Genomic DNA, 72,089 nt, shown 5'->3' with positions numbered 1-72,089 from the left:
TGTGCATATATATGTAGTGTGTGCATATATATCGTGTATGTATGTATATGTAGATATATACATGCTTTTAATTATCAATTCTTTCTCTAGAAGTACATCTCTCCCTTCATAGGTCTTTGGTAGTTGATTTGAGTATCCATAATACCCAGAATTGTTCAGTTGTTTACAGTTATTCTTCAACAATAGTGCTGCTACCATAGCCAATGTTCTCTCAGTTCTGCTCATTTCACTCTTAATTATTTCACACTAGTCTTTCCATGTTTTCCTAAAATCAACCTGCTCATCGTTAGTTACAGCACAGTAGCATTCCGCAGGGCTGCTACCTACTAACAGATCTCACTTCCCCTATTCTAGAATTGTTAGATGTAGTGAATACAGGTTTTGGAATCAAAAGGCCTGGAATTGAATCCCAGTATTAATTACCTGTCTGACCACAGTCAAATCCCTTCATTTCTCTGGCTCTCAGTCTCAACACCTACAAAACAGTAGAGTTGTTCTATATGATATCTAAAGACCCTTCTATACCTAAATCTCTGGATGCTTTTCAATTCCTGTGTAAGAAAATTATAGAAGAAAGAAGAAGAATTTTTTTAAAAAAAGAATTTGATGTGAACAAGAAGGAAATTGTGAAGGTGATTTATAGGTATGAACTTGTGAAGAGCAGACATTGAATCTGAGGGTGAGAAACATGGGAAAATTCAAGATTATCTGAAGGAATATAGTCTCTATATTAAGATTCTACTTGAAACTGCAGTGAGGAAAAAAATTAAAGGAGGAAGAGTAGGATTAAAGAGTATTAACTAAAGAGACTTAAAAAAGGGGAAGATAGCTGGCAAGACAAGGTATGGAAGAAAAAGTAAGTTAATAGTTGATAAGTAAAGCAAACTTGCATGATGAATGAAAAGTCTGAGAGACATAATTTCTGGGTAATTAAAAATCATTTTATTAATTATGGCTAGTAAATAACTGATAAAAGCAGTCAGTGGCACTTTCAGAAGCCAAAGACCAACTTTGGGAGCCCCTGAACCTTTATATACCTTTGGAAGAGTGGGTATTCCCAAAAGGCAGAAATCAACACTGATTGGTTCAACAATTATGCAAATGAATATTATAATGAGAGGTGGGCCCATTCTAATGAAGGGCTGGGTATGTTATTCTGATCAAATCACTCACAGACAAAGAGAGACTGATCTCAATTCAGATGACTCCCAACTTCAGACAATCTATACAAAAAGGATCTATCCTCCACCCTGTCAACAAACAATGAACAATGTTGGTGTAAGACTTCCACCTAAATAAGATGGTCTGGGTGGGGTGAATTCTTTGGGCAGGGTCAGAAATGCCCTTGAGAGGCTGAATTTTGAATGAAGAAATAGAAAGGAAAAAATCTGGCTCTTCCTCTATATTAATTGGTTATTAATATATGAGAGGAACAATCTCACTTGTCAAGTAAATCGATACGAAAAAAATGGTGAAACAGATAAAAGCTTTATCTGGAAAGGGAAAGAAAGCAAGACATGATCCTAAAATTGCTGTTGAGGCAAATGAAAGGAGGCTGGGTGTGACTGTTAAGATAGTAAGAGATAGTAAAATGCTTTTAAATGTCTCAGAAGAGGTTACTAAGTGGATAGAGCACTAGAACTGAAGTCAGAAAAACCTGAATTCAAATCTAGCCCCAGAGACTTACTAGCTGTGTGATGCAGAGGAAGTCACTTAACCTTGCCTTGGAGGAGCTAGGTGGCTTAATGGATAGAGTACTGGGTCTGGTGTCAGCAAAGACCTGAGTTCAAATATGGCCTCAGACATCCACTAGCTATGTGACTGAGGCAAGTTGCTTAATCTCTATTTGCCTTAATCCACTGGAGAAGGAAATGGCAAACCACATCAATATCTTTTTAAGAAAACCCCATACATGGTCACAGGGTCAGACACTACTCAACAAGAACAAGAATCTTAAGGAGTGTTAATTAGATGAGGTGCTAACATCCACAAGTATTTTTTTTAATAGGGTCAAAAATCTAAATCATTATGTACAACAGGGGTCAGAGACTTGAACTGATTTTGTGATGATTATATTTCAGCCATCCTCAAGAAAATACTATCCTTGTTCTAAGAATTGATTAGTTTCCTTCCTACAGTGAGAAAGACTTAAGTAATAACCGTCTACAATCCAGTTTGAAAGGATCAGTGAAGTACTTTCTTTTTTAAGTAATGGAAGTGAAATTTCAATTGGGTAAAAAATAGAATCTAAAGTGGCAGAGGGAAAATAGCATTTGTCATAAAATTGGAGAGCAAAAGAATGTAATAGAGGAGGAACAGATTGATAATAGCACTCTGAGAATTAAAAAGCAAAATTGAGACTCTTCTTGAAACAGAGAACTGGATGCTCTGAGGAGAAAATAGCTATTTATCTTCCAAGACATGATAAAATAAAAGCACCAAAACTGTCAGGTAAAAGGTCATTATACAATTAGAGTCAGAAAAAGGACAAAAAAGTAGTGGGGTTGATGCTCAGAGGTAAAGAGGCAGCTATTCATTGTCCTGATCACAACAATGGAGAAATCTGTTGTCTTTTTGGAGCATGTATCCAAGATATAGCGAAATTCCCAAGACATAGAAAAGCTAAAACTACTATATGTCTGGTGGTTCACATGGGCAAAATGATTTTGTCAAGGGGAACTTTAAAAGTTTCTAAAAGTTTAAAAGTTGCAAATTCTTGGGCAAAAAAATGAAAACCAAGTGGGTATGCTATGTTTTCATCCCTGTTGCTCAATGAAGCCAAGGGATACAGAAGAAATTTGGGAAAGGCACAGTTGGCTAAGAAATCATATCTGAGATTTGGAAATCTAGACCACAGCTTGAAACACAGGAATGACATACTCCTGGCAAGGAATGAAATGTATTGCTAGTATCTAAAAAAAAATACAAGAAGATCTAAATAGGCTTGATCAGTGGTGTAAAATTCTGTGGATCACATATTGACTTAGGAAACCACAAATTAACATTATCTGTATGGGATTTTATTTTTATTTAGCTTATTAAGTATTTTCCATTTACATTTTTGGAGTTTTGTGGGCTGCTTGTGAGTTTAACAACTTCATTTATATCATTGCATTGAATCTAACAAAATGAAATTCAACAAATGAAAACCTAATAAAATGAAATATAAAGTCGTATACTTGGCTCAAAAACTGAACTTCACAAGTAAAGGATGTATGAGATATTCTTAGATATCAGCCTGTCTATAAAATACCATGAGCTCAACATGAGTCCACATTCCATACTGTGATGTGGCAGCCAAAAAAGTGAGTTTGACCTTGGTCTGAATTAAGACAGGCATAATTTCTAAGAATCCCTATGTTCTCTGCCCTGGTCAGACCGTATCTGGGATACTGTATTCAGTTGTAGGCACCACAATTTGTGAAGGCTATTTATAACTAGAGAGCATCCATAGTTGGCCAATCTAGATGGTAAATGGAAGAAATAGGATGTTTAGGTTAGAAAAAAACAGAATAAAGAGAGACATGATAGCTGTACTCAAATATTTGTAGGACTGTTGTGTGCAGGGCTGGGGGGATAAGGCATTCTGTTGGTCCCAGAGGGTAGAAATACAGATAGTTGGTAGGCATTATAAAGAGAAATATTTCTGCTGGGATGACTAGAAAATCTTTATGATAAATAGAGCTCTCCAAAAATGAAATGAGCTACCTTGGGCAGTGGTGATTTCCCTCTCCTTTTCAAGTTTTCAGCTAGAGGCAGAGTCATCACTTGTAGGGTAAGTTATAATGGGATTTCTTTTCCAAGCATGAGTGATTCTATATGGTCACTGATATCCCTTCCAATTCCCAAATTCTGTAAATCTGTAATCCATCCTTCAATTCTTGGACAGAATAATCTTATGCATAGATGTGATCATATCGCTCTTTTGCTCAAACATCTTCAGTAGCTTCCCATTGTCTATTGAATAAGAATTCAATCTCCTTTGCCTGGCATTTAAAGTACTTCATAATCTGGCCTTAATTATTTTCATCTCTTTCATACAATGAAGTAGTCCAAAAGAGGAAACTCAGGTTGCATCATTAGAGTGCCAATGATTAGCCTCTAATTCTAGACATCTCTTTCAACTTTTTTAAATCTATTATTAAAGAGAAAGAACATTGTTTAGCAATGGTTCTTGCAAGTTAGAGACAAGAAATTCTCACTCCAACCCTGCCTGGGTAGAAAACCTGAACTAAAATTAAAAGGTAAGAATTCTAGTCCTGGCTCTGCTACTGGAATAAATAATAATGATGACAGTAATTGATAATTACAATCGTACAGGAAGGCAATGTAGAAACCAAGACAATGGAAAGAGTTAAATGAGGAAAGACAAAAAGCAAATTAGAAAAAAAGCCATGAAGGACATGAAGAGATTACACTTGTTCAGCTTGGCCCTTAAGGACAGAATTAGGAGATGTGGGTAAAAGTTACTAAAAGTTCAATTTACAATTGATATCTGGAAAACCTCTTTTTTTTAGGCAATCAAAATTAAATGACTTGCCAGGGTCGCACATTTGAACTCAGGTCCTCCTGACTCCAGGGCCAATGCTCTATTCACTGTGCCATCTTACTGCCCTGACATAAAAAAATAAAAATTAAAAAATTAAAAAAAAACTCTTAACCTGAATAGATATCCAAAAGGTGGACCATAGACTCAAAAGAAAAATTCTCCTTTATTGGAGACCTTAAAACAAAGGTTGGATGACACTTGTCAGGTACATTATAGAGGAAATGACTGCTCCAATACGGTAGATTGGATGGCCTCTATGGGCCCTCGCATCTCAGAGATTCTGTGACAAATTCTATCCCATACAAGTATTACAAAAAGAATTGCTGAAAATATTAACACATGTCTCTGAGGGGAGAGACTGGATAAGCAGAATATTTGAATGATCGCTGAAATGTTTTTGTGTGGGCATACTTATTTGTTTGACTGCAAATTAGAGATGAGCTACAAATATACAATATGTTAAAAAAAATTACAGTTTAAAAAATAGTAACCCTCTGAAGAGTAACTGAGATAGCAAGTGGGAAGAAAGCCAGTGAGATGCTATCTGAGTTGAAATTCTGCCTTTTTTTATAAGAAGCATTGCTTAATCTAAGTATACAAACAAAGATAGAAATACCTAAGTATGGATATTCAAGGATAGCCCTATATATTAACATTAATAGCATTTATGTAGAACTTTAAAGTTTGCCAAGAACTTTAAAAATGTTATCTCATTTAATTCTCACAACGCCCCTGGAATATAGGTGCTATTATTATCATCCCCATTTTGCAGGTGAGGAATAGCTAAAAAGCATCTGAAACAGAATTTCAACTCAGATTTTCCTGACTCCAAGTCCACACTCCATCTACTGCACCACCCAGCTGCCTTTAGCCTATACATTTAAAGAAGATGGCATATTTCAACTGACTGAGAACTCAGTAAGTTCATGATCGTGTTTAATTTGTTGTACTTGAGTTAGCTCATTCTGACACTATGAAGTCATCTTAGGTTTTAAAAGTTTCAACTCACAGGAGACTATTTCAATGATGAGAAAATGTCTTCCTCTTTTCAGCTACAGAGTTCTTATACTATAAATAAACTTTCTGCACAAGCTGTATCCTACCTTGTCCAGGAAGACACAGAATTTCACTTCTGCAAGGTTGCTTTCCCAGCTGGCATCATATGAGCTCCTTGAAGACAGTGACTAGTTAATTTCTGTTTTGGTATCTACAGCACTTCACGCAGTGGCTACCATTAGAAGGCATTTAATAAATATTTGGTTGATTGATCAAAAAGTTATTTTTAAGCCATGGAGAAAAAGCATTACAATTTATTTTCAAGTAATCTCATCTAATTAATAGATGAACTTGTAGGAAAAAAGAATTCATTGCATATGGAGTAAAGAAGAAAGCCAGTATCTATGGGAAAATCCTAAAGCATAGCTCATATCATACAAGCCTCCCTAACTTTCCCTACTCCACACCCCCCATGCTGGAAAGTATATTTATAGATACTTTAGCAAGTATATTGTATTCTAAAAATGCAGCAAAAAAATATATTTCTATAGAAATCTGTATTGCAACTTACTGGGTGAGGTAGGGAACTCTTTTCAACATGCAGGTCATTTACTACGTTGAACTGATTATGACAGGGCTTGTTTATTTCCAAGGCAAGGGCTTGAATGGACACATAGATCCTTCTTCAGAAAAGATGGTATGATTAGAAAAGAAAGGAAAGTGGGGTTATGGTGTCAGTGATAGAGATAAGAAAACAAATCCTCCAATTTCAATAAATTACATAATTAGGCACATGTGGAACATCATTACATGGGGGATGAGGGGAAGCAGATAATCACTCTGCCATTTTTGCCCACTAAAACACATTATCTTTCATAAGTCTGTGGAGCTCAATATCTGATGAGTATTTTAGGACAATAGCAACTACTCATTAACCACATTCACATTGGGATACAGGACTTGTTATTTTAGAATATTCTCACCTGTCCCTACTCACAAACTCTCCATTTAAGTAGTAAGTAGGTGACTGATGAAGAGTAACAAATATTTATATAATATTCTCAGCATAGCTGACATCCACAAGGAAGTTAATCACCAAGTTTTCCACTAACTGAGGCAGCTTGGACAAAGTGTGGTGACCTAGAACGTTCTGCTGTGAAAAATTATGGGCAAGGCTACATCTCTAAGAAAAGGCTAGCTCTTAATCAAAAAAAAAAAGGTAAATATTTCATATTTCCATAAAAAATGGCCAAGACTGAAAAACATTGAAAAAGACAGCATGAACTAAGGAAGGGAACATAAATTTAGAAGGAGTGGTATGACACTACTTTGAATGTTATAGTTTCAATGAACAGATCATGAAGTATCATTTGAATGTTAACCATTCTTTTTCTTTTTTTTTTTTGTCAGACATATGAGTTCATTGGCTTAGGTACGTCTGCCTGAGGAAATTCATTTCATAAGTCATATCAGAATTTGCAGTGTTACAGAGTTGACTGAAGAGTTGAGAAGTTAATTGGCTTATTTAGAGTCACATAGTATGTATATATGGCAGAGGCAAAATTACCTAGGTATTCTTGACTTCAAATGCCTTGATGGCATCCAGTGTGCTATTTCTAATTGACAACTAATGCCACTATGTGTGCCTAATATATGTTTCCCTTTTCTTCCCAACTCTTCTAATTTTTTTTAACTCCACTTACAGAGTTTCCTTTTGTTCCTCAGTTCTGCTTTGATTTCTTTCAGTTGGTGACTCATTGAAGTGTCCTTGGAGAATAATTAGACTGAGAGTTGGAAGACCCTTGGAGATTATTTGAGTCCATCATTATACAGAGAAAGAAGCTGAGACCCAGAGAAATGAATTGATTTAAGGTCACAGCTTGTAAAATACCACTTATATTTGGATCCCAGTCTTCTTATTCTAAATTCAGTGTTTGTTCCACGATAAAATATTGCCAAGTAATAGCACCTCTTACCTCCTCCACTGATCACCTACTTGCCCAGGTCTACCAGAGTCAACCCAGGAATAACATTAATTGCATTAGTGAGAGAAATAGGGAAACATAAATAATGATCAGCTATTATACATAAGAAAGACATTGTCGTAAATTATGTTTGTTTCAGTTTAGTTAATCTGAGTTTGCTACTTGGAGGGGCTTTAGAATGAACTCCATGGTTTTATCCTGTGTTTGAACTTTTATTCTTATCAAAGACAGGCAGAAAAAAATGAAAAAGAAACCATTTATCTATCTTTACTTTGGAAAAAAATTGGTAGTCTTTATAAATTCAAAAAGTGAAGCATCTGAAATGAAAAACATCATATTGCTTTGTAATGTGGTTGCCATTATGTGATAGATATTAACTGACATACTTCTAGTTATGTCTGCACTAAGGGTCTTCCTATTACAAATCACTAGATTAATGATTTATACACATAGAGAGTTCTTAAAAGTCCTTGTTAGGTTGACTGAATGAGATTTTGACATGGAAGAGAACTTTGAAATAATTTTGACTAGTCCCTTCATTCTACAGATGAAGAAATCTTTATCTTATTTGTCTCTTCTTTTATTCAATAATATATCTTTAAAGTAATACTTTGCTTCTCACTCTTTTTTATTTATCTTTTCTTTCTTAATGGGTTCATTTTTTTTCCCCAAAGAAGAAATACAAACTTGGAGAGTTTAAAATTCCATCAAGAGTTAAGCACCCTAAGATAGGATTAATACTGATGCTGAGAGTACTTGGAAGGGGAGAAGAGGGGGGTTATATTGACTACCCTAGAGATAATATAAAACTTTGTCCTAATTAGTTTAGTCTCACAGATTTGGGTAGAAGTATATGATTCCACGAAACTCACTTTTTAGAAATCATCATTATCAGAAAGCAGAATTGTAGGAACACTGTTGAGGAGACTTTGACCCCTTATTGAAGAAACATGAAGCAGTTCAGTAAATAGAACTTAGAGTTAGAATGGACTTTGGAGATTACCAAGTCTAGTCCCTTAATTTTATAGCTGAGGAAACTAGTAGGTGCTTAATAAAATGCTTGTTACCTACAGAAAGTTTAAGTGACTCACCCCGTATCACGCAGATAGCAAGCAATCCCACCAGACTTTAAACCCTGCTCCTCTGATTTTAAATCTGTTGCTCCTTCTACTAAATCATTCATTGAAGTGCCAAGTGATTCTTATCTCCTCTGTGCTCTCATGAGCATGAAAGAGATTTGATTCCTTAGGATCTCTCCAAGTTCTGGCTCCCCTAAGAAAGGAAGACTTGTACCGTTGATGCTATTTCCACTTGCTACTGGATCACCACAGACCATGCCATTATTCTGATGGTATAGTCAGGAGAAAGCCAGGAGAACACCCTAATGCCAATATATTTAAGCAGTGGAACCAAGAAAGACATTATAAACCCTCAGAATAGAAAGTCTGCCCCCTGGGTCTTCTGTTTTCTTACTTAACTTTGTTTGAAGATTTTAAGGTTCCTAAAGAATACTTGTTCCTCTTCCATTAGAATGCTAGCACTGCATTATCATAAAACATAAGTTTACCTTTTTAGTTTTCTCTTGACCCTTGTGCATTTCAAAATTCCTCCTTAGCTCTATTTTTTTCATCAAAGTGTCTGAAAGTCCTCTGTTCCATTAAAAATTCATTTTCCCCCACTGTGGGATTCTACTCAGCTTTTCAAAATAAGTTTTTCTTGGTTATAAGCCTAAATCATTTGCCTTTTGAAGTATTGTACCCCAAGATGTTCTCTAGTTTTTAGTAGAAGCTTCCTGGTTTTGTATAATCCTAGCTACGTTTTCTTGGTTATTGAACTGCTTCTTTCTGGATGCTTGCAGAATTTTTCCTTTGATGTGAAAGTTCTGGATTTTGGTTATAACATTTCTGAAATGTTTTGTTTTGTGATTTCTTCAGGAAATGATTCTTCCTATCTGTACTTTGCTCTCTGATTTTAATAGATCTGTATAAATCTATAAATAGATTTATATTGTCTTGAAAATATGATTCGTAAATTATCTTTACTTCACCTGTTTTCTAGGACAGTTTTTTTCTTCGCATGGAACATCTTACATTTTCTTTTATGTTTTCAATCTTTTACTATTATTCTAAAATTTCTTGCTGTCTTGTGGAGCTATTAATTTCTTTTTGGTGTATTCTAAATTTCAGGCAGTACTTTACTTTGGCAAAGTTTATTACTTTCTCTTTTAAGCCATTTATATATTTTTCAATTCTTTCTTCTAGAGCTTTTATTTCATTTTTTAAAAATCACTTCTTTTGTTTCTCTCAGATATTCATATACTTCATGGAAAATCCATTTTTTCCCTTTGACCAGCATGTCCCAAACTGAACTTATCCTTTCTCCCAACCCCATCCCTCTTCTGAACTTTCCTATTTTTGTCAAGAGTTAAATACTTCCACTATTCTAATTATCCCTATTCTCAACCTTAGAGTCATCTTCAAATTCTCACTCTCACTCACTCCACATATCCAGTCAGTTGCCCAGTCTTGTTGGTTCTACTTCCAAAGCATCTCATACATTTGTTGCCTTTTTGTCAGAGCCACCACTCTCATTCAGACCCTCATTGCCTCTCACTTGCACTATTGCAATAGCCTCCTAATTGGTCTCCTTGACTCAAATCTCTCCCCTTTCCAAAGCTAAAGTGCTTTTCCTAAAGCATAGGGATATCCATGTCTCTTACTTACTCAAAACTCTAGGGACTATTAAATTTAGGATCATCTACCAACTCCTGTAGTCTTTAAGGTCTACCAGACCTGACTTCCAACTTATCTTCCCTGGCTTAGTTCATACTGCTCTCTTTTATATGCTCTATAGTTCAGTCAAACTTGAATTCTTGCTCCTTTTCACATGCAACATTCCATCTCTCCCCTCTGTGCCTTGACATAGTCTATTTCTCATACCTGAAACTTCTTACCCACCTCTGACTCTTCCTCAAGACCTGGTTTCCTTTACATTTCAGTTCAAACACTAACCCCACCTCCACCCCCATCCCACCCCAGCCCCAGGCTACTACAGTATATACCACTTTCTCACAAGTTAGTTTGTATTTGTTTCTGTGTATACTTGTGTACAAATGTATATATTTTCCTCTTCAATAAAATGGGAGTTTCTTGAAGAGACTGCTTCAGTTTAAAATTTGTATTCCCAATGCCTAAAACAGAGCTTGACAAGCAGTAGGAACTTAGCAGATGCTTCTTGGTTGATTGATTTCTATAGAAACAGTTTAACACTTAGACTAAAGGCTAACGAGTATCCCCATTCTGTCATAGAAGAGAGGATGCACAAGTATTTGGTGTGCTCTATAAGCCTAATTTAATAATACGGATGATCTATATTAACCATGTAATTATTTTACAATAGCATTCTTAGCTGTCCTCTCCTTTTCTATCCCAATGTCCTCTGGGGCAGCTAGGTAATGCAGTGGATAGAGCACCATTGCAGGAGTCAGGAGGACCTAAGTTCAAATCTTACCTCAGACACTTCACTCACTAGCTGTGTTACCTTGGGAAAGTCATTTAACCCCAATTGCCTCATCCTGGGTCATCTCCAGTCATCCTGATGAATATCTGGTCACTGGATTCAGATGGTTCTGGATGAGAAATGAGGCTGGTGATCTGCACAGCCCTCCCTCACTTAAAACAAAGTCAGGTGCAAGTCATGTCATTATTTCTGATGGCATGGTCTTCTTCAGCAACGAAGGACAAACACACATCCCAATGTCCTCTAAAAGATGAAAACCACATTCTATAAGCCAGGAATTGTTCATTTTTCAAATGGTAGCAAACTGATCTCTCCAGAGAGTATAAAATCTTTGTCTAGCGACACATCTCGAGGTAGGAAAAGGAGCTCACACCTGCCTACTTTTGTTCTACTCAGAAAATCATTTCAATATGAAGCAGAAAGTCAATTGAGTTAGATGGAGATCTCACTATACTCTGCCCTATTAATATCATATATGGAATATTATACTCAATACTAGGTTGCTAAGTTGCAGAAAATTCCAGAGGAAACAAACCAATAAAACGAAAGACTTTGAGTCCATATCATACAAAAACAAGTTGAAAGAACTGGGAATGCTTTGTCTACTGAAGAGACAATTCATGGGAAACATAACAGCAATATTTAGATATTTGAAAGGCTATCATATAGTAAAGAGATTGAACATAATCTGCTTGGTCTCAAAGGGCAGAAGCAAGAACAATAAGTAGAAATTATAAAAAGGTAAATTTAAGCTTGATGTCAGGACAAATTTCCCAATAATTGGAACTGTGCCAGTGTAGAATAAGCTGCCACAAGAGACCATAGCTTCCCCCTTTATGGAAATCTTTGAGCAGAGGCTGAATGACTTGCTTCCTTTATTGTATGTGTTGAACTAGAAAACCAGTTGGATCTCTTCCAACACTCAAATTCTGTGTGATTGTAGTATGCCATCCTATTTTTTGAAAAGAGCCAAACACCCTGGTAACCTAGCAATCCGATGGAATTCTCCACTTAATAGCATAAAACTTAAAAGAAGCAACAGATTCTGCTATACACAGCTAAAGAATGAATCAGGTGACTTGCTATTATCCTGAATCTAGGGACATTCCTTAATAACATCAAGGTTGAGGAATAATATTACCATCTACTAAGTAGTAAAAATGGTGTTCTAAAATGTATGCTTGTCTCTTTGGAGAACATACTTTTTAAAACCACAAGAGAATAATAAAAACTTAGAACTGGAGGGAACCTTAGCAATCAATCAGTCCCAGTCACCAGTCTGAGGACATTCCACAATTTATAGGAGCATTTTGCCAGTCTATAAGCTTTTATTACCAAAGGTCTTTACTTCTTATAATCTATAGACTTGATGACAAAGAAGACAGTTTCCAAAAAACCTGGGAAGATATGTATGAGCTGATGCAGAGTTAAATGGGCAGAACCAGTAGAATCATTTATACTATAACAAGTATTTTAAAAACGAATAACTTTGAAAGACTTAAGAACTCTGATCAATACAATTTTCAAGCATGATTCCAGAGAACCAATAATGAAATAATTACTCATCTTCTGAAAGACAAGTGATAAACTGAATGAGGGAAATTGGATGCACCTTTTTTGGATATGGCCAATTTGGGAATTTGTTTTGCTTGAGTACAAACATTTGTACAAGAGGATTTTCTTGTTCTTTTCCAGGAAGTGAGAGAGGAAGAGAAAAAGAAAGTAAATGTTTGTTAATTTTTAAAAATAATATTTGATTTTTAAAGATAATAATAAAAATCTATAGATTTGAAAAACTGCTTCCTCCTTCTCTTTGCTCTCTACTTCTTCCTTCTCTCTGACTCCCAGAGAGCCATAAGGCTGAAGCTGAGGAACCCAGAGAAGTTTTCAGTAGGTAATTGAGAGAGTTTCCTAGTCTTCAGGATATTTTGTGTTAGGGAAAAGATCTTGTCAATTTTATTTAACAGATGAGGAAACAAGGGCCAAAATGAGTCACATAATCACAGAGTTTCAGGTAGAAAGGAGTATGAGTTCACCCAGTCTAACCCAAAATTGAACAGAAAGCCCCCTATAACGTCTTTGACAAGTGTCATCCAACCTTTCCTTCAAGACGTGCAAATGCAAAGGATCCCAGACTCCTAAGGCAAAAATTCCCTCAATTTCACACAACTGGTGAGTGGAAGAACAGAGAGTAGGACTTAATTCCTTGACTCCAATTAAAGAAATTTGTTTCTCTCTGTGCCTCAGATACATGTGAATTCATTCAACTCCAGTCTATGTTTAAAGAGGTTCTAAAGTCTTGTCTACTTTGGTACAATGAAAACATTCTAAAACAACTTGTTTGGGAAGCAAGATAGGCAATTAGACAGAGACAAGACTTTAGGGAAGTGCTTTTTGAGTTGCCCTAATTTATTCAAACTCAAATCCTTTGTGCAAGTTACTGACTCTTCATTAGCACCTGTTAGCCTCTATTCCATGCTAGTCTCTGAGGTAAATGATTGGATGAGAATGTTTGGAGGTGGAAAGGATCTGCTGCCTAAATTTTTTCCATAGGGACACAGGGTAGAAGAGAAGTCAAGAGAAAAAAGGGGTGATGGAAATGTTGGGGTTTAGGAGTGCTAAAACCTCAAAATAGCGACACGCAGGTCTAGCCGGAATGAATTTGACCCAAGCCTTCTTTCAGCCAAAGAAAAACAAAGTTTAATTAAGATCTGCCATAGTGGGTAGATTCTTAAGGAATCTGAGTATGTATATGTACATATGTGTGTGTATATATGTATATCCATACACACAAAAAATATTTATAGCAGTATTTTTTTGTGGAAACTGAGGGGGCCATCAATTTGAACATGTCATGGTATATGAATTCGACAGAATACTATCGTGCTGTAAGAAATGATAAAAGGCACAGTTTCAGAGAAACTCAGGATTAACTCTATGAAGTGATTCAGAGCAAACTGAGCTAAATCAGGAGATCAGTCCATACAATAATAACAATATTTCAAAGACAAACAACTTTGAAAGAGTTAGGAACTGCTATCGACTCAATGAAACTCTTCTCAACATAATGACCCAATCATGATTTCAGAGGACTCATGATGAAGCATACTACCCATCTGAATAGAGAGGTGATAGACTTGAATTGAAACATAGTTCTTGGTCATGGGCAATGTAGGAATTTGTTTTGTTTACCTATATAGGTTGTGACAGGGGTCTTGGATTTTGTTTTATTTTGCTTTCTCAATTTGGGGAGGGGCAAAGGAGGTTGCAAGGGGAGAAGGTAGATTTTTGTTGATTTTTTAAAAAGACTTAAAGAAAAAAGAAAACCCTAGCAAGAAGCTCCCTATGGAACAGAAAGTCCTTCATATATAATAAAAAGAAGTTGAAACTTGAATTTGAAGGGTGTTTACCTTCTTTTCAGAGATGTTAATAGTCATCTGGATTAGTCTACCTGCCTATCCCTCATTCAGCAGAAATACAGAGTATTTGACCCTCCCACTATCCTCTTAATATTCCAATCAGCAAGAAATTATATATTTTTTTGTATTGTGCTAGAAAGGAATTATACCAAGGGCTAATGAGTTATGGACATATACATGGTCAGCATTTCTACGAATCACATCATCAAAAACCATAGCAAATATTTGAGTAACTACTTTGCAACTTTGATTTGATATTTTAACTGTTATTTCATAAGTACAAAATTGTGCTAGATATTTAAACATATAAAAAAATCTTGCCTCTGCCTGTCCTGTGGCTATCCTGATGGATTATCAGTCTCTAAAGACCAATTAGAGCCACCCAGTCTCACAGACTTTCTCTGATTTCTGGGATGAGTCCTGATGGGTAAGAGGCCACTCTCTGGGAGTGGTAACCGAGAGTAGGGTGTCTCTTTTTGGACAAGGATGTCATGCACACCTTAAGGCAAAGAGACAGCTTCCCAAACAGCATTTATATGTGTATACCAGCTGTGGCCAGGAGCCAGAAGAGAAAATTAGCATTGTAAACACAATATGTCAGAGCTGGTAGGGGATGTAGAAACCATCTAATATAACTCTCATTTTACAGATAAAGAAATGTAATTTGGAAACTTGTCCAATGCCATTTATGTGTCCAGCATCACAATTTTCTGTTCTATCAGCACACAAATGGCATCTGTGGTCAGTAACATGGACTCTTAATATGAGAAGTCCATGTATCTGTGTGTGTATGTATATATATGTATATGTGTATATATATACATATACATATATCATCACATACATTCAGTAGTGGGCAAAATAATTTCATTTTTAAGCATAAGCTAATTTATCTCATTTGGCATGAGGCAGCTAGTGGTATGCTGGATGGAGTGATAGGCCTGAATTCAAAAAGTCCTGAGTTCAAATCTGACCTCAGGCACTTACTAGCTAAGTGACCCTGGGCACCCTCATGTGTGAGAAAATGGCAAACCACTCCAGTAGTTCTGCCAAGAAAACCCAAATGGGGTCATGAACAGTTGGACATGAATGCAATGACTGAACAACTGCAACAAACTGATGGGAAGATTTTTTCTTTATATTGAATTAAAACCTATCACTCTGCTAAACAAAAGAGATGTATTTCTAAAAATATGAGCCCTTTAAATACTTGACAGTTAATATGTTCCACTAAATCTTCCCTTCTTCAGATTAAACACCAGCTTCATCAAATGGTTCTTTATGATCCTGCTTTCCCACCTCTGAGTTTTCTAGTTTATCAATGCCATTCTATAAATGGGATCCTCAGAACAGAAGACAGGGCACTTGATGTGTTCTGAATAGGATAGAGTGTAGAACTATCATCTTCCTCATGCTTCTTTTAATCTAGCATAAACTAGATTAACTTTTTTGCTATAATGTCACATTATTGATGAACAACATTCTTGACTACTCAAAGACCCAGCAGATATGATTGTTAAACTACTGAAAGTAATCTGAAAGATCATGGGCACTAATCAGAACTATGAACATTTGCTATAAGAGTTATGTTTTTTTTCTTTTTTTCTTTCATAAGGGTATGGGAAGAGGATGCAGTAAAGAGACAAAATAAATACTGGTGAATTGGAATTATGGAAAATAGGAGAGGTACTGCAGGAATGGAAAATTGCAAATGTTCCTATTGTTCAAAAAAGGGAAGAAAAGAACACTTGCAAACTGTAGACCAGTAAACTTGACTTTGATTCTTGAGAAAATTCTAAAATATATCATGAAAGACATGGCCAATGGGCATCCAGAAAAGAGAAAGTGACTTCTGGGCAGGATGTCTGCCTGAAAGGAGGTAGGCCACTCATTTCTCCACCTGCTTCTGTAAAAATCTGAAATTTGTACCAGAACAAATAAACGTGAAGAAGTATAATGAGAAACTATGGCAAGTCCCAGAACTACAAAAATTTCAGCCAGTAGTCCGCAGGTTATGAGAAAGAGGATCTCCAGAAAAGCTGGCACCAGCCCAGCCAACAAGTCTGAAGCCTATCAGTGAGATCCAAAAAGAATGAGAACATATGTCACCTACAGGACATTCTCTCTCTCCCTCATCTTCTCTCTGTCTCTCTCTCTGTTTCTCTCTGTTTCTGTCTCTCTCTCTCTGTCTCTCTTTGTCTCTCTGTCTCTCTGTTTCTCTGTCTTGGTCTCTGTCTCTGTCTCTGTCTCTGTAGCATGAGCATGACTCAAACTGGGAAACTCTAGTGCTCCAAATTCCTTACTATTCTATCCTGAGATATTATAGAGGGCTCTGAAGAGCCAGCACTCTGAAACTTAAAGAACCGGGGGTTCTAACCCTGTGAGAGGGAAGTCAGCCTAGGAAAGCAGGGACCCAGGAGGAGAATAAGTATGGTAAACTATCAGATCCTTAAGTGCAGCAGAGGGCTAAACTTGGCCCTAGGACTAAGTCCTAATTCAAGAATTAAAGTAGGAGGTGAACAAACAAACTGACAAAAAATATTCAGCAGTATCAAATATTATGGTGGATCTAGAAATCTTCAAAAAGAAATAGTACTCCTAAAAGGAGTACAGGCAGAGAGTCTAAGATTTTCCAGTTAATCAGTCATTAAATATTAAGTGTCTACTATGTGCCAGGCACTGTACTGAATGCTGTGGATAAAAAGAAAGGCAAAGACAGTTCCTTCTCTTAAGGAGCTCACAGTCTGATGGGGGAGACAACTTGCAAACAACTATATACAAGCCAGATATATACAGGATAAATTGGAGATAATCACCAAAGTAAGCTCCTGCATTAAGTAGGATCAGAAAAGGTGGAATTTTAGCAGAAACTTGAAGGAATTAAGGAAGGCTAGCAGAAGAAGATAAAGAAGGAGAGCATTTCAGTCATGGGGGAAAGTTAGTGAAAATTCTCAGTCAGGATATCAAGTGTTTTGTTCAAGGAAAAGCAAGGAGGTGTTTCTGGATCACATAATATTTAGGGAGAAGAATAAGAAGACTGGAAAGTTAGAAGGCAGCCAAGTTATAAAGAATTTTGAACCCCCTCTAAAAAAAGAATTTCATGATCCTTAAGGTGATAGATAAGCCATCTGAATTTATTGAATATGGATTAGCATGGTCACATTTGTGCTTTAGGAATATTAAGTAGACACTTAAATAGAAAATGAAATGGAGTAGGGAGAGACTTGAGGCAAGAAGATCAACCAGCAAGCTATTGCAATAGTCCAGGGGTGAGGTGATGAGGCTTGCACTAGGGTGATGATTGTATATGAGATGTGATTTTTTAAAAATTTATTAATTTTTAATTTATGTTAATTATGTTATGTTAAAATAATGTAAAACATTCATTTTCATAACACAGTAATAAAAAAGATGATTGCACATGAAACTTCAATTTCATTATGTACAACTTGCTATTCCTTTAAAATATATCATAGAGTTGTAATATAAATTTTGTTTCTTCCCTATTTCCCCCCAGTCCTATAGATGGCTACTATTAGACATAAGTAGACATAAGTACCAATAGACATAAATATATATATATGTAAAATTATTCTATGCATACTTCTGTTTATCACTTCTTTCTCTGAATTTTCAGAGAGCATCTTTCTTCATGTTCCTTTATAATTCACTGGGATGTTTACAATAGTCAAAATGACTGATTTGCTCAAAGTTGTTCTTAAAACAATATCATTGTTACTGTATACAACATTCTTTTGGTTCTGCTCATTTCATTCTTCATATTTTGTGCAAGTCTTTCCATGTTTTTCTATCATTTCAAGAATAATTTACCCTTTGAAACTGAATATAATCCTACAAAGAATGAGGGATGGAGGAGGAACTGACCTTTAATGGAATAGAAAAGTTTTAAGGATTTCTAATGAAAATTATACTATAATTATAGCAGGGTTTGGTGTATGCCCAGACCACTTAAAATAGTGTCAATCAATGGGAAATGTTTGAGACCTGATCATGGGAGACAGGAGAACAGAAAAACATGGACATTCAGTACTGGACTACCATATAGTTAAATACAACCTTTTTCCTTTGGCTACTAAGCCAAAACTGTTCCTTTAAAACTATGACTAATCACAGCATTCTCCTACATTCACATCTGGAAATGAAGGACTCATCAACTCACAGCAGGTGATATACCATATGGTAAGGAAGGAAGGCTTGAAGGCCGCTTCCCTGCCCTTTCTTGGGCCATGTGGTCCAAAGAAATAGGCTTGAGGTTTTTCATCTTATTTTGCTTGTCATTTTCAGTCCTAGGGAGTAAAGTCTTGACGCAGGAGCTCAGACTAAGGGCATCTGGAAGTCCAAGAATACAGGCTGGAAGTTGGCAGTCAGTCCAGCAGAGTAACCTTGAAAAGCAAGTTAATTAAAGTGTTAGTGGGGTTTTGAAGTTAAATTTAGTGGGATTAACTCTATGGAAGTAATGAGTTAAACTGTGAACCTAATTTCCTTCCCTCTGAGAGAAAGAGAGAGAGAGAAACAGAGACAGAGAGAGACAGAGAGAGAGTACAGAGAGGATTATACCCCCAAGGTGTTGGGGGGAAATGTTTTCCTGTTTGTTCCTGCCATATCTTTAAAAAAATATTCCTTTTTTGTAAAAGTTTATACAATGGTAAGTGGCTAAAAGGAACTGGGGTCCTAGTCACTGGACCCTTAAAAAGTGGGGAACACCATCAGTGGGGATTTGAACCAATGGAAAAAAGAGAGAACCCACTAACTCCCTCAGGGTGCTGGAGAAGGGGGGGAATGTGACACAATTAGTCCTCAAAGAACAAGACCAGAATGATATATATTATGGTATGTAACAAAATATGTAACATAAATGTAAATACATAATTATGTTACTTAGCAAGATTTGAGGAAGCAGAGATCTGAGATTTTCAGTGAAGGAAATCAAGAAAGGTTTCCTGAAGGAAGTGTCTGATCTGGGTCATGAAGGAAGAAGATTTTAACAGATAAAGGCATATAGGAATTGTGTTTCTGATATGAAGAACAGCTTTTATGAGTTCTTGTAGGTGGAAAAGAGAGGACATGAACAGGAGTCAAATCAGTTTGGCCAGAACAAAATACATCAAAGAGGATGGTTGAACATAGACAGGAAGTTTGGAACTGACAGAATATTTATTATATTCTATAAGTAGTATGGGGCCACTGATGATTTTTTACTTTGAGAGTGACACTATTCATGAGATTATAGAATTTCAAGCTCAAAGGGACCTTAGAAATCAGTTGCTAAAGGAACAGAGAAATGTGTTGACTTTCCAAATTCCACTCAGATAATAAATACCAGACCTGGTATTTTAGCCTAGGCTGATCCTATGAGTTTAATTCTAGTACTGTATCACACGTGGTCATACTTGTCTTTTAGAGAGATTATTTTAGCAACTATATGAAAAATGATTTGAAGACAAAGTTAGAAAGATACTTTTAAAAGTCCCTATAAGAAGTAATGAAGACCTGGAGAAAATGAATACGAGGAATATTATGGTGGGAAAATCAAGAGGACTTGGTTGGGGAGGAGAAAGGGAGAAGAAAAAGATAATGGTGATAAGGAAGAGGGAAGACCCAAAGACAGCTATGAAGCTGCCATATTGGATAATGGATGACTATGATGACAACAGGAATAGAAAAGTTGAAAGGAAGGTAGATTTGGGGAATGAGGGTTATAAGTTCATGTATTATCCATGTTCTATAAAAGGTGTTGAGAGAAATCTTGAAGGAGATTAAAGAAGGAAGTTAATAATCATGAGAGCATATTAGATCTCTACAGAGTTAGAACTCAAAAGGACATTAGAAATCATCTAATCCAATCCTCTAATTTAATAGATGAGAAAATGAGGTAAAGAGAAGTTAAATGACTTGACCAGAGTCATAAAGAGTATTTAAGGCAGAACTTGAACTCAAGTCTTTTTAACTCTCATTTGGTTTCCCAGTGATGCAGGCCTGGAATTTGGGAGAGAGATTAGGACTGGGCATATAAATTTGGGAGTCATCTGCATGAGGTAATAATTGAAATATGCGAGACTGCCAAGGGAAGCAGTGGGGTGAAAGGAGAAGAAAAGAAGATGGCCAAGAAAAATACCTTCAGGAATACCCTTGCTTAGGGAATGGGCAAAGCCCACCCACCAAAGTCTCTAAAGAAGGAGTCAGAGGAGTAAAAAAAAAAGCCAGAGATCACACCATCAAGACTTAAAAGAGTTAAGACCTACTTGTCTTAAGACTATCAAAAGTTTCTCTAAACCCAATGTAGGTCATGAAGAAATAGTGTTAGTGCTGCAGGCCTTGATTCAATCTAACAGTGGGGCAGGGCCAACCCCAAGGAAAATTTGTGAGTTAAGAAATGTTATCCTTAATTGTTCCCTCAATCTTTCTTTTGAAATCATTCCTTCCCCTTTTGGGCACCCGCTCTCAAGCCCCAGGTGCTTTCATGCTTCCACTTGGCTAGTCAGAGAAAACCATCTTGGGACTCCCAGGATCACAGAAGTACAGCCTCTCGGGGTTGGAAGGGACCTCAGAAGTCAACTAGTCCTCTCATCACTGAACAACATTTACCTCTACAGGAAAAGCCTGAGAGATTTTGTTGAATGCTTCTCTTTGCCTTGCAATATTGTCATCTGTTATGGCTAGCGGCTTCCCCAATCTACTCTATCAAGAAAAGAATTGAGGTTAGTCTAGCACGACTCATTTTGATGAAAATACATTTTCTTTTAGTGATCATTGATTCCCACAACCATTAACTGTCAGAAGACACTGATCTATGACAGTCATGCCCTGGGGATGAGAGAATGATTCAGCAGAGGTTTTCATGTAAGTAACTATTGCTGACTTTGTGACATAGATTCATCACCATTCGATCCTTTTGAGGTATCGTGTTCCTTGGACCTTAAGAAGTGCAGAAGCATCACTGTCCACAGGAATCACCCAGGAATATACTCAACTAGTACCCACTGATACTGGGAGAAAAATACCCAAGAATACTTGGATCACATGAGTAGCTCCTTGTGTAGCTCCTAGCTGCACAGTCCTCTCTGTCTCTTTCCTTCCTCCATTACTATAATGTTCTACAATGTAAGAGGTGTCGAGAAGACCTGTCTGAAATGCCAACAGTGAAGTCCCTCTAGCTTATGCCCAGCATGGGAAAAAAGTTGGTGCCCTCCTCAGAGTCATTGATTGCAGGTGCTCTGTTACTTCTTTCACTGATCAATTGCCTGCCTCCCTCCTTGTACTAATGAGGTCTAAATGCTTTATTTGTTTGAAAGTTCTTGAGTTCACCAACTGTCTGGTGCTTAGCATAGTGCCTTGTACATTGTAAGTGATTTTTAAAAAGTCTTTTGAATTTGTTAAGTATGACTTGGCACTGAACATTGTGTTCACTGACCTCTCCCACAATGAAAGTTTGTTGTCTTCTAATCCCTCAAGATCTTGCTTTATTGGGTGTCAAATGATGGTTGATCAATCAGAAAAATAACAATCCCTACTAATTGTTAACTCTTCCAAGGGCCCTCAATCCAGTTAAAATATAGAGCTCCTTAAAGGACATTGGAAGAATGCTAGAACTTCTGGAATGTGGGTGGCTGATGGTTAGATGTTTGAGGCTGGAAAGATGATAGTATCTTTTGACTCCTCTCAAATGATAAAATATCATGTGTTTACTTCCACTATAGGGACACTTTTCCAATCTTTATGTGTATCTGTGGTTTCTCTGGTTCTTTTCCTATCAGCAATCACTGTTGTTGTTCAGTCATTTCAGTTGGTTCTGACTCTTTGTGACCCTATTTGGCCAAAAATATTGGAGTGGTTTGCCATTTCCTTCTTCAGCTCATTTTATAGATAAGGAAACTGAAGAAAACAGGTTAAGTAACTTGTCGAGGGTCACACAGCTAGTAAGTATCCAAGACTGAGTTTGAAATCAGGCCTTCCTGACTCCAATGCTCTGTCCATTACACCACCTTGCTGCCCCAACAATCAACACTTATGAGGTAAAAACTTGATATAGTATTACTTTATATTTAATTAGAAATTGGATCAAACCTCTTTCCACTAATTCTTAAATTAATTTTTGTACTGATGTCTCCTTTAAATAAATCCTGTGGGCTATAATAATTAATTTAGAAACAACTGAAAAAGTCCATCAGTTTTCAAATTTTAAAAAATTATTCAATCGCCTGTACAATTCTTTTTTTTTAAAAATGTGCTACCATATGCAATGAGTTGTGATCAATGCTTGATACAATTAAACAAAATATTTTCTTAGCAGAAGAAGCTATGTTTTTCATTTACAATGTCTGCTTACCCTAGAACCAGAATGGTTAAATCAATAATGGGTTGATGTCAACATGGAGGGAAGTCTTTGCTTAAATGGTCTCAAGGTTGTCCTTTACCCCAGACTGTTTGATTTATTTTCTCAATGACTTGAATGAAAACATAGAGAGCACATTTATAACATTTGCAAATTATAGAAATCTACAAGGGATAGCTTATATGTTAATTGTCAAAGAGTCTTGACAGATTAGAACGTTAGACTGTGTGCAATAAGATTAAATTTAATAGGGATGGAGGTCAAGTCCTCTACTTGGGTTTAAAAAATTAGCTTTATGAGTATAAGAGGAGGGAAATATGTGTGAATCAAAAGTGTGGTATGCCATATAAGTAAATTAAAACAGTATCTTAGGCTCCACTGAGAGGAAGAATTTCCATAATGACAAAAATGAAAGTTCTGGGATACTCTGTCCTGGCCAGGTTACATCTAGAATATTATGTTCAGTTTTGGCCAACTCATCTTAAGAAGGATGTTGATGAACTGGTGATGAGGATTTCTAAAGGTCACAAGCTAATGCTATGTAAGAATTGTTTGTAAGGACTAGGGATATTTAATCTTGAGAAGAGGAAACATAGCAAGGACATAATGGCTCCCTTCAAGTATTTGAAGGGCTACTGTCTTGTGGAAGGCAGTTTGGTTTGCTCAGGCCCAGAGTCTAAAACCAGAAGGAGTAGATTGTGGGTGCAAAGTAGCACATATGAATTCAATGTGAGGAAGAATGTGCTAACAAAGGCAAGAGAAATTGGAATTGGCTGCCTTAGGAAATAGTGGGCTCCACCCCATTTAGAAATCTTTAAGCAAAAGTTGGTTGGGTACTTAGTAGGGATGTTGCCAAGAGAATTCTGGGTCAGATACGAATTGGATTAGATGGTTTGGGGATCTCTTACCACTGAGGCATTTATGATTCTATGAAAATTCAGAAAGCAAGTTTATTCCATGAAATACTATTAGACATTCACCCAGTCAAGAGAGTTCAATGATTCTTTATTCAGGTAAATGAAGTAAAATCTTATTAACTAGAGAATATATCAAACAAGACATTTTGAAAATATTAACTAGCAATATACTGAATGAAACAAAGAAGTAACAAGATTTAATTACTGAACACGAGTACTAGGAAAAAAGAAAACAAAAGAATATATACAAGTTAAGTCCTCCACATGTTTCACCTGATAGGAAGAGACAAATAGCTATCACCTTAAATATATTTATGTATGGGGATTTCTTTTTATTCCCATTTTTAAAAAAGTTATAATCTGATTAACTTCAATTTACACTTTAGAACCATGAACTAGAATAACTATATTAAAGAGAATTCTGTCATAACCTCAGGTCAGCAAAATAAAAGTTGTCCTTTAGACATATTTAAAGCTACATGTATTGGCTTTCTAGAATATTTATAATCCAATTAGAATGCCTGTGGCACGTGCAAAGTTTAGGAAAATAAGTTGAAGAATGTAGCTTCTCTTTTATTGCCTGGAAATTTTACTTTGAACATTCCAATTATGCTGCTACATAATCCATTTTGAGTGGCTAGAGAGATGTAGTGCATGGACATGCATGGAGGTAAGGAAAATGGCAGCCATTAGTGAGGCTACCAATGAAATGGATGGGTCAGAAAGTGTTGGGCAGTAGTGAATCAGTTAGTTTGTGTGCTTGCCAATCTCTTTTTATTAAGTAATGAAACTAATGTTAGGAGAAAAGTAATATAAGGGAAACACTCGGCCTTCCCATGTGATTTTAATTCTATCCACTTATGATTGTTCCCTCATGAACCAGGGATAATTTAAGCAGGAAGTCACTATGCACTGAAAAACACACACACACACACACACACACACACACACATACACACACACAATCCAACCCCTAGATTTCAAGGGCATAAGACTTTGCCAGCAAACAAAATGATGTCATTCTTTCTGATGATAAACAGGAATGGGTGATCAGCCCTAAATAAAGCTGATTCTGGGAGCTGCTTTTCTACAATAACATCTCCAGAGGCAGCTGCTGCCTCAGTGCCATCTTCAGTAATGTCTACATAGGATTTGTGCAGCATTTTTGATAAATATAAACGTCCTCCTGAAGCAATTCCAGAAAGATCTGCTTTTGATTCATCAAAGGCATATGTCATTCCCAGAGCTTTCAAATATCTCTTGACTTGATAAGTTTCTTCAATCTTGAAACGAGGAATAAATACTTCCACAGACTGTAGCTTCATTCTTTTGGGGTTGGTCCAGTCCATTAAATTCTTATAGGTCAGTTTATTTTCAACCTGGGGAGAAGTCATAGGCCATTTAAATTAGGTATTGTACGAAACAACCAATTTCAAGACATAGTCAGCACTGTGTGTTAAGCATTAACAAGTATTTCTAGAGTGATAGAATTCAAGTCAGATATAGACCATGAGAGACTGAGGCTCAGGGACACAACAGACTCATCACAAAAGCTTATAGAAGCTTATTCAGGACAAAAGGTGATTTTCAAGAAAATTTTGACCTATGAGAGAGAAGCTTGTATGTAAAACCCTTATATGTATGTAAAAAAAAAAAAAAAAAAGAATGTGTACCTAAAGCAATGCCATGTGATGAACTATATACTAGATTTGAAGTCCTGCCTCTGATACTTAGTGGCTGTGTCCTGCAAATCTTTGCATAAGTCACTTGGCTTCTCTGAAAATTAGTTATAAAATATGTGTCTGGGACAAGGGGAAGGGGAGAGTATGTGATTAAAGTTAGGGGCTGCCCCATTCTCTTGCTCCAGAAATTTTATTAGCATTACTAACATACAGTAAAATTGACACAAGAATTTCACCTCCTTTTCTTGCCCAGATCCAGCCATAGAAATGTAGCCCAAATCTGGGAAGAAGAGGAGGAGAAAAAGGTTGGGATAATTTAAAAACAAAAGCAATCATCCTCAGGATAATTGAAAGATGCTTATAATTTATGCCAGGTGAAGAGGAGGAAGAATGTTTGTGTGAATTTTTTCCCATACATTTTTAATAGAATATTGTATACATACATTCCTTATAATATCTTGTTTCTTAGTGAAATTTTATAGTCCTTGCATTTACTAGATTTCTATCAAAGAAGTAATATTTATATCACCACATGCTATTTACATTTTAAAAATAATTATTCAGTCATTTTTCAGTCACATCTGATTCTAATGACCCCATTTGGGTTATTTTTTTCAAATATATTGTAGTGGTTTGCCATTTCCTTTTCCAGATCATTTTACACATGAGGAAACTGAGGCAAAGAGATTTAAATGACTTGCTCAGTTTCATATAGCTAGTGAGTGTCTGAAGCCCAGATTTGGAATCAGGAAAGTGAGTCTTCCTGACTTCAGGCCTGGCACTCTATCCCACTTCATCACTTAGCTACACCTTTTAATAGTAGTAGCTCAAGTTTATATAACATCGTAGGGTAAATAAAGCATTTTTTCACAGCCACATGAGCTAAATAGCTGCATTTGACTTATGAGGATAATGAGGCTCTGGAAGATTAAAGAACTTTTCCAAGGTCATGGAGGTTGCACACAGCAAAAACAGGGCTCAAAACACGGTTCCAATCCAATCTTCCTTCCATGATGGTCTTTGGCTTTTGATTTTCTATTATGTAGATTATCTACTTTGTGAAGAATCCACAACAACTGTTGTAGGCAGCATGAAACAGTCCAAAGTATGTTGATTCTGAAGTCAGTGGTTCTAGATTCAAATCATCCCTCTAAAAGTTTACTACCTTTGGAACCCTGGTCAAGCCACTTGACCCCTCTGAGCTCTAGTTTCCTTATTTATATAGCTGGACTGGTAGGCCTCTGAGAGCCCCTCTAATTTCAGATCTGTGATCCTATAGGAATTCTGCCTCTGATGCTCTATACCACACTTAAGTTACTTAAATGGTCTGGGCCTCAGTTTCCTCATCTGTAAAAAAAATGATGGAGTTGGACAAGTTGGCCCCTTAGATCCCTTCTAATTCTAGGTCTATGATCCTCTGATCCTAGGCTTGCATTTCCCATCATGTGGCCTACTTTGGAGGCACCTATCCTTCCTGAACTTATGCTTTTCAGGGATACAAAATAAATCTTAATATTAGTCTGAGGCTAATGTTTTATTCAGTCATTTTAGCCATGCCTGAGTTTTTATGATCCCATTTGTGGGTTTTGTGGCAAAGACATTAGAGTGGTTTTCCATTTCTCTCTCTAGCTCCTTTTACAGATGAGGAGACTGAGGCAAACAGGGTTAAGGGACTTGTCAAGGGTCACACAGCTAGTAAATGTCTGAGGCCAGATTTGAACTCAGGTCTTCCTGAATTCAGACCTTGTGCCACCTAGTTGACCGTAATGTTAGGTTCTATAAAAATCATATTAAGAAGAAGGATAAGGGAGGGATCCTCGAAGGCAGATTAAGAAATAGGAGGGCAAGGAGGTGAGTAGAAGTAAAGTAGAGAAGTCAGGAGGTATAGGAAATGAGATATGTATAAAAATAAAGATTAGGAGTAGAATCTGTTAGGGAAAGTATATGTTTATGTATGTATGTATTATGTGTATATATGTATATGCATATGTATGTGTGTATATATATATGATATATAGATATATAGATGTGTGTGTGTGTGTGTGTGTGTGTATATCTCCATCCTTAATTGTAGTGGAAGTGAGGAAGAAGGGGGAAAAAGAACAAAATAAAAAGTGCACAGCAGAAAACAGAAAACCTGCAAGGAAGCAAAGAAAAGATGGACAGCTCTTGACACAACATGTAGTCTTTGTTATATAGGCTTTGTTGAAATGTAAATTTATTGCTACATATTTTGAATCCTCTCTTACATTCTGTTATGCACATGATTTTTTTTGCTTATTTTATATTTTTTAATATTAAGCTTACAATGTTTCTTTTTCTTTTGTCATGTATTTAAGTCTAAAATAAAAATGGTTTAAAATCATATTAAGAAAAAAATAGGATTTTAATGTTAAATAAATCTGATGCTACTGATGGAATCAAATCATTTGATGAATACAAGTCTAAGAATAAATATCTTCTGAACTTTCTACTACTCTGGCAGAACTGCCAGTTTCTGACTCCACGAATGCAGATCATTGAGATCTGGCTATATATGTACACACATCCATATACATATATGTGTGTATATATAGTAAAAATACAAATATATGTATATATATGCATAAAAATATAAAATAAATGTTCAAAGTATATTACTGAGCCCATCATAATAGTGGCAAAATAATTCTCAGATATTTTCATTCCTCCTTGATTAAGACATATACTGGAAAAACTAATCAACGGAGTAAGAAGACAGAGCAGAATTGAGTTCATTCACAAGTTTTGCTATTTACTAGCTACATAGATGCTGAAAACTCTAAACCTTTCTTCTGCCTATCTAGAAAGGAAAGAAAAAAAAAACTTGCACCAACTACTGCATTCTATTGTTAGGGAAAAATCACTTTTCAAACTGTGGACCGTCACATAAATGTGAACCACTCTTAGTATGACCACAGATTTAACAATTTCACTTTTACCTCTATTTCTTATTCTGTTTATGCCAAGTAAGTTATTAAAATGGAACTGGATAAAAATGGTACACTTGACAATACAATGATTTTTGGATAGACATTTCCTTCATTCCAAAATTTGAAAGTCAGGGGTCTAAGTAGGAATCATATCATAAGATAGCAATTCTCAAAGTAGCCTGTGAACCATGGGGGGTCCCCAAGACCTTTTCAGGGAGTTCACAAAGTCAGAACTGTTTTTATAACAATACTAAGGCATTGTAATTTCCAATTTGGTAAATATTGATAACCCTAACCAACATAAACACATTTTTTGGAGTCTTCACTATTGTTCAAGGGTGTAAATCAAAAAGCTGGAGAACCACCATTATCTAATACATCAGCTAAAGAATTAAAAGAGTTGGGTTCAAATCCTACACTCCCTGTGTCACCTTTAGCAAGTTGCTTATATTTCCGGACCATAATTTCTTTATCTTTAATAGGAAGGGATTGGACTTGATGGCTTCTGAGGTCTCTTCCAATTTCAGACATATATAATTGTTTCTAAATTAAAACAATTGGTTGTATCCCCAAAGAAGTCATTAGTCGCTGGTTCTCCTTGTATGTTCCACATTCAGCATAGCTTACCTCTGGCAGACTATTTTCAGGTAGTAGTATGTACATGTTCATTCCACCAACATATCTGAGCTCAAGGACCTGCATATCTGGGTCATTAATGATAGTCATGTTAAACTTGCGTTCTTGATGCATAAGGTTGACCATTTTCCCTGGGCACTGTAAAAAAAAGTAAAGAATATAGTTGAAACCTTCTCTCTCATATTCTCGGCAGAGTATACTTAGAACACTTCTGAAATATTTGCTTAGTTTTTGATCCTTAAGGGGCTTCTGCCATAAAATTACTATGGAATGAAGAAACAAAAGTGTTGTATCATGTCACTATTTTAACTTGACAAGCATTTATTAAGTGTCTTTGTGCACCAGGGGATTGTGGTTAGGTGCACTAGACATACAAAGATAAAAAGCATAGTCTCAACTGTTTCGACATCAAGATGTTTATGTTCTACTTGGAAGAAAAAACATACAGACAATTAAACCAATACAAAACATACATAAAATAAAACCAAAATAATTGGGAGGGAGGCAGCTAACTACTGGGATAATCAGGAAAGTTCTATTATGCCTATTCATTTGCCATAACCCTAGACTTGAGCTAGGAATTCCAAGAGAAGGAAGTGGGGAGGGAGGAGTATTCTGGTAATGGAGGACAACCTACATAAAGGGACAGAGGCAAGAAATGGAATGGCATGTACAGGGAACACAGGAAACAAGGCAGTTTGTCTGGAATGACAAGTATGTGAGGAGTACTTTGAACTTGGTACATGAAGATAGGTTAGAATGACAACTAAGATGACTGGATTTAGCAATTAAGAGATTGTTGGTGACTTTGGAAAGGGCAGTTTCACTGTACTGGTAGGATTGGAAGCCAGATTATAAAAAGTTGAGAACTGAATTGGAAGTGAAGAAATGAAGTCAAGGAATGTAGACAGGTGTGTTTTTCCCACTAGGAGTTTATGAAAGAGAGGAGAGACATATGAAGAAAGTTTGAGTGGGTGATAGAGTTAAGAGAAGGTTTTTGTTTTTTAAGGATGGGAGAGGATTGTACATGCCTGGAGACAACACAGAAAGAGGATAGGAAAACAAGGAACAGAAAGAGAGAGAGAGAAGAAAGAGGAGGAAAAAGAGGAGGAGGAGGAGAAGAACTAGAAGAAGAAAGAAAAAGAGGAGGAGAAGAAGAAGAAGAGGAAGGAGGAGGAGGAAGAGGAGGAGGAGGAGGAGAAGAAGAAGAAGAAGAAGAAGAAGAAGAAGAAGAAGAAGAAGGAGGAGGAGGAGGAGGAGGAGGAGGAGGAGGAGGAGGAGGAGGAGGAGGAGGAGGAAATAGCCTTTAACCTGCTCCTTTCATAAGAAAAAATAAAATAAGACTTTATTTTTCTACTTAATTTTCATCAACTCTAATGATATCGATTGTACTTGAGGTGTTAGTGATCCCAGAAGAGACCCTACGTAAAGAGATTTTATCTGGATGTTTTGTGGGTAAGCAGTTGCCTAAAACGTTACCAACTAAACATAGATAATACATAACAATTGGTTCAACCCGTGAGGCCTCTCTGAAATAGGCAAAGGCATAATGGATGATGAAGTTCTGCTGATCTGAACAGAATCTTTTGTCTTGCTCTCTTGAGGAGATATGCACCAGGATAATGGAACAGGAAGAAAATGTTTTGATAGAACTTTAACACAGAGAATGATGATGAGTCAAGAGATGGATTGAGAAACTAGTTATTGAGAGAAGTTACTAAAGGAGACTCATTACTGGGTGTTGAGGTGACACAGTTGCTATGGAGCTGCTGTTAGAACTCTGGACATTGGAGTCTTTCTACTTTCAGGGGGAAGATGAGAGAGTCAAAAACACCAAGGAGATGTTGCATAAGCAACTAATATTTACTGACTTTAGATAAATTCCAGATGGGAAAGTAACTGTCTCCCTTCTCTTCTTAATTCTATCTAAGACAGTAGACATTTATTCCAGAGTATTCCTGTTCTATAAATCTGGTTCGTACTTTCTGTCTTAATTACTACCATAAGTAATTCAGATAAAAACATGATAGATCTTAATTGCGCCTGGTTTTATGATCCATTATTTGTGAAGGGATAGGTAGAGTAATGGAGATAAAGAGAGAGAAGATGAGACCTTTTCTATGTGAATGGCAGGACAAAATGAGTATTTTTCCTCCTCTCCACTTCCTGACTGGAGGCTTCTGAGACAAATGAGAGAGAATCATATTGACAAAGATTTCTAAAATTATGTTTTATATAAATGTTTTGAAGCAGACAAGAGTTGAGAGTAGGGATCTCCCAACCCTTAGGTGAAAAGTGAATCAATTGGCTTTGCTATCTGCTATCACTTCATGATAAAATCCAAAGTATTGCTACAAAAAAAAAAATGATGATTTTTTAAATTAAATTTTCATTTTAATTGTGTCCTTGGTTGATAACAAGTACAAATGATTTTATTAGCATTATTTTTATACACATAGGGGAATAAATGTCTTTGTAGAGATAGAGTTCAAGATGATGCCTAGAGAGTGGGATCTGCTCAATGGGAAGAAAAAGAGATTATCTGGAAAAGTCTATCACCACCCACATTCCAAAGGTGGGGGTCAGCTAGAGGGAACGCTGCTGCAAAAATATACATTCAGTTAGAGAAATGGTGTTATTTCTTACTCTAGGTTTAAATATCTCCCCTCCCAAACACCCCAGAGCCTGGTACAGTGGTCAATCCAGAGTAAAAGATCTAAAATGTTTAGGGTCTTTCTTTATACTTTGTTTTTAAGCTTAATATTTTTTAATTTAAAAAAATTCTTATTCCCTTCCTGTAATAGTAACCTAGGCAAATCTTTTTCAACTTTGGCCAAACCTCCAAATCCCCACAGAAACCTGACTACATTGGGAAAATATCATTTTTTATTTACATATATTATATATTATATTGTCAAACACACTGTAAGAAACATGTCTAATTACATAAGGGGGGATTTATTAATACAAACTGTACATTTTTAGAAGGTCTGTTTCATATACAGTCTTTTTTGCATGTTGAAATAACTGCATTTGTTATTGATTATTAACTTCATGATTTAAAAGTTTTATTTTTAAAATAATTGTTTCCTAGCAATTCAGTAGACCCTGTAGTGAGGTGATAAGTCAATGAATAGTAAAAGGTATTTGTATACAGTTACAAATGGCAGACTTGCAGGTTATATGAAAACCCAAAAACTAAGAATAGACATTTTCAATTTGCCTCAAGTAAATTACTATCTTAAAAATAATACTCCCATATTTGAATTCCTTTTAAATATAGCCAAATGCCTTGAAGAACTATAGTTTTCATTCTTTGCTGCACAGAGTATAGGTTCAATTAGAACAAGGGTATTTTAATCTAAATTTAAATATCTCTCTTTCCAAATGCCCCAGAACCTTATAGAGAGGTCAATCCAGAGGAAATGATCAATAAATATGGGGGGGGGGGGGGGTATTGTTGCCTTGTTTTTAAATTTAATATTTTCAATGAAAAAAAGTGATTTTCCCTCCTTCCCATCACTTATAAATTTTTGTTAAATGAATGAACATTATAAGGTACAAAGTTGGATAATTTGACACTACAAACACATGGCTTCCTGCTTTTAGTAATACAGAGAAAATGCGAGTTTTCATCAACCATTTGAACACAGTACTTGTATAATCACATGTTTTCACTAAGGATGAATATCCAAAGACATCATACACGTAATAGAAATTCACATACCTTGGAGGACTTGAAAGGACAAGTTATGGTTTCACTTTTAGTGAATGGCGCATTCCATTTTCCTTTGAAGTACACAGCATTCACCAGCACCATTACTGAGGATGAGCTAATGCTACCCACTGGACAGATTTCCTTGATTTTGCCTTTTGAAAAACATTGAGGACAAAAGAAATGTTTTGCTTTGAATAAGATAATAACACTCAACAAGATAAGACTTCTTCAATAAAATAACAGAACTTTTCAGTCAGACTCCCAGACCCTGTCCTTAGTATAGCTCATAATCATTACAATATCTGAAAATTCAGCTATTATTTTGGTTCTGTACAGTTGAAAAAAAAAGATGAGGAAATATTTCTTGGTGAAATATTCTATCAGGAGCTTTCTGAAATGTTCACACTCTCAAATTCTGAATTAAACAGCTTAATAAATGCAATAAGTCACATTTATACAATTGTCTATCATTACAAGGATATGTCACACATCTGATCTCTTTTGAACTTCAGAGCCACTTTATGAGGTACAGAGAAAGACTACTATTAAACGCATTGGTCATAGGTGACCAAGCCTGAAGGATACTTGACTGTAGGGTGGAGTAAGGCAGAGTTGAATCCCAAACCAGGAATCAGTTCCTGCCAATTCCTTGCAAGGAATCAGTCAATAAAAGGAACATTGTAAGAAGATATAATAGATACAAGTAGTAGTGTTTATCAGTTGTAGATTCATGGATAGGTAGCAAGGGAGAACAAACATACCAGAAAAAGGCCATATATTCGACAAACATTAACAAGATACTGCTATGTGTTGAACACTGTGCCTAGACTGGAGAAGATAAGATCAAGAAGACAACTTTTTTAACTCACTAGGATCTTGAAGCTAATATTCATTTCCTAAATGCCTATGCTAAATTTATTTACTTATCAAGACCCAGACCAATTAATGATATTTGCATGTGTAGAAAAGAAAAGTAATAAATACAGAATTGGTAAGTTGGGCTGCACTAAATCTGAGAAACTGCAGGGTACTTTTAATGACCTTGGATGACTCCTTGAAATAAAGGCTCATCTTTTTAGCACCAATCATCTTCCAGTGATGTTGAGTGGTTATGAATCATAGAATGCAAGCTTTTCTAAAGAATTATGGTTGTGAGTCATCCAAAGGAAAATGGAGAAGCACCCATTGGGTCCAATTCATTACCAGAAAAAGAATTTCACTACAGTACTGAAAAGGTATCAGCAAAGAACTATATGATCAAGAAAAAGATATGGATTGACGATATAATGAGAGTCAGTAATGGCTACTGGACAGCTCACATGTTCCACTGGTACCCACATAATATCAAGACATTTAGAGGAAGCCCTCTATTATGTTACTGAACTTCAATTGGTTCGCTAACTCCTTCTATGGAGTTTTTACTGGAGTAGGTGAACAAGAATGAGAATGAAGAAACATAGATGGGTTGAGATCTACATTACTGAAAGGAGGATCCACATGAGTGAGATCATAGATCCACCAAACCATAAAAATATTTTGTGAGAAACTGAGAATCTAATACCCTTTTATTTAACTATGAACTCTAGTCTTTAGCTAACTATGAATAGGCAACCAGATGGCTCCTGGGAGAAGAACAAACTTATGTCCTGTCCATCTTCTTTATTTTTGTGAAGACAGTGTATTTAAGCTATCCCATAGCTAATGACAAAATTCTAGTTAATGTACAGAAGAGGCAAGGAGGGTACGCAAGTTAATTCATTCAACTTCTCTTTCCAAAGCCAATTTTATATTTGTGCTTTACAAATTTGTTTTCAAGCAATACTTGCAGTATTCCTTAATGCAGTTTCCACCACATTACTTTACTGATGGTTCAAATTAAGCTGAAAACCCTTGCTTAATTAAAGATAATGTACAGAATGCCTAATCAGTTTTCCAAATAAACTGAAAATATCTGAAGTAAAGACAAAACCTGCCAGAGAAAGTTCTTAAGGTATCTTTTCTGAGACATCTTCCTTGAAACACCTCTGTCATAGTTGAATTTTATGTAATGTACAAGATTAAGGCCCTCTTAAAAACTGGAAAACATGAGCAGAAGGTGTCAGTTCAGAAAGAGATATGGGACAAACAGGACAGCTTTAAAAGTGGAAAGTTGAATTTATGATATACATGTATGTTAGTGTATCCTATCTTCTCTCCCTCGTTATCTCCTCTACTGGACTATGATCTCCTTGAGAACAGGGACTGTCTTGATTTTCTTTCCTTTTTTCCTTTCCTTTTTCTTTGTTTTTTTTTTTTTTTTTGTATCTCCAGCACTTAGCACAGTGTCTTGCACACAAAGGCTTAATAAATGCTTATTGACGAACTAAAAGGAATCTGTACATAGCCCAGACTTGCAGTTTCATATGCAATTATCTTTCACTATTTTAATTTATATGGAAATGCTCTTGGGAGCATATGTGTTTAATGCAAAATTTTTAAAATGTGAGTTCTTTTTGTTTAAGTTTAAAAAAGAAGAAAGTAATTTTAGCCATGGGCATTTTGTAAGAGCACAATCTCTTGGTTGACACATGGGCTCATTCCTCTAAGAAACTGAGCTCCTATACTCAATCACAAATTATTCCCAGGTTCTTCCTTGGGTAAGCAAACCAGAATGTCATAGAGGATAGAGTGCTGGAGTTGGAGTCGAGTACAGGTGTGTACACTCCTGCTCTGACATTTATCAATCTTGTAATTCTCAGCAAGTCACTTAGTTTCTTTAAGCCTCATGCAACTCTCTGAGTTAAAAAGAGAGTCCAATCAAAGTTAGATGAATTTTAGTGTTTCTAGTCATCAGGGTTTTGTGAATTCCTCTAGCTCATATTCAACAGCCCATGATTAGGAGGAAGTGAAGGAGGTGGAGAGTGGGACTAATTCAATAATGAGATTTGGCAAAAGATGAATGGTGCAGGACAAGGAAGAGAGATTCCAGGGCAGAGGACAGTGTATAGCTGAAATGGCTAATTAGGGTCAGGATGGGAAAGGAAAGAAAAGCTAGCTAAGTGAGAGCAAGACCAATGGCCTGAGAAAGAACTGGGCAGTAAAGGGATTAGTAGAAGTTTCAACAAGAGGGAAGAATAGGTTTAGGAGGGTTAATACATTGGAAAACATAGACAGTAGGATGTTTAGGTCAGGTAGAGCAATGGCAGGCTCTCTCATTAAGGAAGTAGAATCCTTGTGGGTAATCGTGAGATATTCTTTGTGACTAGAGAGTTAACCACTTTAGATTATTACTTTCTGGCTAAGGTGTAGATGAGTGGTGATGATACTCATATATCAACCTTACTCTGAAACACACTGAAGATATAGTCAATTAGTCAATATACCATTATAAGCACCTACTATGTGCAAGGCACTCTGTTAATCACTGGGGAAACAAAGAAAGGAATGTGAAATAGTTCAGTGATACTGAATGACAACATTAACAACTATGGATAAGAAGAGGATTTGTCTTATCCAGGAAAGAAACTTCTTGGTTTAATTCAAATTTTAATATTCACATGGCACTTTGGCAAGTATTGTATTTTTTTAAAAACTTTTACACTTACCATTTGTTTGATTCTCTATCCATTGGTTAATTGTACTTCTGGTTTCTTCTACATAGTTTGTAAAGTCTACATGCTCTACTTTGCCATTATATATGCTTCCAGCACATTTTAAAAAATTCTAAAATAAAAAATATCTCATATTAACAGAATAATCACCACCTATATACAGTATAAGCATGAGAAGAGATATTCATAGATAGCTGTGCCTAGGCCCCCCTTGATGAAAACAAGTGTCATTTTATCTCACTTTGTATTTTAAGCAAAACTTAGCTGTAATTTTCTCCAGATATCTAGTTAAGTTTTCATGAGTGTCCTTTATCACTGAGTATTCAATAACTTCACCTTTAAAAAATAAAAATAGAAATCTTCTAGAGTATCCCTAGCAAAATGTATTATATGCTTTTGTGTACAGTAAATATAATAAAGAATAAGAATGAAATCTGAAAAAAACTAATAATTCTTCTCAGAGAGATCTATGTCTTTGCTCTGTCACACCTTCCACTTTCTTGGAGAAAACAAAACAAGTACACTTCCACACCTGGAAACAGAATATTTGCCATTGTGAATGATATAATGGCCATATATATATGTAAGGAGAAGCAGTGTGCTATGGTAGGGCAAGATCTGGTCTTGAAGATAGGAAAACCTGAGTTCGAATCCTGCCTCTGACATATGCTGTCTATGTGAACTGGACAAGTCACTTAAACTCTACACTAAGACTGTAAGGGCCAGAACAGCTGTAGATCATCATTGGCAGCATGAGCTATCTACACCAAGGAAACAACAATCCACTCCAAAAAGGATTTCTCTTTTCCCCAAGATAAATGCATGGAATTTTTCTAATTCATTAATCAATATTCAGGCAGGAAAATTAACTGGAAATTCCTTACATTATCTCTAGCATTACATTAGCCATATCCAGGAATATTGGGGAAATTCTCAACCATGTTTTTAATACTTACGCAAATATTCTTGCAAACTCCCTAACCTCCTAATTCTCAGCCTCCTTAAATTCCATGACCTATTCCTTCACTCCACTTCAGTCAAACTTAGGGATGGTTATAGACTAGATTTCACCATTACCCGCAAAGGTCTTACTTCCTTAATTAGAGAAACTGCCACTGCTCTACCTGACCTGAACTTCCTATAGTCTATTTCTTCATTTATATTATCCCTCCTAAATCTGTTCTTCCTTCTTGTTGAAACCTCTATTACCTATACCACCTAGTTCTTTCTCAGGCCATTAGCCTTACTCTGGCTTCACTTGCTATTTTTCCCTTTCCCATCTTGACCCTAGCTAGCCATTTCAACTATACATTGTCCTTTGCTCTGGAATCTCTCTTCCTTGTTCTACACCATTCATCTTTTGCCAAATCTCAGCCCTGGATTAGTCCCACTTTCCACTTCCTTCACTTCCTCCTAATCATGGGCTGTTGAATGTGAGCTAGAGCAGAGGTTCACAAACTTATTTGGCCTACATTCCCTTTTCAAAAAAAATTACTTAACAACCCCCTGGAAATCTACTTTCTTTAACCAAGGGTTTTTTGAAATTTGCATTATTTCAAAAAGTATATTTTTTTAATTATGCATCTTCAATTGTATAATCTGTTGTAAATTTGTTGGGAGTTTTCCTGCATTAAAATTTTGATGATGCAATATTGCATCATGTAACTGTATAGCATCATATTGTAAACATGACATTACACTCACATAAACCTGCAGATGCGTGCTGGACTTCCCCACAGTGTGCGACAAGCTTTCCTGCTAACACTTGCTTGTTAAGATCTGTCAGTGGACTTGACCACTGATCGCTTATAACTGGCATTTTGTGTGTTGTGAGTTTATTTGGAAAATATTGTAATCACTATGATTCTAACTCTGCTACTCAACAGATAAAACATGTACGAATGGCTTTTCAAAATTTTCTTATGTTTTTCTTCTTTTCTTATACTTCCACCTGCCCCTTTATTTTTATTCAATGCTCCCCAATCACACCTGAGGCTACTACCACCCCTCAGGATCATTCAATCCACTTTGAGGACCTCTGAGGTAGAAGAATTCACAAAACCCTGATGACTGGAAACATTAAAATTCATCCAACTTCAGCAGGGCTTTGTCTATAGTACAGCAGTTCTTTTATTCCTCCCTAACTTATTCTGTATCTCACTCCCCTCCTCACCCTAGAAGTTATTTTAGATTTTCTCTTCTCTCCTATAAAATCTCACACCCTCCCTTCCTAATTTACTGAGAAAACTGAAGCCTATTCCATATGAGCTCTGTCCTCTCATTCTCTTTCATGTCAAATCCCTTGATATCACTCCTCACTTTCTCTCAGTCTCTGATAATGAAGCACACTTTAAATTTGCCAAAGCCAACATATCTACTTGAGCACTTCTCGATCACACATCCTCAAATCTTTTTCAACAGATTGCAAATTTAATCATCCCTCAATCTCAAAACTTCAACTTTTCAGTCTAATAGTTCTTTACCTACCACCTTTAAACATGCCCCAAATTCCACCATTCTTGAGATATGTTCCTAGACCCTTATATCTTTCCAAGCTTTCATTATATATCTTTCCTCCCTTTGTCAGAAGTTCTAGAAAAATCAGGCTACATTCAGTATATTTACTTCCTCTCCTCACTTTCACTCCTCAACCCTCAGCAACCTCGCATCCTACCATTTGTCAGCTTATGTGGCCTGATTTGGGGATTAGAAAATCCTATTGGCACAGGAAAGAAAAACTCTGTGCTCTTATATGGCTTCTGAAGATCACCCAATTAAGGAATGCCACTACCCAGACTGAGATCTCCAAACTTCCAGGGTTGGGAGGGCTCAATTCAAAGAGGAAAAGATAGAAGAATCCTCTGGATGTGCCTTTAGAATGTTACATAACCTAGAAAATGTGTTTATTGTTTTGTAAATTCAGTTATCATACAAGTCTGGGTACTGAGCCTTGCTCTCATGATGTTTTGCTAAGTGAAATACTAGATAATTTCATTCTGTCCTGTTGAATGTAGCTGTATTCAGAAGAGGTGGCTTGTTTTCAGAGACTTCACTACCAATCCTTCTACCCAGAAATGGCCATTCATTTGGGTTTAATACTCAATGTTTGAGATCACATACCTTCTTAAACAGTTGATAATAACAGCAGATAATAACCAGTCAATTAATTTTTTTTAACTTAAGATTTCTTCAAACCATGTTCCCAGGATTCTTTCAGAGACAGGTGTTAATATTTGTACTGCTTAATCTCCTACCTCTTGTTTGTCTATTATCATATCCTGAGATGATTGACTGTGGCAAATTACTATTTTCATTACCAAGTAAAGTTTTTTAAACCAAAGTCATTACCTCCCATGCCCTCAGGAAAGGTGTGTCTCTTAGATAATAAACTTAGACTTAACCCAAGTGGTTGCTGAGAGGGAAGCTTGAAGCTTGGCACCTTATTATTATTAGCAGGGTGTGTAGAGTAAGTATTATATCTCCCTCCTTTCCCACCTACCCCCCCCATGTCTCCATCAATCTTTCATCCAAATACAAGAGGAAAAGTTATCCTTATGGAGAAAAAAAGAAAGCCTCTACCACAAACACAAATTCACTTTTAAAACTTCATTAAAATGTCTCTGGATTTCAAATTCTCATTTCTGATTCAGTAACCTTCTCTCCTGAGGACTCTTTCTCACACCAGAACTAGCAAGTAGGCAGAAAAGGAAGTGACAAAAGAATGAGTACAAATAGTAATGAGACCCATGGTCATACATACATACACAGACACACACATACATATATATATCAATAGATACATATATGTATGCATGTATATATGTATGCATAAATATACATACATAAGTGTGTATATTTCTGTATATTATATATGTGTGTATGTATGTATATGTGTATATGTGTGTGTGTATGTGTATGTATCCTCTTGGTTTCATTCCGTCTCCTACCTCCATCCCTTTACATAGATTGTCCCCTGTATACGCTTAAAAAACACTCCTTCCTCACCTCTTTATCTTACATTCCTTCAAAGCATAGCGTAAGCACCACATGCTAAACAAGGCTTTTCTTAATCACTCTTCTTGTTTCTGTTTTTTCCCTCATGAAATTACTTTTTTACACATTTGTACATAATTTAATAATTGCTCACGTATGTAAGTGATGCACCCTCCCCACGTCCCCAGTGGAATGTAAGTTCCTTGAAAATCAGGGATTGTTTTTCTTTTCTGTTTGTTTTTTTAATCGTCCCTTGAAGTACATCTTTAGTGTTCCTTTAGAGTACACTAAATTACCTTTACCCTTCCATATGGCTAGGGTGTCTTGCCATATTAAGTGTTTAATAAATGCTTGTTGAATGGAGTAAAATATTCAAAGTTCTCTTGTTTTGTAGAGAATCAGATAAAGGCTTTAAATGAAAAACAAGTATAAGAACAACAATTCACTTTAAAGTCAAATTTAATGATTTGATTGTTTTCCACGTCACTGTTCTGCTCCAGAGATATGAATAACTGACTTGGCCAACAAAAAAAACCCATTAATTCTTTTTAAATGTGTGGATTAAGTAGATACTATATTTATTAAGTCATGTAATCATCCTGATGCCATGGTCATCTTGGAGAATGAAGGACAAACACAATAAAAAAAAATTATTAAGTAATTTGGGAATAAAATGTGCTCTTATTCTCTGCTCTTGATTATTAACCATGTCTGTGTGTCTGTCCATTGTGGTATCTTTTACATTTAGTCAAATTCCTATTTCAGAGTTCTATATGACTTTGTATCATTCGTCAGAGTTGTGGTGGGAAGTGGTTCCTTCATGGGTCTCTTTTAGGAGAAGCAAAAGAAGCAGTCTAATCCTCAGTCATTGGCAGTTACCTCAAGAAGAGGAAGTGATGCTGAGCCAGAGTACAGACCCTTGAGAGTCAAAAGCAGCAATAATAATTGGGTACATTAAAGGGGACGGGGGTGGGGGGGGAAGCTGGCATTTATTAACCACCTATTATGTGCTGGCCATGGACAACGAGGTGGTGCAGTAGATAGAGTGGAGGCCTGGAGTCAGGAAGATCTGAGCTCAAATCCAGCCTCAGACATTTTACTAGCTGTGTGATCCTGGGCAAGTCACTTAACCCTATTTGCCTCATTTACCTCATTTGTAAAATAAGCAAGAGAAGGAAATGGCAAACCTCTCCAGTATCTTTGCCAAGAAAACCCCAAAACTGTGTCATGAAGAGTCAGACATGATTAAAAATAGCTGAACAAGAACTTCAAAAATGTGCCAGGCATCATACTAAGCACTTTACAAATATATCTCATTTAATTCTCACAACAGCCTTAGGATATATGTGTTATTTTTATAGCCATTTTATAGTGGAGGAAACTGAGACTGACAGAAGTTAAGTGACTTATCCAGAATCACAGAGCTAGTCATTGTCTGAGACTGAATTTGAACTCAAATCTTTTGGATTCCAGACCCAGTGCTTTAGTAGATGTGAAAATAAAGGTCAAGAGAAAGGCAGAGGCAAAGTAGAATTTGGAGGCACTTGAGAAATTAACTGGAGAATTCAAAAATGAAATATTAAGGTGCTGCAAAGCCTAGCAAACTATCCTCACTGCTTTTTTATTCAGGTAACCATTACTTATCAAATCATTTTTAGTTATCAAAGAAATAAATGTTGTTAAAAATCTTGTATTATCTGCTTCCTGTTATTCCAGTCTCTTTTGGGCATTATAGCAAGAAAATGTTTCCATGACAGAGGGGACATAGAAAACTTAGGGGTACAGATTCACAATCCTTGTGATATTCAAGTCTGCAGCTAGGGTGATGGGAAGAACAGCTAGGAGAACTATGCCTGCAAGTGCATCTTCAAATGTTTCTTTAGACTTGACTAAATTACCTTTACCCTTCCATGCGGCTCAGTGAATTAGTATAATCCTTAGAATGGTGCACTAAATAGTAAATCACTTAACTACAGGGTATCTTAAAGCCCTTGGTGGAATTTAAACCTGAATAGTTTGAACTTTAACATACTATTTAGTGTTGCAAAAGTCTTAGAGAGTTTAAAGTCTTAATAGTTGTTAAAGTTTATAAAGTAATTTTTCCCCACAATCTTGTGAGGCATGTAGTACAGGTATTATTATGGCCATTTTACAGATGAGAAAAGAGAAACTCCAAGAAGTTAAATGGAATACTCTGACTCATCCAACTCAAACTCATGTTTTCTTGAGGCCACATATGGCCTTCTAGGTCTTTGGGTATAGCCTTTTGATTGAGTCTTAAGTTTTACAGAACAAATCCTTTTATTTAAAGGATTTGTTCTGTAAGTTTAGATTCAATTAAAGGGCCATACTTGAGGACCTAGACGTGCACATGTGGCCTCAAGGCCACATTTCCCCACCCCTGAGCTAGATACTATAAATATGATTCTTCCCATTTTACTGATGGAGAACCTGAGGTTTAGAGTGGTTAGTTGACTTGCCCATGGTCCCAAAGCTCAAAGTCACTTCTCTTGACTTAAGCTCCCATGCTCTTTCCATGTAAATTTGCTAGAACTAATTATGAAGTACCCAAATTATGGCACTTAAAAACCTGTTAGATAAAATAGTAATAATAGTAATCTGTTAAAGTGAGAACAGTTCAACTTACCTCTTGAAAATCAAATATCTTTTCTGCAAACAGACCATTGGCTATTTTGAGTTCATAATCATTGCTTGATGTGTTTATTTCTGAGAGAAGTGTTTTCATCTGAGATTGGAGTCCCTGGGTGTTGTCAGATTGTCATTAAAAAGATAGACAAGTAGTTAGTTCACTCCTGGAACTGGAAGATACACGTATGCAAATAATCACATATACTTATAGGATGCTACTAAAGGGTGGAAACACTTTCATGGAATTATTAAGCAATGCAATTTCTTATGTATATATGTGCATATATATGTGTATGTATGCATATGTATGTTTGTGTATACACCTATATATACATACACATACATATACATATGTGTGCACATGTGTATATGTGTGTGTGTGTGTGTATATATATAAAACCATTAAGAAATCAGCATAATTCAAAATGAGTAAGATTTAGGTTTTAATCAGTGGTTTGGATACAATTGCTGTGTTCCAATTTATAAAAGTCCCAAATTAGTTAATTTTGCCTTTACTATGAAGAACTGACATCTACTTATAGCATTTTGCATAGTCTTATTCGATGCTCACTTATGACAAGTCTGTGAATTAGTGATTTTTAAGTTTTATTTGATAGATTAAAAAAAATCCTGAGTGAGGCTTTATCACTTAGCTTAGAGAACTGAGAAACAAACAAACAAAAAGGTCCTAGCTACATAGAACTATAATTTCTGGTTGAGGGAAGAGGAAGAGGAAGCAAATTTCTTTCAGTTTAGTCACTCATAACATAACATACTTCACTTCTTCCAATGGAAAATTTTAAAATAAAATGTTGTACGTTTACCTGAGAATTTGAAGATCCTGGGTCATTCTGAAGATGAAGCACCTGCAATTAAAGATGCAAAGATCAAAAGGACACTTCCTTAAAAGAAGCTAATAACACTCTTCGGAGTGCTACACATTACTGCAGACTGCCAAGAGGCTCTTTAAAACCAAAAATACAAATCACCCTTTTCCAATTAAAAGGTGCAGCAGATTGTTAGAGCCAGAACTCCTTCCCAAAGTTAATAGCATCCTAGGGATCATTTAACTTTTACTTATGTATTTTTCAAAGGCATTCTTTGAGAGAAGGCAGAGTAGAGGAAAGAAAGACATTGGGAATTTGTTTTACTACTGTCTATTTTTTTAGGGAGGATCTCAGTATTATGTATGGGGTTTGTTCTTTGGTATCCTGTTAGAACTGTCTTTACCACCAATCCTACCTTCTACAACCTCAGTACCTCAGCCTCATTTCTTCATGTGTAAAATAATGAGGTTGGGCTAGCTGGCCTCTAAGGTACCTTCTAGCATTAATCTTCAATCCTGAAACCCTGATTCTATGACCTGTATTTTATTAACATCACCAGAGACAGCACATTCTTAGACAAGCCTGAAATAATGTACTAACAGTTGGCATCACGTACATGGCACTTCAAAGCTGCACTGAGCAGCCCAGTTAGGACAAGGCATTTCTGCACTCTCAGCAAGGTTAACATATATCCCTTCTTGCATTTGACCAGAGTATAGTATTTCCATGTGTTATTGTCCACTAGGGGCATTGAGCCTTCATAGTCACATATCCGAACTAATTAACTACAAACTAAGTACCAAGAGCATGAAAAGTCAAATTGGCTGACATTAAAAAGTGTCAACACATAAAAAAATTAAAGAGTACCACTCCTAACACCTTCAACTCCATGAGGGGCACTGGGTGGCTATCCAATGTGCTAAACTTTAGTCTTAACTGTAGTACAAAGTAATAAGAATAACAATAGCTTGCATTTATGTGGCACTTCAAGGCTAGCAAAGCAGTGTGTGTGTGAGTGTGTGTGAGTGTGTGTGTGAGTGTGTGTGTGTGAGTGTGTATGTGTGAGTGTGTGTGTGAGTGTATGTGTGTGAGTGTGTGTGAGTGTGGATGTGTGAGTGTGGATGTGTGTGTGCGTGTGTGTGTGCGTGTGTGTGTGAGTGTGTGTGTGAGTGTGTGAGTTTGGGTGTGTGGGTGTGGGTGTGTGGGTGTGGATGTGAGTGTATGAGTGTGTGTGTGCATGTGTGTGTGTAATCTCACTGAATCCTTGCCATAATCCTGCAAGATAGTTGCTATTATTATTCCCATGTTAAAAATGAGAAAACTGAGGCTGAAGGAAATTAAATGACTTTCTCAGGGTCATGCAACTGGTAAATTGTCTCAGACAGGATTTAAATTTAGGTCCTCTTGGCTCCAGGACCAACTCTGGAAAGTTCACCTTTGCAAAAGAATTCAAGTTTTACTCTAGTCCTCAGGTGGTGTTGTGATGGAGGACAGTCGTTAGGAGTTAAGGGAGCTAGCTCTGTGAAACTTCAGTTCCATTAGCTTTATTTTAATACATTATAAGATCAAGGTTCAAGATCCAAGCCCTTAATATCTAAAAACAGGGGAGGAATCTATGTGAAGTAAAGTCACAAAAGTGTCACACCAAAGTATAGAGTCATCTCAACATTCAGCAGAGCTCTGAAATCAAACAACTTGTTGATTTTTAAATTGTTGCTGTTGTGTGTATCCTTTGTTCTCAAAGAGGACCATGACGTCAAGATGATGACATGACTTACAGTTGAGGGCTGTGCAAGGTCACCAGCCTCACTTTCTTCTCCAGAGTCATATGAGTCCAGTGACCTGATATTCATCTGGATGACTGGAGATGGCCCAGGATGCAACGTGAGACCCTGAACATTTTAGGCTAAGGTCTTATTACATTCTCACTCTGAGTGAGATACACCCATTCAATGAACAGGCTTCTTTAAGTAGTGACTCAAGGGATGGCCCTTTTAAAAGAAAGAGTCAAACTAGGAGGGGAAGACCCTCAGGTTTCTTGGATAAAAGAGAAACTATTATTATTTAATATTTACGTTCACTCTGTGAGAGGTGGGCAAGGACCTGTTGTCCAATCTATAAACTCCAGAGTTGATTTTTAGATGGCAAACTTCTAAAAGGAGCAATGACCCTCTCAATCTGAGCATAGCACCTGACTTAATGCCATGTACATGTGTGCCTGTGAAGTAAATAAAAACTTTCAGATTTTTAAGGATGGCAGGAGAATAAAATCTTTCTGAATACATTATGATATGAGAGGCACCCAAACCATGCATCATATGAAAAGCATCTGATATCTCTTTAAGCAAGGATTTAATTGGTTTTAGGATGAACCGCATATTCTTCTGCCTCCCTGACCTTACTCTTCATGGCCCCCGAATAAGGGAAGCAAACCTGAAATTCTATGAGATTCTATTATATTTCTATCTTCCTCTTCACTTTACACTGAGTGCTCTAAAAGGAGTGCTTTCCCAACACAAGACAAGTAAGCTATGGTGCTACAGGAAAATACAACATCTCTCCCTCTGCAGACAGCTAATTTCCAATTAAATCATTCCTTGGGCACGGCATTTGGGGGCAAAAACAACAGCACCAGTTCAGAGTCCTGATTAGCTGCAGATGATCATGTCCAAAGGTACAAATGTGGATCTATATATTAGAAACTTACCTTATCAATCTGCTTTGCGCAGTCACCTCTGGAACCCATCCGCACCAGGGAGAGAGCAAGGAAGAGACTTAGAGGAGAAAAGAAAACATTGCTATTTCCTTGATTGGTATTCATCTCTTTGAAAAGATCGAAGCAGAATTCTGCATTTGCTGCAGCAAGGTTGACCATCTTGAAACTAAACACAGCCTAAAGGGGGGAAAACGAAACTGTTTTAAAAAACATTAATTAGTCCCAGTGATATTTTCTGTGTATTTCCCTGAGCCTGAATGTCCACATAAGTAAAATGGGTTTAATAAAAATGATGTTACTTATTTCACAGGGCTTTCTCAAAAGTCAAATTATATATACATATATGTGTGTATGTACATATATATATATATATATATATATATATATATACATCACTCTAAAAACCTTAAAGTATTAATAACATCCTATTATTATTATTACTCCAAATAAATAAGAAAGCAATGGAAGTGCTATAACAAGAGTGAGGGATGAGCTGAGTGTGCTGACACCCAGCTATAATACCTGCTACTGAGAAAGCAGAGGTAGGCAGATCTCTTGAGCTACTGAGTTCTGAACTGCAGTGGACTATGTTGATCAGGCGTCCACAATAAGTTCAGCATTAACATGATGATCCCCCAGGAATGGGGAACCATTATGTCAAAGGAAGAGTGAGCCAACCCAGGCAAGAAACAGAGCATAGCAGAGCTCTTACATCAGTCAGGAGTGTGTTCATCCTTCATTGCTGAAGAAGACTAAGCCATCAGAGAAATGATGACATGACTTGCACTTAACTTTGTTTTTAGAGTGAGGGAGGGCTGGGGAGGTCACCAGCCTCACTTCTCCAGAGCCATCTGAATCCAGTGACCAGATATTCATCAAGATGACTGGAGATGACCCAGGATGAGGCAATTGGGGTTAAGTGACTTGCCCAGGGTCACACAGCTAGTCAGCATCAAGTGTCTGAAGTAAGATTTGAACTCAGGTCCTCCTGACTCTTGCACTGGTGCTCTATCCACTGTACCACCTAGCTGTCCAACCAGCCAGGAGTAAAATTGGGCTCACGAGTAGCCCCTTCATTTCCAACGAGGCTAGATAGGGAGACCCAGGCTTTTTTTAAAAAGTGAGAGGTAGAAGATTGACAACAGCCCGAGGGCTAGATGAGCATCCATTAAAAAACCTAGAGAAAAATCTTTAGGAGGCGGAGCCAAGATGGCGGAGTAGAAAGACGCACCCACAACCCACAGAACGGCTAGAGGGGACCAACTCACGGTGAATTCTGCACCCAGAGGCCACGGAATATTGGAGCAAGGGAGATTTCTGTTCCGGAGAGACCTGCAAACCTCTCACGGGGGGTCCTTCGCGCTGTGGACTGGGCGCCGGGACTGGGAGCAGAGGGCAGCCCTGCAGTGGCCGCAACACCATGAGGAAAAGATCCGAGTGGGCTACGGAGACGGGATCTCCAGCGGCCACGCGGGTCCCTCCACCCACAGAGGGACCTGCAAACCTCTCGCAAAAGGTCCGTCGCGCTGCAGACGCAGAGCCCAGTTCAGACCTGCGGCAGCCGGGGCTCCGAGAGGTACAGATCCGAGCAGGCTTCAGGGATGGGATCTCTAGCGGCGGCACAAGCTCCCCCACCCACAGGTGACGAGGGTCGGTGAGAGAGTCTCTTTGGCGGGTTGAGAGGGGAGTGGGGTGTACCCATAGCTCGGGGCCCCTGGGAGATAGAAGCTGAGAGGCGGCTGCAGACAGGGGCTCCCCAAGCGGGCGGGAGCCTGGATCCATTGTGGAAGATCTGTACATAAACCCCCTGAGGGAACTGAGCCTGAGAGGCGGCCCTGCCCCCACCTGACCACCTGAACTTAATTCTCACACTGAATAGCAGCCCTGCCCCTGCCAAAAGCCCTAAGGCGGGAAGCAGCATTTGAATCTCAGTCCCCAAACGCTGGCTGGGAGGACCAGGAGGTGAGGTGGGTGTGAGGAGAATATTCAGAGGTCAAGTCACTGGCTGGGGAGAATGCCCAGAAAAGGGAAAAGAAATAAAACTATTGAAGGGTACTTTCTCGGAGAAAAAACACTTCCTCCCTTCCTTTCTGATGAGGAAGAACAATGCTTACCATCAGGCAAAGACACAGAAATCAAGGATTCTGTGCCCCAGCCCACCCAATGGGCTCAGGCCATGGAAGAGCTCAAAAAGAATTTTGAAAATCAAGTTAGAGAGGTGGAGGAAAAACTGGGAAGAGAAATGAGAGGGATGAAAGAGAAGCATGAAAAGCAGATCAGCTCCCTGCTAAAGGAGAACCAAAAAAATGTTGAAGAAATTAACACCTTGAAAACTAGCCTAACTCAATTGGCAAAAGAGGTTCAAAAAGCCAATGAGGAGAAGAATGCTTTCAAACGCAGAATTAGCCAAATGGAAAAGGAGATTCAAAAGCTCACTGAAGAAAATAGATCTTTCAAAACTGGAATGGTACAGATGGACGCTAATGACTTTATGAGAAAGACAGATATCACAGAACATAGCGAGAAGATTCGAAAAATGGAAGATAATGTGAAATATCTTATTGGAAAAATAACTGACTTGGAAAATAGATCCAGGAGAGACAATGTAAAAATTCTGGGACTACCTGAAAACCATGATCAAAAGAAGAGCCTAGATATCATCTTCCATGAAATTATCAAGGAAAACTGCCCTGAGATTCTAGAACCAGAGGGCAAAATAAATATTCAAGGAATCCGCAGAACACCGCATGAAAGAGATCCAAAAAGAGAAAGTCCTAGGAACATTGTGGACAAATTCCAGAATTCCCAGGTGAAAGAGAAAATATTGCAAGCAGCTAGAAAGAAACAATTCAAGTATTGTGGAAATACAATCAGGATAACACAAGATCTAGCACCCTCTACATTAAGGGATCGAAGGGAATGGAATAGGATATTCCAGAAGTCAAAGGAACTAGGACTAAAACCAAGAATCACCTACCCAGCAAAACTGAGTATAATACTTCAGGAGAAAAAATGGTCTTTCAATGAAATAGAGGATTTTCAAATTTTCTTGACTAAAAGACCAGAGCTGGAAAGAAAATTTGACTTTCTAACACAAGAATGAAGAGAACCATGAAAAGGTGAACAGCAAAGAGAAGTCATAAGGGACTTACTAAAGTTGAACTGTTTACATTCCTACATGGAAAGACAATATTTGTAACTCTTGAAACATTTCAGTATCTGAGTACTAGGTGGGAGTACATACATACACATGCACACACGCACACATACATAGAGACAGAGTGCACAGAGTGATTTGAAGAGGATGGGATCATATCTTAAAAAAAAAAATGAAATCAAGCAGTGAGAGAGAAATATTGGGAGGAGAAAGGGAGAAGTTGAATGGGGCAAATTATCTCTCATAAAAGAGGCAAGCAAAAGACTTATTAGTGGAGGGATAAAGAGGGGAGGCAAGAGAAAAACATGAGGTCTACTCTCATCACATTCCACGAAAGGAAAGAATAAAATGCACACTCATTTTGATAGGAAAACCTATCTCATAATACAGGAGAGTGGGGGACAGGGGCACAAGCAGGGTGGGGGGGAGGATAGAGGGGAGGGCATGGGGAGGAGAATGCAATCCGAGGTCGACACTCATGGGGAGGGAAAGGATCTTAAGAGAATAGAAGTAATGGGGGACAGGATAGGATGGAGGGAAATATAGTTAGTCCTATACAACACAACTAGTATGGAAATCATTTGCAAAACTACACAGATTTGGCCTATATTGAATTGCTTGTCTTCCAAGGGGAAGGGGTGGAAAGGGAGGGAGCTAAAGATATTGGAACTCAAAGTGTTAGGATCAAATGTAATGTTCTTACCACTGGGAAATAAGAAATACAGGTTAAGGGGTCAAGAAAGCTATCTGGCCCTACAGGACAAAAGAGAAGACGGAGACAAGGTCAGGGAGGGAGGATAGAGGAGAGAGCAGATTGGTCACAGGGGCAACTAAAATGCTTGGGTTTGGGGGGGGGAGGGGATAAAAGGGGAGAAAATTTGTAACCGAAAATTTTGTGAAAATAAATGTTAAAAGTTAAATAAAAAAAAAAAAAAAGAAAAATCTTTAGCTAAGAGGGTAGAACCTTCTAACTAAGATTAACAAAAAGATATGCATGAGAGAGTTCAGAGGGGTTGTGACCTCTGCTGGTAGGCAAAGTACCTATATCGTCACCATCATCATCATCATCATCATCGTCATCATCATCATCATCTTTGCTAGCATATTATTAATATGATCTCCTTTTAGCATTTCAACAGTCCTGGGAACTAGATACTATTATTATTCCCATTTTACAGAGGAGAAAACTGATGCATTATATTGTCCAGTAACTGACATGCAGTTGTATAGCCAGTACGTACCTAATACAAGCATTACAAATGAACAATGGTCTGGGCACAGAATAGGAGAAGGTAAGGAACTGATTACATTTGGGGAACTGCTTTGAATAATCCCAAGTTTCTTCAAGTGCAAACATCTATTGCTTATGTCCTCCTTCTCTACACTCACATAGCTGCCATATTGATATAGGCCTTGATCATGTTATGCTAGACAATTGCAACTGCCTTGTAGATGATCTCCTTGCCTCTAGTCTCTCCCAACTCCAAGCTATCCCTCATTCAGCTGCCAAAGTGATTTTTTCCTAAAGTACAGCTCTGGCCATGTCACAACCACTACCAACTCAATACATTAGAATGACTTCCTACGACCTCCAGGATCAAATATAAAATCCTTTATTTGGCATTTAAAACCCATCATAATTTGGCCTCTTCCTACCTTTCCAATCTTCTTACATTATATTCTCCTCTATGTATTCTAAGACCCAGAGATGACGGCCTCCTTGCTGTTCTTTGCACATGACTCTCCATCTCCTGACTCAGGGCATCTTCATTGGTTGCCCTTTATACTTGGAATATTCTCCTCTTCACCTCCTCTTCCTGGCTTCCTTGCCTTCCTTCATGACTCAATTCATATGCCACCTTTTTGTCAGTTCTCTATCCCCTAGTACCTTTCCTTTGAAATTAGCTTCCATTTATAATGTATAAAGTATGTATGTATATCTATATATGTATAGACATGCATATATAGACATATATATGCACACTGAGTATCTATACACATTGTATATGGTTATATATGTGCTTTGTTATACACAGATATATGTATATACAGATATGTGTATATATACATATATACACAGATATATGTATATACAGATATGTGTATATATACATGTATAAATATATTGTATATATATGTATATACAAAATGTATAATATACAATTTTTTGCATCTTCTCCTTCATTATAATATGACTTCCACAAGAGCAGGGAACCATGTTTTTATCTTTCTATGTATTCACAGCACTTACCTAGCACAGATTAGGTACCTAATAAGTGATTACTGACTAGCTGTGGAGTCCCATCTTTTTAATACAAATGGTCTTGAAGAAATATTGTATGGTTGTGAAACTTATAGCGTATTTTCTGATAATTCAAGCTTGTGAGTGACCCCAAAAGTAATGGAGGAATTTATGCCATCAACAAACATCAACTATATCCAAGTTTCCGGAGCATTCACCAAACAGGAGTTCTTTACTTTTTCTTCTTATGTGGACCTCTTCTGATGTCTGGTGAAACCTACAGGCCCTTTCTCAGGACAAAGTTGCAAAATGCATAAAATAAAATACTTAGGATTACAAAGGAAACCAATTATATTGAAATACACACAACACACACACACACATACACACACACACACACACACAGGTTCTGAGCTGTTCCTTCTGTAGAACAAATGGATTTGAGAATATAAGTGATTGGAGGAGCTTTGAGTGTAGATAAAACAGCAAACATGAAACCTAATGGTGGATGTTTTATTGTATATTATTTGTTCTCATTATTTCATGTTTAACAAATAGAGTACAGCATGGGATACAACATCTAAGAACGGCTGTCTGTTGCTACAGGAAACTGATTTCATTCTGTCAGGACCAAAAGGCTTAGTGAAATACAGCAAATTCAGAGAGGAAGTTATCTCTCCAACAGGTAAAGATTCAGAGCTGTTGTAAGTAGGGAGACAGCATAGGACAGAGGAAAGAGTAATAACTCAAGAGTCAGTGATGCAGGGTTTAAATTCTGCTTCTGACATTACTTATGTGACTTGGGGCAAATCACTTGATCTCTTTGGGCCTCTGCTTCCTCGTCTAAAAAGTTAGGTAGTTGATTAGAAGTTCTCTGAGGTCCCCGCCAACTCTAAGACGATTCTGTAGTTAGATAAATTCTCTCTGGTCACATACAGCCCTTAGACTAGAAAGACAATGCAGTCACCCAGATGGAGGTAGGTTCTCCACTCTCTGAGACCCCCAAAGAACATGGCACATATTCCAGTATTTTCAACAGATGGAAAGCTCAAACTCTAAGGTGAATGTGGGAGCTATTGATTCTTGTGGTTGAATAGGAGAGAGATAGTGACTATCAGTACCTCACAATGACCAGATTAAGATTAGAAAAAGAGGTGGGCCAGTCAGGTAAGGAGGATGTACAGCCTATGGCTATCTACAAAATGTGAAAAGACATGGAAGAGACATTTCAATGTGTTGGATGGATTCTTGGGGGACAGTGTTTGGGAGACCATGGAGCATGAGAAGGCACAGAACAGCAACATCGGGGAGATCTCAGATCCACTGAAATGTTCATGAGCTCAGCATCTGGGTTATAGTCTATGACTTTTCACATTCTGCAATTGGGATTCTGATGGGTGTTCTACAACTGAATCTCTATCTGTTTTCCCAGGAAAGAAAGAAATAAGCATTTGTTAAGTGCTTCTTAAGTACTAGGCACCTATCAAGCACTTTACTAAGATCTCATTCTATCCTCACAACAATCCTAAGAAATAGGTGTTATTATCAGACCTATTTATTATATTATCAGACCCATTTCCTTAACCCAGTTAAGGAAAATGAGGCAGACAGATGTTAAGTAACTTTCCCAAGGTCACAGCATCTAGGAAGTTTCTAGCAAGTCACTTAACATATCTAGTAAGTATCTGAAGCCAAATTTGAACTCAGGTCTTTCTGACTCTGGACCCAGCCCTCTATCCACTGAACCACTTCCATAATTCCTCAATCTCAATGTTTTTTTTTTTCTAATTTTAAATTTAAAATGTTAAATTTAATTTAAAAAATTTAAATTACTTCTCTGTCACTGCAATTCTATTCTTCCATGCTGGGCTTACTTGTTGGTTACTCTAAATACAAGTCCATGATGAAATACGTTAAAGGCACTAAAATTTGTACTTCCTTTTTGGAACTATTCCTGTAAACAGCTCAGTTTCCTGTTTACAAACCAGCCCTTTGTTACTCAAGACTTTCCTACAATTTCTCTCACCTGTCCTCTGCACAATACCATTTTTAGAATCTTAGGTACAAAATCAGACATGTTCATTAATTAAATGACATACTCTAAAATGTTCTGATCAACAAAAGATCATGCAATTATTCCTAATAGTGCTTGCAATTTCTGAGCAATAGAAAGGCCTCGGTGCTATGATGAAATCCTTCTGGGCACCTCTGAAGAGTTTCTTTACAGGCCCACCCCATTCCATCCATAGTTTGGGCTATGGGGCAGTAATCCCTGTAATTCTAGTTTGGGCTGTCTTAAACCCATTAGAGTTTCAAGGCTGTCCTGTTTATTTTCTAAAATTTATACTTCTCAAAGGTAATATCAACCAAATAATATTAAAATTCAATTCAATTTAATTGAAATGGGAGGAACATTTTGTGATTCTTAAGTTCTCATCTAAATATTTTTAAAGGCTCAATAGGAATAGGTATTAGAACTACAAATGAGAATACAAATACATCTACATTTTCTACATTAGGGCTATATGACTAGAAGGGGCAGCTAGGTGGTGCAGTGGATAGAGCACCAGTGCAGGAGTATGGAGGACCTGAGTTCAAATCTCACCTCAGACACTTGACACTCACTAGCTGTGTGACCTTGGGCAAGTCACTTAACCCCATTTGCCTCATCCTGGGCCATCTCCAATCATCCTGATGAATATCTGGTCACTGGATTCAGATGGCTCTGGAGGAGGAGTGAGGCTGGTGACCTGCACAGCCCTCCCTCACTCAAAACAAAGGCAAGCGCAAGTCATGTCATCATTTCTCTGATGGCATGGTCTTCTTGGGCTACGAAGGACAGACACACACATATGACTAAAGAACACAAAGAATGATGCAGATTTTACAAAGCTTTTTATATATTTGAGAAAGGCCATATGAAGGAAGATACTATCTACATCCAGATAAAGAACAGATGAACTGAAGTATATATAGAATGACTTTACATGTATATACATATGCATATGTGTGTATGTATGTATATATACATATATTCATATCTATGTATAATGATAGCCATCTCTGAGGGGAGAAAAAAGATATTTACATGATAACTTTATTTTATATTTAAAAGGGACAGCACGTTGTACATACTAGATTTCAAATTTCATGGCAATCATTTTTATTATACTATGTTATTGAAATGCATGTTTCATTCTATAGATTAAAAATAAAATAAATCAAATTTTAAGTGATACAGGCAGTTCCCTTGAAAATCTGCTCTCATGGACCTCATTCTGGTATGATGTCTCTTTTTTCAATCAAACAATCTTAGAGTTTGAAGGACATCAGAAATTAATCATCCCTACCTGTAATGCAAATCCCTTATACGACATACATAAGAAGTGATCATCCAGCCTTTACCTAAACATCTCTGGCGATCTGGTTGAACCTCTCCAGGAAACCCATTCCATTTTTGGATGGCTCAAATTGTTGGGAAGTTATTCCCTATGTCAAACCAAAATTTGTTCTGATATAACTTCTACTCATTAGTCCTATCTTTGCATTATGTTAATAATAGACAGAAGTACTTAAATGTTTGCAAAGCATTTTATAAATATTATCACATTTTATCCTCACAGTAATCCTTGGAGTTGGGTGCTATTGTTATACTCATTTTACAGATGAAGAAACAGACACAAAGAAATTGAGTTTGTCCCATGTCACATAGTTAGTAGGTTTTTGAGGCAAGATTTGAACTCAGGACTTTCTGACTCCAGGTCTAGAACTCTACCCACTGAGCCACCTAGGCAGAGTAATCTCATCTCCATTTGGTCAACAATCTGTCTCTAGACCGTCTAATTCTCTAGACCCATTTGAATATGGGGATCATGTCCCTAATAAATTAAATTTCTTCTCCACACTTCTCCATTCCCAACTCTTTAAATCTATTCTCATATGGCGTGTCAGATTCACCTCACCATCCTGATTACCAAGCTCAGGTTCAGAGAACCACAGTCTTTTGGAGGTGGAAGGGATCTCAGTGGGTTTCCCATACTTCAAGTAAAACAAATCCCCACCACATCATGTCCCATAAAAGTTCATCAATCCTTTCCTTAAAGACCTTCAAGGAGACACCCAGCACTTCCCAAGCCAATCCATTTCACTTTTGGATATCTTCTTCTAAATGTGCCCTCCTGCCTTGAGGACAAGAGTTGTCTTATCTTTATATTTGTGTCCCTTGTGCCTAGAACAGTACCTAGAAAATAAAAGGCACTTTTCTTGTCATTCATTCATTTGTAAGATGGTACTGCTTCCTTACTTGGACAACTCTATTTGTTGAAATGAACAGATAAAGGGCATTCATGAGAGAAACACTGAAAAAAGAAGCCTCTCACCCCTTAGGCAGAGGCATAGACAATTCTGAGGACCTGAGAAAAAGCATCTCCTCAGAAAAAAATACTTAAAGTACCTGAAGGAAATAAAGCTACACACACAAACACAAAAACACATACACAGTACTAAAGGCAAAGATAACTGAACTGGCTTTCTGCACCACCTGCCATGTCTGAATTTATATAAACCTGTTATAAAGGCAGCATGTGGAGGGTCTAGAGAAATGTCTTTTAAGCCAGAGAGTCAAATCAAGTCAGGTCATCAAGCATTTATTAAATGCCTACTATCTGCTAAGTGCTATTATACAAAAAGGCAGGGCGGGGGGGGGGGGGGGGGTGCCAAAAACTTGATCCTTGTGCTGAAGAAGTTCACAGTCTGAGGAAGACAACAGGTAAACAATTACATAAAAACACATCATATACAGGATAAATTGGAAATAATCACAGAAGGAAAGTATTAACATTGAGGAGTACCAAAAAGGCTCTTTTTCTTTTAATAGAAGATGGGACTTTAGATGAGATTGAAGGGAAGCTAGGAAGGCCAGGAGACCAAGTGTAGAGGGAGATCATACCAAGCATGATCATGTCACTGGAAATACACAGTCAGGAGATTGAGTGACATGTGTGAGGAACAGGAATGCCTAGATTCAAATCCCTTTTCTGATAGAGAGTGTATGTGGGACCCTGAGCAAGCTCCCTAACCCTCAGTACTCCAGGTGACTCTGTAAGACTAATTTACCAAGAAGTGACTGCCTGGTAGAGATGAGGGTCCCTCATCTAGAATTTTCTGTACTGATAAAATCACACATCCAGTCCCTATCACTGGCTCACTGAAAACATTTTGAGATTGAAAGCTAGGAAGCCCTAATACCTGTATTTTTCTGACGATTATGAGATAATTGTATAACATCTATTTATGTTGTGTCTGACAGATGTGTGAATTGTGTTTTCTTTCCCTAGGAGAAAGAATTACTTCCTACCAAAAAAGTCGGATTTGAGCCAGGAGTCAGACAGAAGTCATATTCAAGAGCCAATAGTGAAGGAAGAATGAGCAGAAGAGAAACACAGTTCTTCAACCCAAACCAATCCAAGATTACATAATCAGAGGAAGATAGACTTTGCAGCTGCTGCTTGGAGCTGATCTGACTGGAGGAAAATTCTGCTGTTTGGAAAGGTTGATTGAAGGAACACTTTTGCTGCTAGAAGCTAGTTAATATTTTAAAAAATAATAATAATCCTTTGCTGTATTAAGAGCTAACTAGGGAAAGTAAAAACTAGGCTGCTTTCTCCTTTTTTGCCACCTACATCCTGAAAAGTGGAACCTACTTAGAAGCTTGATTACTTTGCTATGTCCCCTGTGGTTTGAATGGATGAAACCCTTTAGAGTCCAGGAAAATGGTGTTATTGAATCACTCCTGAGTCTTCTTTTCCATGCTAAATGTGTTTTCTCAACTAATTCTAATCCTAGCTTTTTCAGCTAATTCTTTTATGGCATGAATGTAAGATCTTTCCCAGTGCCCAAGTCTGGATATTCAACAGCTTATCCATGCCCTTCCTAAACTGTAGTGTCAAGATCTGAAAATATTACTCTCCGGATGTGCTTTGGCCAGTAGTGAATACAGTGGAAATTTCTTATTCCTACAAGCTTGGCCCCCTCAAAATAAAACCCCTGGATAAGTCTTCTTGGTTGTTGCATAAAAATATTCATGAGCATCCTTATTAAAATATGGCACAGAGAATTTAATTTAACATTTACTTAGCACCTACTATATCTACAACACTGTAGTAGTTGCTAATGGGAAAACAAAGTTTAGATAAGCCACATTCTCTGTCCTTATGAAAGTCATTATAGAGTATTAATGGATTACAAAACATAGACAAATAACTCTAATGCATAAATGAAGACTTCACAAAATGTTTTATGAAATGTAAGAAGGAAAAAGTTAGTAGACCTTTCTGGAAGAGGAAGAATTTAAGGTGAACTTTAAGAAACATTGGAATTCAATAGGCACAGAATAGAAGCAAAAATATTCAAGAAAAAGGAAACAATTTAAGCAAAGACATAGTAATGGAAAAGCACAAGGGATGTTTGAGGGACGAAGATCAATCCATTTGATTAATGTATTGGATCTTAGATCCTCTGAAAAGAAGTAATTTGACTTAAGCCTGGAAAAGTAGAATTATGCCAAATTGTGAATGACCTTGAAGGCTAAGTAGAGGAGTTTCAATTTACTTGGTAGATACCAGTAAATATTTTTGAGCAAAGGAGTATATAACCAGATCTATGTAGAAAAAATTAGTCTTCCTATGTTATATAGAATGAATCATAACCTGCCATACTGAAAAGATTATTGGATCTGTCAGTAGTCAAAAGAATGTTTCTTACTAACCTATGTGATGGTGGGTCAAGTAGTTTACCCTTCTCTTGCTTAGTCTTTATCCAAAATATGAGGGGTTTAGACTCTAAGAACCATTTCAATTCTAAATTAAATCTAATAATAACTCCTGTGGGAGTTGGGGTGGGAAGACTGTAGAGTACGAAAACCTTTTAGGAGGCAAATACATAAGATTAAAATTCAAGGGTGATTCCAATAGATGATAGAAAAGTAATAAATGTGAAAGATACAAAAGGTAGAATTGGGCATGACTGGGTATGATATTCCATATTCCATATTCAGTCTGAATTATGAAAAGAGAAAGTATAAAAGAGACATTACCTCTTGGCCCTGAAATGATGGGATTCACATTTTTCTGGTCCACACATTCCTTTTCCTCTAAGAACAAATAGTTCTTAAGCACATGAGACAGATAAGAATCTAGGTCATTCCTACACACACACACACACACACACACACACACACACACACACACACACACACACACTTAGCACTTTGTTTTAGGTCTCCAGAGTAAGGCATATATTAACATCAGTAAAATCCTTCAACATATGAGAACTCTCACTATTAGCAGTTTCTTAAATCAAATCTAAATTCAAGTTAGCATTCAAGACCATTTTCCATTGTTTTATCCACAGAGGAAATAGATTAAAAACTAATAATTATTCATGATGTTAGGCCCTAGACTTCAACTTTGAAAAATAGTCTTAAATCATAGTTTGACCCTCTCTCCTTCCAATGAAATAATCACAATTCCCTTGATTTTATGGCTGTCATTCATCCTTGAGGCATTCCGGGAAATTTTCCTCATCATGATGAAATGAACTGCATTAGATCCAGAACTATGACTGATTACAACTTTCAAACAAACAAACAAAAAAAAAAGGTATGGTTTAAGTACAAGTAAAGAGGGCAGGCAAGGTAATGGTGTAATCACGCTGTCCTACGTAATCATAAGGTTAAGAATCCAATATTAGAAGAGTATTATTCAATAATAATAATCATATATAATACTAAATAATAGTATATACCCATGTACTGTCACCACAATAGCTACTAATAATAATCACTGGCATTTATATAGAACCTTAAGATTTACAAAGCACTTTAAAAATATCTCATTTTATCTTCAAAATTGTGGGAGGTAAGTGCTATTATAATTATTTTCTTTTTTTACAGATGAGGAAACTAAGACAAATAGAAGTTGAGTGACTTTCCCAGGGCTGCAAAACCAGTCAATATCTGAAACTGTATTTGAACTCAGATCTAGTGCTCTAGCCATCATATCACTTATCTATTATTTCCTACATAATTCCTACATAATCACTTCCATGTTGCCTTAAGAAATAGTACTAGAAAGACACATAACTTTAAATTATTTTTCTTGTCTCCCCAGAGTAGTTTCATCAAAAGTAAAATGAATTAAGAAGGCATTTTTTTTCTGCTAACCAGACAATATATATTGAGATCTATTATTTCATCAGTATGAATACTCCTTCAACCAACACAAGGAGGCAGCATAAAGCAGTGGATGTGGAGCTGGAGGACACTTAGCCCTGCCACTTACTAACTATGCAGCTCTGAGAAATCCCTAGGTGAATCAGCAAGGTGATGAGGTAGAGGGGAGTAGAGGACTAGATGCCCTCTCTCCCCACCTTAATAAACAATGTGATATGAAAAAAAATCATCACAGTTGGTCAGTCTTCCAGTGATGAGGCTTTCCAAACTTAACCACACTACTAAGTAGACATGAAGTTGATGAGCATTTTGTCCTCAGTTTATTGCTAGGACCAGACATCCTGTGAGTAACATGCAGCCCACAACACTCCCAAGTGTGGCCTGAACCAGGTTAAAAATGTCATTGGGAAGCATTTGACAAAATAAATAGGACAAAACATAGATAATATAACATTTTAGACCTCATTTTAGGCCCAGTGTAATTAGTTTTCTACTGAATATGTGGAGACAAGAATCCTTATGTACAGTTTAGTGACTCCCATTTGTATATGAGTTTGGCTCCACTCACCAGGACCATACCTAGCTTTCCAGCTTAGTAGGCAGTGCTAAAGCTTGAGCTTCATTGGCATAGCCTTTGAGAACACAGGGCAAGATACACACTGCAATGAGGCTTCGGAGTAAAACTTTGTGGAGGTTATGAAACACCTTAGAGAAAGAAAGGAGTGACTATGTCTAAGGCTGAGTTGTTTATTCACAAATGCTTTATGCTCTTTCCCAACAGGTAACATTAGGAGTAAAGAGAAATGTTCTAGATTCAAGATTCTGATTTTTCCCACCTTCTCACTGCAATGACTAAAGAAGAAGAATGGTTCTTTAATGAATGAGTTCTTGAGTCTGAATAGGGGTAGGGAATAGGAAAGGAATAGTCAGTTAAGTGGTACAGTGGATAGAAGGCTGGGTCTGATGTTCAAATCTGGCCTCTGACACTTAATCGCTGTATGACACTGGGGAAACAGTGTTAAGCTTGCCTCACCTATAAAAGGAGCTGGAGGAGGAAATGGCAAACCATTCCAGTACCTTCGCCAAGAAAAAATCCCAAATAGGTAATGAAGAGTTGAACACTGCACAATAGGAAGGAAAAATATTATTATAGTCAGTGAAGACAAAGTGAAGACAAAGATGCTATGGTCAGAATATGAATATCCTAAGGGGGAAAAAGTGAAATATCGCTTTTTTACCTTAATTTTCTATTTCATTTTATAATATTATAGTATTATGCTGCTTATACAAATGCTTTATTTGAATAGTAACAATAGCAATAGTTCACTTGTGTTTTTTAAGGTTTAGAAAGTACTTTCATCCCCTCGTCAAATTTTTAAAGTATTTACACTTCTCTAACCCTACGTTTTCCAGATGAAGAAGGGGAATTAGCAAATATACATGAAATCAATTGGATCTGATCATTTCAGATTTGTTGAGGCCAGTCGATAAACAACAGTCAGCCTGTTGTGTCAACAACGGTAAAATTATTTCCTATAGACTGAGATAATTTCTATTTCTTTCTACGTATATTTCGCTCATGCAGTACTCCTTGAAAACAAAGAAATAACAGTCTTCTGACAAAGGACATGAGAAAGAAGTTCTCAAAAGAACTATAAACTATTAATAACCATATGAAAGGTTGCTCTAGATCACAAATAATAAGAGAAATGAATATTTTTAAATGACAAGAATTGATCTCACACAGCAAATTAGCAAAGATCACAAGAGATGAAAATAGTTTAGATAGATGGGAGAAAATAGCGAGAGAAAGAGCCGCAAACTGATAAAAACCATTCTAGAAAGTCATTTGGAATTATGCTTTTTAAAAGGTGATTAAAATGTTCAGACCTTTTGATCTAGTCATTCCACCATTAGGCATTTATATTGAGGAGAGAGAAAGGAAGGAAGGAAGGAAGGAAGGAAGGAAGGAAGGAAGGAAGGAAGGAAGGAAGGAAGGAAGGAAGGAAGGGAGGGAGGGAGGGAGGGATGGAGGGAGGGAGGGAGGGAAGGAGGAAGGAGGGAAGGAAGGGAAAGAAAGATGAAGAGAGAAAGAAAAAGAAAATATCCATAGCAAAACAAAACCTGGCCACAAAGCAGATGCCCATTGATTAGGGAATGGATAAACAAATTATGGTGCATTAAGATACTGGAATATTGTTACATTGTAAGAAATTATATGTATTAAGATTCAAAGCATAGAAATAATTCTGTGAACTCATACATAGTGACATAAGCATAACTCAGAGAGCAGTATACACCCAGCAATGCAAATGGAAAGAAGGCAACACAGTTGAGTGCTATGAAGATATTATGAGTAGGCTTGATGCCAGAGAATAGATGGGACAATTTACCTCGCTTCCTTCTTTGCAGAAATAGGAAGACAATAGGTTTAGAACATCACATATACTGTCAGACTTAGTTGTATATTGTTTAGTTGTGATGAACTGCTTTTTTTGCTCTTTTTTATCCTTTGTCACAAGAGATGGCCCTCTGGGAAGGAGGAAGGAATATTCAGAAATGAAGGTGATGTAAAAATAAAAGATATCAATTATAAATTAGATTTTTTAAAATCTCCTGATCATGCTATCTAAAAAGTAAAGATACTTTCTTTAAAACCAGGGACAGCTCATGTCCAAATATTAAAACATAAAAAATTAGACAAATTGTAAATGAGAAAGAATATTAAATTCTTTTCCCTGCATTCTTTGACATCAGTTTAACAGAATATAAGCCTTTAGAAACTGCTGAAAAATATTAGTTAAACCTTAACATACATTTGTTCTCTTGCTATTCTTATTTCTCTTAAGTAATAAAAACTCCCAACTGATTTAATGAGCTAAAGATCAAAATATCACTAAGAGCATTTTGAAATGCTCATTTTCAAAAATCTTAAATCTGAAAGTGATGCATATTAGCAGCAAAATAGCCATTTCCACCATAAGTAATTGTTTTAGGGGGATTTTTTTTCTCATTCTTCAAAATTGGTTTAAGACCAGACAAACACTTAGTCATCTGTATTTTTAACCATATCATTAAAATGAAATTCTAATCTAGTCACAAAATAAAATTTTGTACTAGTTTAATTATGATAAAATCCAAATATAGTCATCAAATAAGGCTGCCTCAAAAAATGCTATACAAACACAGAAATCAATAATTGCAGAAGCTAAGGTCATGCATTCTACCAAATACTGTTTGTACAATCCAAGGATCCAAGTTATATTTTTCATTTCAATAATCAATTGGACTCTGATGCCCTCCATCCTAAACTTTCTTCAGTCTCTTACACAAGCAACTCACTTGCTGACTCCAGATGTAACCACTCATAGACAAGTTACTCAGTAAGAGGGGACTGACAACTGAGTCCCACAGCTTTAATATTCCAACAGGACAACCGAAAGCATCATATACAGACAAGAAATCATGAGGATCCTTTAACCACTATCCAAAGAGCTAAGTATCCCCAAGGAGCTCTAGTTGTTTGACTTTTTCTATAAGGGAGGGGGAAGCAGCAACATTTTAGACAAGATAGGTTATAGATCCCAAAAATATTTACCTTATTGTCTTCATAGAGGAAGTTAGTAGCTGACTGGGTGAGTCTGAAAGTATTCTTTGCATTACCCTAGAATATAAAGCCTCTGACTCAGACACTCACTTTTCCAGTTTCTGATTATAGGATGATATAGAGTAATGTAATTAAAATGAAATTATTTGCATGTTCTTTGTATAGTATATCGAAAGACATTTGATAGAGTATTAGCTAGACCCATAGTTCCAGGCTAGTTCTTTTATGGTAAAAAAAATAAATAAATAAACTTTCAAAAGAGAGAGCAACAATCTCCGTTTTCCTCTCCACTCCCCTGATGGTGACTTCGAGGTGTTGATATCCCTTCCAATACGCTGGACTCCCAATTCCTCAACCTCCTCAAATCCCATGACCTATATTTCCACTCTGCCTCAGCCACCCACAGAGATGGTTACACCTCACGATCCACCTTGAACTTTGGAATTCCCTACTCTGATCCTAATCTCTTGTCTTTTTCTTTCTCCCTCTACCTCACTCCTAAAATGATTCTTGATGCTCTCTGTAACCTCTTCTCCTTTCATTCTGCCTTGTTCTCCCAGTCTATTACTCCCACTCTGGTCTCACTCACTTTCACAGTCTTGACCTAATTCTTTATCACCTGAGATAAGTACTAGACTCCATCCTTGAATCTTTAGCCTCCTCTGCTAACCTTCAACCATGAGTCACCTCAAAATTCTCCTCTACTTTTGCTCCTAAATTGCTGAACATGACTAGAGAAAGTACAGGGTCATGCTGACCAGGTCCACTACCAATTCATATTATCCACCTTCATCCGGGAAGTATATTCTAATATGTATATTTATTTATATCATGTATAGACATATGTGGGTATATGTACATATGTATGCAAAGAGATAACTTTATTAGTGGAAATGATTTTAAAGAAGAGCTATTACGTGTGCTTTGTGGCTGCATCCTAAAGACCAGGAAGCCTTTTTCTCTCACTTGTAGCTGAAACGTCTATGTTGTATCCCTCTATTATAATATAATCAATATTTGAGATAATGAATTGTCATCATTTTTGCATTTGCATCCCTAGCACTTAGCAGAGTGCTTGGCACATAGTGTGTGTGTGTGTGTGTGTGTGTGTGTGTGTGTGTGTGTGTGTGTGTGTGTGTGTGTGTGTGTGTGTGTGTGTGTGTTCGCCCTTCATTGCCAAAGAAGACCATGCCATCAGAGAAATAATGTCATGACTTGCACTTGACTTTGTTCTGAGTGAGGGAGGGCTGTGCAGGTCACCAGCCTCACTTCTCCTCCAGAGCCATCTGAATCCAGTGACCAGATATTCCTCAGGATGACTGGAGATGACTCAGTATGAGGCAATTGGGGTTAAGGGACTTGCCCAAGGTCACACAGCTAGTGAGTGTCAAGTGTCTGAGATGAGATTTGAACTCAGGTCCTCCATACTCCTGCACTGCTGCTCTATCTACTGCATCACCTAGCTGCCCCTTGGCACATAGTAAATTCTTTACAAATGCTTTTTTTTTTTGCCATTCATTCATCTGGAGGACCTACACTGTTGCATACCAGTCTTACTTTTTTCAAAGCGATTCTCTATCATTATACCTATAGGACTGTTCTCCACTCTCTTAAAGTCTCCCATGCCATGACCTTGTGTCACAATTAATGAGAAAATTAAGTCCACAAATTGTGAGCTCCCTTTTTTCCCCTAAAAGATATCTCAGATCCCTTTCTTTGTGTTTACCTACCCTTTTCTACTTGGTTCCATGTTTTGAGAAAGAAGTGGGATCGCTTTCGGGACCACAATCTCCCTTTATCTTTCATTCACTCTTAATGCTTCACTCCTCCTAAAATTTCGTGTTCACTGTGTCCTCCCAACCCCTGCTGCTCTTTCATCCCATCACTCCTGTCTGGCCACATTTCTTCACTTTAAAGGCTTGATTCTAAAGTTGAACAATTCAAACATACACTGTCAGACTTCCTTGAATCCCCTATCCTCTAATTCTATTGCCAGTAACATCTAGCCAAACCCTAACTCTGGACTATTCCCACCTTCTGTCTTGCTTATTTCTATTTCCATGATACTGAGAGATTCTGGAGAAAGTCATACAACCACATCAACTGGATTCACTACAATTTTATGTTATGTAATCTCAAGTGGGCTCTCATTGCTCAGAGGCAATCCTTTTGGTCTTCTCTGATTGAGACTATTGTGGTTTCCTCAATGATATTTCAAACCTTCTCTCTCTCCTTAGACCCTTTATACCACCTCATCCAGCCTCCTTCTTCCCTCCTCTACAATCAGAGGTCTTTTACTGAGATAAAAGAGATTTTCTATAATGACCTCCCTCTTCTTCCCTTTTCTCACATGTCACAATCTTTCTTCATCATTCTTCAACCAGCTCTAATCCCTGATAAGGAGGTGGACCTACTCATTGTCCTTGATCAAATAGCATATTTGTTAATCATTTATCACAATGTGTGGAACATAGTAGGCACTTAATAAATGCTTCTTTCTTTCCCTTCTCCCTTTTCGTACATGCCCTTACATCTCCAAAGGTTTGTCCCTTAATCATTTCCTCTCTTTCTCTTACATTAATTCCATTTCTATCTCATACTTCTGCTCATACTCTCTCATCTAAAAACAGCCCAAATTTTCCTCTTCTTTTTTTTGGCTTGCCCAGGGTCTCACAGCTAGTAAGTGTCTAAGTCTGGATTTGAACTCGGGTCTTCCTGACTTAAGGGGAAGTGCTCTGTCCACTGCACCACCTAGCTGCCCCATTTTCCTTTTCTTTAAAAAAAATTAGTTGACCCTGTCATCCCTTCAAGCTATCATATTATCCATTCACAACCAAGATCATGGAAAGAGTCATATATTCTCACTGCCTCTGCTTCCTTATGTCTCTCTTACTTTTCAGTTTCTTACAATTAGGTTTCCAACCCACCCACCTCCTACTCCACACAGAACTGAAACTACTCTCTCAAGATTGCCAGTGATTTCAAATCATGTAGTCTTTTTTTCACTCTTTATTCTTTTTGAGTTCTTTTCAGCTTTTGGCACTATCAATCATCTTTTTCTCCTACATACACTCTTCTCCCTTGACTTACATAACTGGTCCCTTTTTTGTCCTACTTCTTTCTTTAATCTTACCTGTCTCACCTTTCTTGTTCAATTCCTTTTGCTGGATCTTCATCCTCTTCCTCTCAGTAAGTGTGGTTTATCCTTCAGGCTCTCTTATGGACGTTCTTCTTTTCTCCCTCTCCCTCCTCTCCTTTGGTCATATCATGTGACTCACATCCCATGAGTCAAATTATTGTTTCTTTTCTGTTGACTCCTAAAATAATACACCTACATCAGATCTTCCAGAACTGTAACCCTTCATTGATAACTACCTACTAGATACCTCCACCTGGTTATTCCATAGGCATCTCAAAATCAACATACATAAAACAGAACTCATTATATTATCTCTCAAAGCCATTTCTCCATCAAACTCCCCTTTCTCTATGGTGGGAATCAGCATCCTCCAGGTCACCTAGGTCCTCAACCTTGAAATCATCCCCACCCACCTCTCTCTCCCTCAACCCTCATACACAATTATCTTACTATGTCAACCCCTACTCCCAACCTGCTCAGAAACCTTCAGTGGCTATCTATTGCCTTTAGGATAAAATACAAAGTCCCTAATATGTCATTAAAAGACTAACCCAATATGGCTCCCAATTGTCTTCTAGTCTTAATTATATTGTTCTATTGATTATTTCCCATCTATTTTGTATGTGACTTCTTTGTGCATAATCATGTGCATGTTGTCTCCCCTGTTTGATTGTGAACTCCTCAAGGTCAAGGGCTGTCTTTTATGTTTTTCATATCCCCAGTTTTTGGGCAGTGCCTGGCACATAGTAGGTGCTTAATAAATGCTTATTTACTGACTTTCTATTGTTCTCCTTCATACATATGACACTCTAGTCAAGTTTGTCTTCCAGCTGTTCTCTGCATGAAACGTTTCATCAAGTGGTCTCCCATGTCGGAAAATGCATTCTGTCTTTATATCAGCCTCTTAGAATCCAGTGCTAGTTTCAAAGCACAGAGCATATACTGCTTCTTACATGAGACTTTTCCACAATCTGTAGTTGTTAATGCCCTCCTCTTCAAATTATTTTTTATTGCTTTGTATGTGTAGTGAGGATCTCTTTGGGTTCACTATCCAAAAACCAGGCTGCTGTATCTCCTCAGGGTTCTAGTAGCTCTCCTGAAGGGTTTGGAATACTCAGTCTTGCACTATTTGTGTTCCCTTCACTCTTGGGTGCCAGTAACTGGCACCAAAGTTCAATTTTACTAGTTAACATAAATAGATTTTTGATTTTTTTTTGTTTTTTTTTTTTAAGGATTGGATCTCATCTCACTCAGGCTCAGTATAAGAATTTTGATCTGCTTCCTTTCTCATCTTGGTCATTTTGCCCTCTTCTTGGGTAAGCCTGATAACACCCTACTGTGGAGACTCACTTTCTTAATACCCCCAGATTCCAAATCTCCTAGATTCCTGGTGTTTCTCTCTCTTTAACTTTCAAAACCCACAAGATTGGAACTTTCAGATTCATCTTCTTCATCAGAAGTGAAAAGACAAATAACAGAAGACAAAAGCCAGTTTTCATGAGGCCACATGCCAGTTTCAGAGGAAGAAGAATCAAGGACTCTGCCTTTATGGTATTGTCTCTCATTGAACAGCTGGATATCAGCAAAATGGAATCAAAACCAAGATACAAAATCCAACTGAGAGAGACAAAGGGAGCTGAGGAGAATGACCAAGACTCTGATCACTTAACACCTTTTGAAAGCACCCCTGTTTCTGTCTACAAATTCAGAGGTTGACATTCACCCTGCGGTTAGTAGACTATAACCATTTACGGAATGTCTATGCATGATTCAAGGTTTCAATACCATACTTGCATCACACATCCTCACAACTCTCCTAGAAGCAGGCTACTCAGCCTTCTGCACACAGGCAATAGCATCAGAGTCATGTGGCATTCCCCTGTAATGCATATACTTTGTATTTATTGATTTGTGTCATGCATTCCACAGTTGAACGTAAGCTTCTTGAGGATAAGAACTACTTCATTGTTGTATTCATGTCCATGGTGCCTTGAATATATTAGGTCATTAATAAATATGTGTTGAATTGAATTCTTATACCCTTCACTTAAGCCCCATTTCTCTTTCACCTTTAGCCTCTTTTTATCTATTGACTCCATCCCCCTTGACAATAACTCAGACATCCCTTATCTCCAAAATCTTTCCCTCTGAGTTATTATTCTTATTCTTTCCTTACTTCATACACTTAAAAAGAATCTTCCCATCTACTTCCTCACTCCCGGCTCATAACTCTTTGCAATAAGACTTAGTACACCTTGTACTAAGACTCCACCTAGCCCTTTGGGTGACAGTGACTTCCTGGTAAATTCAATAGCCTTTTTTTCATCCTCACGCAACTTCCTAGAGCTTTTTTCAGCATTTACCACCTTCAGCCACAGCATCCTCATAGATGATTTGTCCTCCTCTGGTTTTCATGACCCTTTTGTCTTGGTTCCTCTACTCCCTAAATGAGATGACCTCCAAGACTCAATTCTGGACCAAAATCTTTTCTTGTTTTATGTTTGGCATAATGGCTAGAGTGCTTAACTTGGAGTCTGGAGGGCACAGGTTTGAATCTTTATTCGGACAGTTCCTAGATGAATGATATTGGAATGTCACTTAAACTGAGTTTCAATTTCCTCTTCTGTTAAATGAGGAGGGTAGAATAGATAACTTCTAAGATCCTATCTATCTCTAAATCTATGATTCTGTGAACTATGACAATGTGATTCCTTGTTGACCTCATTTACCCTCATGCTTCATATATCATCTCTGTGCAAATGATTTCTAAATCTATATTATTATTCCTAATCTCTCTTGTAAACATCTGTCCTGCATTGACAACTGCTTGCTAGACATCTATATTTGAATGATCTCTTGATGTTTTTCATTCTTTATATGCAAAGTGAAACTCATCATTTCACCCCCCGTGGTAAGACTAAAAACACTTTGACTCCTACAATGATGTCTTGTCTCTCTAGTTCCCTATCTCTTCTTATTATGTGTATAAAGATATGGTTTGGTTTCTTAGAATGTTATAACTTCAACGCTATCCTTACTCCAGGGAAGATAAGTGAATTGTTAGTGCTTCCTATAGAATAAATACGTGAATGTATATATTTATACATAGCTATATTAATAAGAAAGTTCTATTAGGAGTTTTATGTATTGGTATTTTATTTTGCGCTTCCCTTATAGAAACAGAACTAGCATTTATATTTCGAATCCAAACATGGTTGAGGGGAGAGGGAAGGAAAGTGGGTAAGAACAGCAATGACTTACTCATTACCTATAACCAATCAGCTCCAAAGTGCTATTTTCCTTCCATAGTGTTTCTCAAATCTGTCCCCTTTCTCTCTACTCACATTGCCTATCCTAATTCAGGCTCACCTCACCTCTCATAATTAATCAGTCTCCTGACCTCCAGTATCTCCCTTCTCCAACCCCTGCTTCCCAGAACTGCAAACATTTGAAGATACGTGTCTACCCATATCATTCTCCTGATCAAAATCCTTATAATTGACCCTATAATTACCTCTAGGATTACATACAAACACATAAGTTTGGCATACAAGTTCCTTAACATTCTGACTCTAGTCTATCTTTCTAGTGTTATCTTATGTTTTCTATTTCATACACTCACTTTCTGTCCCATCTAACTCCAGCTTCTGAGTATTTCACAATCTTATTTTCTTGCACATCAATATATTGTTACACACTGACTATATTCCCAGAATGCATTCCTTCCACATCTTGTAATGTTAAAACTATTATACTTAAATTTCCACTTAGTTCTGCAATGTCCATTAAGACTTTGCTGAACTATAGGATGCAACAAGGTATATTGGAAAGATCATTGGCTCTGGAGTAAGACACTACCTATGTGGACTGAGGCTGCTCATTTAGCATTCAGAGTCTCAACTTCCTCATTGTAAACTGACAGAGTTGAAGACATTGGCTTCTGAGACTCCTTCCAGCTTCTGAACTATATTCCCACCTGAACATGTTCCCTCCCTCCTTAATTTTTTAATCTGAAACTTTCTCTTTTCTTTGCAAGAGTCTACTTCATACTGCACTCCTTCCCTATTCACTTATAATCTTTTGGGGAACCATCGCCAGTCATCTTGACTTATGTCTTGCCATTGGACTCCAATGACTCTGGAGGAGAGAATAGGGCTGATGACCTTGTGCAATTCTGCCTCACTTAAATCCAATTCACCCTCAAGTCAATACATCATCCTCATGATACCAATGGTCCTTTTCAAGAATGAAGAATGAACAACAAACAATAACTTTTTGAAGGGGCAGGGATTGTGTCATTTCTCATCTTTTTCTCAGCACCTAGAACAATACTTTGACTATAGCAGGTATTTATTAAATGTTGAATAATCCTTATTATTGTTGTTATTGCATGTGAATACAACTATGACGTAAAGAGGGGAAACAATTCAAGGAACAGAGAAGAGCCATGGAGACATAAAATGAATGGAAGGGAGTAATGAGAAGTGTAGAAAGGTAAAAATGATCCATGTTGTGAAGGCCTTTAACTGCCAGACAGAGGAATTTGAATTTGATCTTAGAGTTAATTCAAAAACCACTGACATTTATCAAATGGAGAGATGGCATGGCCAAACTAAGCTTTAAGAAAATTACTTTGTGACTGTATTGATTACAGTGGAGAGAATGTTGAGGGAGGAAGGGAAACCATTGAGGGAAGGACTGCAATAGTCCACACTGGAGTTAATGAGGACCTCAACTAGGGTGGTAGCTCTATGGATAAAGAGAAAGGGATACATGTAGAAATGAAAATTTAATTTGGCAGTTAATTGAACTATGGGGTGAGTGACAGTGAGGAGTAGAGGATCACATCAAAGTTGTGTACTTGGGCAACTAGAAGGCTAGTGGTGCCCTGGACAGTAATAGAGGAATACAGGAGATGAGTGGGTTCAGGAAGAAAGATAATGAGTTCTATTTCAGAAATGTTGAAATTGACATGCCTACAGGTATTTTAAAAAATGGAATTTTCTTTCAAATTTTGTAAAATCCTGACCAGATAAAGTTTTTGTAACAATGAAATATTGAATAGCTCATATTGATTTGTCCTTTGGTATTCACTTAGTATACACTTTAGTGTGTTTACCTTATAATGAGGTGTATGGCATGTGCAAGGAAGACTAGCACCTCTGGTATGAGATTTGCAAAACAACCCTTTTCAGGGCTACTGATCCACCTTTA

At 37.1% G+C, this 72,089-nt stretch overlaps 1 protein-coding gene across 1 annotated transcript; it reads right to left on the bottom strand.

Annotated features, from left to right (window-relative positions):
* Nucleotides 1-23,809: 23,809 nt before the first annotated feature.
* SERPINB7 (serpin family B member 7) lies at nt 23,810-63,755 on the bottom strand. Its single transcript, XM_072605541.1, has 8 exons — nt 63,728-63,755; nt 46,492-46,677; nt 43,782-43,823; nt 42,956-43,069; nt 36,310-36,427; nt 32,735-32,877; nt 28,999-29,145; nt 23,810-25,117 (listed from the first exon to the last, which is right to left on the bottom strand). The coding sequence occupies exons 2-8, from the start codon at nt 46,657-46,659 to the stop codon at nt 24,719-24,721; spliced, it is 1,131 nt and encodes a 376-aa protein (XP_072461642.1). The 5' UTR covers nt 46,660-46,677; nt 63,728-63,755; the 3' UTR covers nt 23,810-24,718.
* Between the last annotated feature and the right edge of the window lie 8,334 nt (nt 63,756-72,089).

Source organism: Notamacropus eugenii, chromosome 4 (genome assembly GCF_028372415.1).
Source record: "Notamacropus eugenii isolate mMacEug1 chromosome 4, mMacEug1.pri_v2, whole genome shotgun sequence".
Classification (NCBI taxonomy): Eukaryota; Metazoa; Chordata; class Mammalia; order Diprotodontia; family Macropodidae; genus Notamacropus; species Notamacropus eugenii.
The sequence above is the reverse complement of the archived record's forward strand: the minus strand, read 5'-3'. Positions and strand labels throughout refer to the sequence as shown.

Bases quoted from the DNA above. Each gene is read 5' to 3' on its own strand.
- SERPINB7 (XM_072605541.1), bottom strand. From the start codon at position 46,659: ATGGTCAACCTTGCTGCAGCAAATGCAGAATTCTGCTTCGATCTTTTC. The intron at 43,824-46,491 runs GTAAGTTTCTAA...CTTTAATTGCAG, and splicing joins GCGCAAAGCAGATTGATAAG to GTGCTTCATCTTCAGAATGA. The intron at 25,118-28,998 runs GTAAGCTATGCT...ACTTCTCCCCAG, and splicing joins CTGAAAATAGTCTGCCAGAG to GTTGAAAATAAACTGACCTA.